Consider the following 72,089-nt stretch of genomic DNA (forward strand, 5'->3'; position numbering starts at 1 on the left):
GCATCAGTTATCTCACAAGCACTTTCAACTGTTTGTATCAGAAAAAGGTAGACAGGATGGACTAAAAAAAAAAAAAAACACCTTCCCCCAGCCAACACTATTCTCACACTTCCTCTAGCGGCAATGCATCATCTTCGTCACCCAAAAGATCTGATATTCTGATATGATCTTGTTGGAAATATAAATAGCCAAAAGGCATGACATTCAAATAAGACTTAAAGCTGTGTTCCTGAACATTCATAGCAGTTAAATAAGAAAAAAAAAAAAAAAAAAACACCACTATGGCACTTTTACAAGAGGAAAGCGTTGTTCCTGGCAAGCTAGATGATTTCAGCTCAAATAATATTCCTGTGAAAGATAGCTCTTGCACTCCCAGTTGGACGTTCAATGCTTCTTGATTGTGACCTAAATTTCTGTGATGTTGCTAACTGTGGTGTTAAGCTGCTAGTCCTCTCAGCCAAAAAGCTTGTGGCACTTTGTAGCTTGATGAAGTATTTTTGACTAGGCCCGCTATCTCTCAGAGCGGCTGTGATGCTGTTTGCATCCCTTGGACGAAAGGCAATTACAAGTGCTAAGTGTTACTTTAAGTGCAGCTGAACAGCAGAAATGCACACGCTAGAGAGCTGACCATGCTCGCACCTGAAAAAAACACCTCATACCTCATGGAATAGCACATCTTTGCTTTTAGTAATTAATAAGGCTCATCCTCGAAAGCCAGTTTCCAAATGGGAACTTGCAACTCACAGGGACTAAGCGTACTTTGCAGCCAGCAGAGGGCATTAATTCACAACAGCACTTACACCTAAATAGTGAGACAAGGATGTGAAGCGATGGGAAATTCTATAGGAATACTGCCTGCTGTTCCTGTCCTACCCACTGCCAAACAGTTGTAATGGACTGTATGGTATCAGTCCAGCGGGTTGGGAGTGTCCACGTTAAGCTGTATTACTATGTAAGCAGCCAACAAATCCACCAGACTTAGGCCCTCCAAAGAGGAACTCTGTCTGCTTCACTACACTGTCATGGAGCACTACCTACTACTTTTTTTAATTTCAAGTGCATGGCTAGGTAACGTCTGATGACTGTAAAACCTAAATTAAACCCCGCAACTGATTAATCCATTAGGTGGATACAAGATGTGCCCTTGGGTCTCTACTCTGAACATCACCATTTCAATACCCGAAGGAGTAAGATTATTTCCAACTAAATGCGTGTGGCTAGCACCACAACAGAAGATGTGCCTGTCTTCTAGTCATCTTTGTAACGTAACGTACATGGGTTTCAAGCGCAGCCTGGGTGAATCCGTACAACCTAGTTAAAAGGACATGGATTTTTATCTGCTCCCATGAGCGCGAAGATTTAAAGCAATAGTGCCTAAAGGTGACAGCAAAGGACTGTCTCGTAGTCCCCAACTCAATGTGTTGTATTATTGATTCACATTGTTTGACTTTGGAGATCTGAGAGACTCCACGTGCCTCCCATTTTCCTCCTGGAGAGGGGAGTAACAACACTTACCTGCCTCCCAGAGCTCATACGGTGCTTGCTGACAACTGCAGCCTTCTCCAGGATGAATTGTGTCTTACATGCGCCAAGAATTCCTGTAGTCCTCCCTCATTAGGTCCCTGCCTCCTCCTTCATCTGCACATACACATCTCAGAGAAAGGCAAGTTTACAGATAGAACAAAGTGCTTTTTCCTTTGGGAACTCGTTACCAGAGCTGCTGAAGCAGTCATGCCACACAGCTGTTGAGTCATCTTCTGGACTAGGCCCTTGCCTGGAATTGCTATCCCATTCTTGGCATAGCACTAGGGTATCTTTCACTACCATGCTCGATGCCATGTTGCGATCGAATTACACACTTCATCCATCGTATCTGGGGAACACTCGTTTTCCAGCACTGGAGTAGGTCAGATCAGTACCATTGCAATACCAAGGGACTGGTACGCAAAGAGTTGGCTTAGCACATGGGTTTTGTGGCACGCTCACTGCTTTGCATCACACTCACCATGCTGCAGAATTCAGCTTTAAACAAAAGGTGCCATAACATCAGGACATGTCTGCTTACGCTTTCATTCTTCACTAGTCCCTTCGGCCTTCCATTTTCCTCTCCGTCAGAATCTCTCTTGTTTCAAGAGTTCAACTGTCTTTGGGGTGACTGAATTGAGAGGATAAAATGGATTTAAAGAAATCCAGTAAGTCCTCTGATAAGCAATCTATTATTCTACAAGCTACAGAGCACTCAAATAGTTAAGAATCTAGCCATTTAATTGATACTTGTTTCTGCAGCTGTGCAATATCTCCATTTCCCAAGAGGGCTGTTTGCAGTTGCTGCTCAAGGTTTCTAACAATCAAATGGATCAATTCTGCAGATACCTTAAGGCTGTGTGTTAAGTAAGAATGATGTTTGTGGTGTGCATTAGGTGGGCAAAGAGGGTAGAAAAAGAAATTCTATTCACCAGAACATGTTAGCATATTTTGCTTTAAACACTGGACATTTATTTAGAGACTTGGAGCCCATACATTATTGAATAATTTTAATTTATCACATCCAAATATAATAGGCAAATATATAATACAATAAATTGCATTTGTACACATAAATACAAAATTTGAGGTAGGGCCTCAAGAATAATGACTTCTTAAATGAATAACATACAGCATTATAATCTGCACTACATGAGATATATATGGTGCATCCTTTATAACATAATGCATCTTCTCCACATATAGGTAATGAAAAAAAATAAATGACCTGGTTAGGGTACAAATCTTTATCCATAGGCAGCAGTACCCTATAGAATGCCTGTAAATATATATATATATATATATTTATATATGACATTACGCAAGTAATTAAGATTTAACCCATCAGCGATGGGTCTGTAATAAAGTGCCATAGGACACAGGGAGCAAATTCTCAGCTGGTGTAAACTGTCACAGCTCCAAACCAAGCTGTGACAATTTAGACCAGCTAAGCATCCACCTTACAAGGTAATACTACATAATATAAATGACAGATAACAACATGTTTTAGTCGATCAATAATTTTCTTAACAATGGAAGATAGCTGTAAGGCAAATGGTTACCTGATGATGTATTTAAATATTATGGGCAAATAATAATATTGCAAGCTATAAGGTCCAGCCTGGTTCTCGCATTAAGTTAAACCCATCAGGAAAACCTTCTCTCTTTGGTGATAGGCTGCCTGAGGGCGATGAAGGCAGAAACCACAAATACCCCTACCCTCCCCCCTTGAATCATCAACCTGAGTCCCTGTGGAACATCGAGATCTGACCATTTGACAATTATCTGATGCGCACACCATTTAACTACAAACTAAGAAACAAGTGTCTCGTAATTACGCCAGATAGAACAGCGTTACTAGCAAAACAGAGGCACGTTCTGGGAGGCCACTTGCCGAAAGCTCTGCAGCCTGCAACCCACACTCCGCTCATGTCTTTCTTTGACTGCAAGAAAAAGTGGAGCTGCAGAATAAGAAACCAATAAGAAACCAATCTTTGTCACAAATAAGCAAGTGCTTTTACCATAGGCAGCAAGAAATCATATTATCCATACAACTGTACATATATTCAAAAAGGCCAGAAGATATCTAAAATAAGTCAGCATTTGGAATTTCATGGTACGGGATAGCCACAGTGTATGGGAAGCGATGATCTTCAGTGCTGAGGCACGTCTAATGCGGTCAGTGGAGCAGAACCTAATCAAAAGAATACTTTGACCCAATTGAAATGTATAAAGACAATCCAAGTCTTCCTCATTTAAAGGTCATTTTGTTAAACCCTTCTTTTGGGAACAAAGTGCTGCCATGTCTAGCTGAAACACAGGTTTTGAACATTGCATATTAAAAACACTAGGAAGACCCCGAAGGATTTGAAGATGGCAAGCATTTGCATTAAGTGTGATCTTTAATGCGTACAACAGTGCATCTCAGCTCATCCAGAAGTTCAATTTCATTTCAAAGAAAAAAATATGCAACATAAGTAATTCTCACCAAATTTGAACATTTTTACTCACAAGTTAGATAGATCTGCAAGTACGTACATCACATTTTTACTAATATGGCTTTTTCCCCTCCTTTTTATTTGTAAAGATCTTTACTGGTACTTAATTAGTTACTAAATTTATTTTTAGAAAATTATCAAAGTACATGCAAACTTCTCTAGAACATCGTAAATGAAGTGCATTCCCAAACTGCAAGGTTACTTCTCATTTAAAGAGGCCACTGCTGGTTCATTTAATCTCAATGCTCGGATTTGGCCAGTAAAATACTTTTTAAGAAGTCTAGCACGAACTAACTTCTCTTTAACATACTATAAAAACTTCATGTCTTCTCTGACTTTTGGATTCATTTCTCCCCCTTTTCCAAATGTTTTTGCAAGCCCAGTATCGAATATCAAAGCTAAAGACAAAAATCAACCAGAAAAAAATCACACACTATTATCTGCTTTCAGAGTTTCTAAGTCAGGACTAATCCTGTGCTAATGACTCAACTAACAATCACAGGAACACCACCTAAATTAAAAGCAAGCATGTTAATTACCTAACTCATGGAAAGCAATTCAATTTTTCATATGCATTCCATTTTGGTAATCCAAGCCAAAGGAAAGATATGATAAGGTAGCAGTACTCCTTCAAATGATATCGCTTTTACACTTAACGGTAGACAGTAACTGACATCCTTATACTGAGGCCATTTTATTGCAAGTAGTTAATTCCAGTTCCCATGCATGTCCTGAGACAAAAAGTTAGAAAGTTAAAAGGATTCAGAGCTATTACGTGATTTGGGTGCTTTCTTTTTTCTTCCCCTTTTTAAGAGGAACAAACCTATACATGCATTACTTTTCATCACAAGAGTAACAAAAGCAAACTAGACTGGACTCCAGATATCAAACGAAGTTTCTAGGTGAAACTGGTAAAGAGAGGCTATTCGTCCTGACAAAAATGCATAATTGCCACTGCTCACTGACTTAGGTTCCTTCCTTCACCCAGAGAAATGCCCTCAGCCCCAGTGAGACCACAGAAACACAAAATCATCTAGGTTGGAAGAGACCTCCAGGATCACCGAGTCCAACCTCTGACCTAACACTAACAAGTCCTCCACTAAACCGTATCACTAAGCTCTACTTAGCAATGTGGGGGCCAAATTTCCATTGCGTCATAGTATGGCTTCTCACACCTGCCTCTGCCAGGAAAATAAGAGGCAGAAGTAAGAAGAGTAACACCCTTATTAAAATAGCCAAAGCCAAAACAAGGGGGCAACAGCTTTAAGGCAGAGAAGCTCACAGAAGGGTCCCATCTTGCTGCCCCGTGAGACAAGGAGCGGCAGAGCCCCTGGGGCAGAGATTCAGGGGCCAGCCCAAACTGTGGCAGAAGCCATCCTTGTCTCGCTCAGTGACAACACCTGATGGCACTCCACTTGTCCTGCATGAGGATTAAAGGTCTCCAGCAGTGCCTGTAATTGGCAACACTAATTGCCCCGTGAAAGAGGAAGTTCAGCAAAATGATTAATATATTTAATATACATATATATATACACACACAGAGAAAATAAGTTCATTTGTGGAAGTATTACATTAAGGTTTAGTTTTTGCTTTGTTTTCTTCAACAGGATGAAACAACACAGCTACTGATCTACAGACACATTAACTGAGGATTTACCTGAGACCCTGTAATATGCAGACAGACAGACAAAAGAACGGGATAGAAACAGTCCCCTGAAAGGAAAGAACATTTACTGGCTACTACAAGTGTGTGTGGGGAGGGAAAACAGGCTAAAACTACTCTAAGCTCACCATCTCTACACTGGTCGATAAGATACTTACAGGGACATAAAACATCACTAATACACACTATGTGAACACTGATCACTGGTAAAAAATATCGTATCTGTATGTATAGGATCTAACAAGATCGTAAAGGTTACAGTTGTGCCAATTATTGAAGATATATTTTTCTCCCTCATTCTAGTGCATTTACAATAAAAATGGGCTAATTGTCTATTCAGATAAATAAATGTGCTCCTAAAAAGCTCTATTTTTACTCTGCCCAGTAAGTAACAACTATTTGAGTCTAACATTCATATTGCCACATATCTGATGTCTAAAATGAAATGATTTAGAATGTCCTATCGCTCTTCAGTGTTACCATGGCCGTATAATATATTGCCCTCTCCTTCCAGCCCTTGCATTTTGTATATCTAATGCTGCATCCATGTTGATAACTGCATTTGTTAATTGTCGTGGGGTTTTTTGTTTTGTTTCTACGTGATGAAGGTGTTCTAAATGGAAAAACGTAGAAAGGAAACTATGTACATTCCAGAGAATACCAGTTTGAAGAATTTACGTGCTATATATATAATATATAGACAACTGGGGTTCTGCTATTTCCCCATTGGTTGAAAGAGAAGAATACATCTAAAGGTTGTGTAAAGAGAGGAGAATGAACGGGGAGCCACAAGGCTGAACAGCACATCTAACTTCTAATAACTGCTGTCAGGTGGTAACCAGACTACACTTACCACTATAAGAATACAAAGTTAGGCACAAATTATAGGATGGCTTCTTGAGGAGATAATGTAAACAAAAGCAGAGAAACAAGGAAAGCTATGTTCCAAAGTACCGGAGTTCAGTGAGTAAAACAGCAGTAGCACTTCAAGTACATACTTTTTGCCAGCGGAGCCAGGTTTCGGACACATGGTGTAACTGAGTCATTTCCAATTGAAATGACAGATATCAAATTATAGAAAGAAACATATGACAGTACTTTCAACTGATGCCCATAATCCTGTCTGGCATGCTTTCCAAACCACTTCTAGATTCAAATACAGTTTACCACAATCTCGAATTTTTTTTTTCCTAAATTTTGCCTTTTTTTTTTTCCTACTCAAAACCACCAAATGGACCATTGTGGTTCTGTTCTGATCCCACAATTGCCTACTGGCATGCTATTTAAAGGGTGTCTGCTAGTTTAGACAGCAAGTTAGTATAATTCATACTTACACAAGAAGTCAAGGCCTGCTGTCAGTGTAGACAAAGCGACTCCACTTATGAGAACAGCCTCATGCCAGACTTACACCACAGCTACAGGAGATCTCCTCCTGCACTCACTTCCATTGTATCTGAGCTGAACTTCCCTTTGATTACAGTGGTAACAAAACCAAAATCCTAGTCCCATCTTTGGCTGTTACAAGGATGCTTGTGTGAAACTGGTCAAATTTTGCACATAATTTCCTTTAAAGTTTTTCTGTTTATTTACATATAACCTGAAAAATACTGGGACGTAACCCACTGTGCAACATGCTTTTGCTATTTCACCCAAAAAAGAATGAGCATCACCTGCACCTGGAAGTGGTCTAGCTAGGTCTCCCTATGGCATGCAACAGTCAGTCCTACTTTCCTAAGCAGCCACTTTCAGGCACTGTGGGGAAAAAAAAAAAAAAAATGGCAGGGAAAGAAATTGGAAAAAATAGCTGAAAAGGCTGACAATGTTATTGTCACCAATGTAATAATTATTAGCATTGGGTCCCCAATTCTATATCCTTCACTGGCAGTTTAAGTCCCAGGGAAGATGTTCCCAGTGGATCGATCATATTCATGTAACGTTCACCACGGTGCTTGGCCAAAAACGGGCCCCAGTCTGGCTGCGGAGAGCACACCAACTTGAGTCGCTGCAATGTTAGAGAGAGAAAGAAGAGTCTCATTTGAAGTTATGGAGCAGAATTACAGTGCGGAAGAAATAAGAGGAGGCTCATTTGAGGTTATTGACAACGACCCTGTAATGCTCCACTGCTCAGTGTTTGTTTTGCGCTAAGTTTGCAAGATTAATAGAGGATAAAGTGCCCAGATTTTAATTATACATTCTCCCTCGCACCATATGAGGGGAGCTCAGACCTACTGCTGCAGATTGCTAGGCTCACTTGCTGAAGGACATGTGCACAATTACTTAGCCCAACCGTCTAAGCAGTGGGTAACTGCATTAAAATAATTGGATTTCTGTTTAGCATATTTCCCAGAAGTATACAAATGACCAAAAAGTAGTATAATGCTATGAATGAACAAAAATTTTAATTTTGAGATGACAAACTATTTCACTTCTATTTGGAGCAGAAAGAAAGAGGAGAACGTTCATCCGGCAAACAACCAAAATCTTCTAATCTTTCCGCTGATTTCTTTATTGAATATATAATATGATTGGCTATTTACAGATAAAAAGGAAAGAAAACATATTTCTGATGACTTAAGCGGGAACAATTATAGGTTTATTACCTAATAAAGTGAATCAGGCCTCTCTATCAGTTATTTTAATCTCCGCTTAATTACCAGTTTGCAACCCTTACCTCCCAGATCAACCATAATAATTTTATGCAGCAGACTCCATGTTCAAAAAATACTGGGCTAGGGATGAAATAACTGCAGCAAAAGCCCCTTCAAAACAGATCAGACTTTTTGGTGTTTCTTTGGGTGTGCTACTGGAGGGACAAGTAAGTAAAGCACCCTATTTTTTGAGGCATCATATACTCCCATTCCACACAGGTAAGTTGGAAGATTTGAAAGAGAGCTATTTATCTCAGTGAGAGAGACTTGTGAACAAGCAAGTCTAATTTCATATTAGCTCATTTCCAGTAGGAGCAGTTATCTCTCCTGCCCTATGCGCTCCAACATGCTCTACACAAGGACTGAGAGGCCCTTTAGACAAGTGGCCTTGTTGCCTAGTGCCAACAGTGTACTTGGATGCTCTCCCCAGGGTGTCCTGCCACTTAATATTAAACTCTTCTGCACTGTATGAAATGGAAAAACATGATCTTCTCCCTTAGGCATTGTAGCGTGACATATTGAGAGACCAAGAGATTGTTCTATTTTAGTACATTTTCTCTCCTTTCCATCTTTTAGGCGTATAACAGCCCTGCTGGATTTTGTAGGAGAGCCGAACTGCAAGAACTGCTATGAAAAGGGGAGATGACTGACCGTTCCTTCTCCCAAGGAGGGAACAGCACAAGCAGCATGCAGTGAGGAGAGGACACAGCTGCGAAAGCCTCTAAGGCCACAAACAAAAGCACTGAACTTCTTCAGATGACAAGGTGAAGGCAACGAAGGACTGAAATGTTGACACGGGAAATGGGACAGACTTTGCTATGCTGCACCCCACAAGGAACTGGGGAGTCAGCAGGATGGGAACACTCGTGGAGAGGCGGTGGTGGCAGCAGCTGCGGTGCTGGGCACAGAGAAACAGAGCAGAAGGGGACCGCCACGCTTTTGGAGTGGTGGGGGGAAGCAGCAGGGACCTGCTGCATATCACAGCATAAAAATAAAATGCCACCTGTTTTTTTTTGTTTTTCAAGCCCAGGTGCCAGAGAGGAACAGTTTATTCAGTCAGCTAAGGTTTATAATAACTCGTTTGAGCTGTAGAGCATGATGTCTTTTCATCTTTCTTATTCTTGGATGTCGTGAAGCAGCACAACCTTCTGTAACGCCCGCCCCCTGCGTGACTTTGCAAAAAGGCTGGCAAAGCTAGGAAAACAACCTTCTTCCACTGGCACCATTTTCAGGGCTTATGAAATTTGTGACTCCTTCTAGTTCTCATAAAAGCAATCACTTAACAATTTAGGAGCATTTTGTTGAGGAATAGGGAGTAGAAGGTCTGCATTTTAAATCAACCGAGCATCTTTTTGCAACACAATAACTAGCTTACCAGAAAGCAATCTTAGCACCATTAGGCATTCAATATTACAAAAATCTATGTAAAATAAAACAGACAGTCTCCTGTGACCGTATTTTTGAGCAGCAAAAAGACACAAGAATTACCTCAATAAATTTGCCCGGGGCTAGATGCATTTTTATCACAAACATAACTGGGATCCAAATAACCGAGCAGGCCAACATCAGCCATCCAAGCACCATGGACCAGCCCGGGTAGTGGTAAGCTCCGTAAGTCATTGGCTCCCATTGGTAAAAACTGAAGCAAAGAATGAACTGGAAACAAGGAAGGAAAATAAATGTTTGAGTAAGGAAAACAAACCTACTTTGCAGCACTCAGTAGGCATTCACGCACATAGCTGCTCTATATGGAATATAGATAAAAGTACACGAACCTAGGCAGGGTGCTCTTGCAAACAGTAACAAACAGGTCTGAGACTGAATCTAATGAGCTTTGTGGAAATCCTGCAAAACCCCACAAAAATTACCGCATTTATGGCAGAAGAATTGAAATTAGAATCTTGCCCCTAGAGTAACAGGCTTTATTACATGGTCTATTGGCAGTTTTACCTAATGTGATTATGCTAAGTTAGTCCATTTCATTTACAGTATGAATAGCAATACATCTGCTTACATTTGTGCATAATTCAGTAACTTTTGGGAAATGCTTGTGCTTACAATAATTGCACGCAGAAGATTTATAGCAGTATAGCTAGGTGAAGGCGCATATAAAACGATCAGTTTTATTTCCAGAGATGTGGAGTAATTGAAAGTCTAATATTAGACTGTACAAATGTATCAAATATTAGGTTTACAGAGGCCATAATAGAAAAAAATGTATTGCTCGGGTTTGCTTTGTCCATTTCCATTCCACAAAAATTGAATTATGACAGATCAGTCTCAAATTATTTCTTACCCTAAGTTCACTAAATATTACACTTGGAGGGAACAGCAACTGAACATGCAAGCTTGACTGGACCTCGTTTGCTTTCCAAATTTGCTTTCCGTAAGAGACAACATAATTTCCTATTCCCTAGTTGTGATTACTGGCAGTAGCTAAGCGTGCAAGTCTGATCAGTAAAGCAACCAAGTAATTTGCAGAAAAGCCTTATAATACCCCTCAGAACTCTAACAATGGTTCTAAGACAGGATCTTAAAAACAGCCATTGGAAGAAATCAGAGAAAAAAACGTGCACACATCTTAATTTTAAGAAGGCCCTCGAGAAAACATATGTTCCCATTTACGCCGTGCTAATACTATTGATTAAACTGAGCTATGCCTTCAAACTTTTCAAAAATGGATTCACAAACTACACCTAAATGTTGTCACAAAGAACAGCCACCAATACATATGTAAGGTTGATCTACCTGTTCTCCACACACAACACCACTGCACTTGCGTGATGACAATGAACTGGTCAAGAAAATCTGCATGGGAAGGTACAATACCTGCATTAGGCCTGCTGGAGAAATTCTTCTCAGCACAGGAAGTTTCTTTCCCTCACAACTCAAGATCTTGTTGAGTTAACCAAAAGAAACCAGTCCCTTCTCACGGGTATTCCTTTTTCAGTTTTCAGAATTATATCATTCTTAAATTAATGACGCTTGAAAGAAGTAACTACCTATCCAAGCAGCCCCTATTTCAGGAGAGATGGCTATCCTGAAGTGAAGACTTCCCAACACAATCTGCTAAAGAACCACGCACACAGAAGCTTTCCAGCATGTAAACTGAGGCCCAAGTTCTCTGAACAAAGTAACTGCAAATGACTAAACAACAAAATCAGTCTGTTTTGCCCTTCTGCCTCACCGAGTTGAAATCATACTCATTGTTTTGAAATGCGAGTCCTTTCAGGAGCTCCACTATTTGTGCTTATCTTGCAAATTTACATCTACGAATAACTGCAAGAAATATAACTCCCTGTAAAAATAATGAGGTTTCTGAGAGGGCCGAAAGAACGATTTCATTCTAGTACCACAACATGACACGCAATCAAGGACTGTATCTGCATGTAAATGGAACGCTGTGTGAGAGCACCACACAGGAGCCACACGCGTTAACTCTAGTGGGCTGATGTGGCAAGGTTTTGGTAGCAGGGGCCATAGGCAGCAATAGACACAACACTGGAGTGATACCAGGGCTGTTCCAGCTACGAGTGCAGAGCACAGCACTGTGCGGGCTGCTGCAGGGAAAGGTGACTCCATCCCAGACAGACCCGGCACAGTTACACTTGGAGGACTACCGGACCTGAAGAAAACGTGCTTGGGTAAAATCGAGAACGTGCCTTCTTTTAGATTCAGTGCAGCTCTAGATTTGAAGTAAAGCATTATTCTAGATTGCGATGTGGAAACAATATACCTAACACCACGCTAATACATACGTTATCGCTGCTTTCCGCCCGCTGTGCCCCACGGGCCGTGCCGGTGCCGTGCCCGCAGGCCGCAGCCGCTTCCCGCAGTGGCGCAGCGCCACCGCCCGGCCCCGCGGCCACGCCGCGTGCAGGTCGCATCGGGCCTAGGCCTCGAGAAAGGAAAGCTCGTTTTTAAAAAGGATGAGGGGAAAGAAGAACAAGGAAACTGCGGGGCTGAATTATAGTCGTTATTAAGAACGTAAATGTTTCGACCTCTGCAGAAATAGCTCCATCTTAGCAAGTAAGACCACGTCACATTGCCACACAAGTCTTTCTAAAGCACGTCTCTTAAATTAGTTAAATGAGGCCATAAAGTGTTCTTCCCTAACTAGGATTGTATGATTAAACTTGAGAAGAGAAAGGAAGATTATGTCATTTTCTCTCACCCTCCACAGATATTTAAGTGTGTGTGTAAATATACCTATATATAATAAATACACACTTAAATATTACATAAAGACATGTACAGAACATTTAAAAACTGCAGGCATTCAATGGCACGCCATCACAGCACTTTGTACAGACAGGAAAAGACTACAAAAGCAGCATTTGGAGACTCACTGTCCTTCTCTACCAAAATACCATGACTTAAACTCTATTTTATCCAATACAGACATGCAAGAACATGTGCAAATGCATGTCTGTCCAGGTATGTGTACCCAAGAAGTCATTACTACCATTCAGAAACATCAAAGACAGCCAATAAACAAGAACAACAAAAACTTAGAAGACAACATGCATAATGTTTTTGCTTACTGTTAAGATAGTAGGGGTCACGAAAGCCCAACAGACTCGCCAGAATTTACTTGGCTGGAATCCAATCATCATTTCTATATCTTCACAAAATCTTTGCAATCCTGTAAGCAGCGAACGTAAATGCAATTAGAGGGGTCAAAGCAAACAGCTGCAATTTGTAACACAGCTTTTGTGATTTTCCTTGTGTCTAATTACAATAACAAATCCTGATATGCTTGTTGGAAACTTCAATGAAAGATCTAACCACAAAGTAACAAATGACATTGTTATATTGAGAACCATTCCGATAAAATATTTACTTCCTATGGAGTAAAAATAAAAATAAACACGAAGACCTTTTACACAGAGATTAAATGTATTAAATGTTGAAAACATCTCAGACTGAGGTACTGATAGCACGTGCTGGTTAGCTGCAATTCCATGCATCATTGTTATATTTCCCTGTAAAGAAAAACTTTATTAATTTTAAAGTAAACTATGACCTACATACACTACACGGCCATTAAAAACTGCCAGCTGCATACCTGTGTCAGCATAGGCAATATCTGAGCTTCTTTATACCAACTGTGTGACTACGGTATGATTATATCACTTAACGTTGGAAATGATCATGTCCTGTTATTTTTCAACTGACGGTTAAGCAATGCTTAGCGCTATTAGTGTGCACCAATAAATATTTAAAATTCTATTTCATGTTATTTGATTAAATGGATTGACTGGCATGTTAAATTTTCCCATTATTGTATTGATTTTATCTATGTAGTTACTTGAGTTAATAAAATGCACAGGATTGCAAAATGCTATTTCAGCCATTTCTACAGTTATCTTCTTGGTTGTGTCATGCGACTGGAAAAGGCATGCTAGCCCTGGTGCTGCCATTGCCCATCTAACAAAAGCCAGCCTGCATTTCAGTCTTCCTCTGCATAGCTGTTTATGTCAGTGTCCCCTAATCACTGACATAAGTCATTAGTGATTTACCCAAAAGTAATAAAAATTAAATTGAAGCCTGCTCCTGCTTTTCTAATGGTGATGAGAAGCTGGAAGTCTGGGATCCAAGGCTGAGCTCGCGAATCACACAAACATTTCAAACCCAGGCCAATTTTATTTGATAAAGCAGGTGATTGCGTCTGCCATTTATATTTTACACAGCATTATACTACAGCATTTCATCTAACTTGTGTGATTTGGAGACAGGGATGGAGCTTAAATATTTGAGAGAAGTCATTCAGTAAGGGAGAAAATACTCAGAAGAGAAGTAATAAACCGCCTTATGTTCTTAATGCCCTTATAGTCAGTCACTGCAGCTGCTGAACTTAAGAAGGGATAATCCCCAGGCTTGATCCACCTAATTTTGAAGCCTTTCTGTTGATATGGAGAAGAAATGAAACTATCCACCTGACTGTTCTAACAATTAAGAATTGATGGACCACCACATAAGTAGTAGCAACAACTCCAGTACGACTTCAGTGTCTTCTGATGCACCTTTAAGAAAACAACAGGGCTTTGTGGTGCTAGGGCAGCCCTAGAGCCAAGCTTGGGGGCTGAGCAGAGAGTAAGCCAGCATAGGCAGATATCATGCAACAGTAAAGTAAGAACTGTGTTAAGAAATGGATGAGAAAAATCCAAAAGTTAAACAATAAGGTAGCATTGGAAGATCTGCATTGGGGGAAAAGAAGTACAACCTGCAGTGGATATGAGATCAGAAAATTAATACAAAGGGACTATGATACATCTTCCCCCTCCCACCCCCCAGCGTCCCTTCTTGCGGCTGCTGCAACAGAGGTATTCCTCACTGGATGGTCACGATGGGCTTCTGCCTTCAAAATCTGAGCAAGTTCCGTGCAGATCTGCATGTATTTCTTTGAAATTCCAATAGAAAAGATAGTTCCTTCTTGGAATTGTTGGCAGATATTGAGCTTCAGGTATTTTAAAATATTAGCAGCTCAGGAGCCAAATGCATGTAAACAGATACAGAGATTAGACAGTAGGCATCTATTTATCAGTGAATGATGAAAATATGTTCAAAAGTTCCACAGAAAAATGCAAAGGATGCTTCAGTTAATAAAACACTGATTCCATCTTAGTGCATCTGGTTTCCCTCTCAGATCAGTCAGGCCTGTTGAATGACTTCAGTAAATAAACAATGTGTGTGATATTCCATATTTGAGTTTCCACTCCCAAAGGTAGGATGATGCATACAAAGTGCTGCAGATATAAAATCCATTAAAAAGTGAAATGCAGGCTAAGACAGACATCTACTTTAACATTCTGCCACAGGTAAAACATTGAGAATTACCAACATACTCTCTACATATACACTGCAGCCATTACCACTCACTCTGATGACGAACCTTCCCAACAACAGACTGTCAAAAAACAGGTCTAAAAGGAGCACGAATAAAGTTAAGGTAATGCATTTTCAATTTCAAGCAGTTTCCTACAGTGTTTCACTCAAGCACAAATATCTCTGTATTTAGCTTTGCGTTGCAAAATGCAGCAGTGGGAATTATGCTGATGATTAAATTAATACCCAGAGCTGTAAGCTATTCTTTACCAATCATACATCAGAATCTAAACAATTGGAGAATAAACATCTATAGCAGCATGTGAAATATAGAACTGCATTTAACTGGATAATGTAGCAGGGACTACTGAAAAAGTGATTGCAAGAAAATAACCAAGTGTGCCTCTTTTTAATTTAAAAATCTCAACCAGCTCAGCAAGCGGAACATGTAACAAGAGCTAAAGACAGATTTATTTCATCATAAAAGCGCCTGCTACTGTTATGCCAACCTGCCTGCTACGAAGAGTACAAGCGTACAGAGAAAGGTGTCAGTGGAGTGTAAAACAAGCAATTGTCTGAGCTTGAGAATATATGATACCAATTTTAAGCACTGCTTGAAAGAATAGAACAAGAGCAGCAGCTTCATTTGTATTTGCAACATGCAAATCACAAATATACAAGCTGTATATAGATTTAATGTGGTAGAAGTAGCTATGATACATTAGTCAAGTGGATAATGACTGTAAAATAAATACTTCATTTTTCGAGCTAAGAGTGAAAGCTCTTTAGTGTAACAAAAGGTTAATTCCAGGTAATAATCTTTGAAATCATTTAGATCAAAGACTTGACTGACATCTGTTGATTAACAATCACAGAGTACACAAAGCATGGAGACAATGATTTGCAATTCATCAGATCTTTGCCACATCTGATAATTTTAAAGTAATATGTAACAAAACAAAGAAAAAAAAAAAAAAAGAAAGAAAATCTCCACTCAAGTCCTTCCTTAGCAGTGCTGTAACTATTCTGTATTATTTTATGGTTTTCATTATAATTAGTATTTTAAGCGATACTGAATGCATTGGGCAAACCAGGCATTACCCAGAGCAATTCTGTTTGCAAATCTGTTAAGTTGTTCCATGAAGGCAGGTTTGTAGTTATGCTGCCACTCAGTGTTCAGAGGAGGAATAGAGCCAATATTTCCTTCCTATTTCACTTCATACTTATTTAAGAACACGCATAACAAAGGAATTCCACAGATCTAAGTAGCTTTTGAGTTATTTAAAAATATTCTGTGCAAGGAATTTTTACCTTACGCCATGATGGCAATGGCTTAGAGGGAGTGATTATTTTGACACAGACTAAACAGTGCTATTGACAACACTGGAAAGAAGAGTGCTATCAAGTGCTTTTAGCACAGCATTGTTCAGGCATGCTCTCAGCAAATGGATGAGGAGGAAGAAGGAAAAAAAACAAATCCCAAACCCTTAACTGTTCTTGAGCATTCCCGCTCACCATCTCTTACAGAACAGCATTCATTTTAAGCACGTTGGGCAACTGCTCAGAACGGTAACCAGCCTAATGCCCCAGATGACACATACCCTGTGATATTTCCACAGAAACAGGTAAATGCTAAGCCTCGTGGAATCTGCGAAGAAGAAATGGGACAACCGTGCCTATCTTCATGGAAACTGAAGAACAGAAAAGCAATGCAACTTGCCAGCAGCGATTTCCATACCAGTCTTTCTGCTCTATAATCCCCAAAAATCTCTCTTCACTTCAGGAGATATCTCAAAGCATTACACTCGAGTCCTGTGAGTAGACTGTTTGAACGTAAAGCTGACAGCAGTTCGCAATATCATCTCACTCACAGAGATTACACTTCTAAACCCACCTCTAATTAAAATACTTATATTTCAGGGACCTAAAAACCAAAAAGCAATTAAATCAACCAAAATGTGAATGGTCTAAACCATTTTTTTTTTGCTTTCTGTTTTGATCTTTTTCATTGTTTTGTAACATTCCCTCCCTAGGTCATACCTGAAGTACCTTTACAACCATTTGAGCCCACTCACTGGATTGGACATCACCAGAGATAAAAATACACTACTGCATTTCCATAGAATTTGAGACAACAGGAAAGAACAGATTGCCTGTCCTTTCCATATATTAATTCCTCAAGCAAGAGCAGCAGATGTTGCATGTTTTGAGTTATGCTTGATTTTTCATACATTTATATTAGAGTAGACTCCACTACATCAGTAGATTTAAGTATCTAGTGCACAGGACTAAGGCGTAAGATCATCCTGTCACGTAAATATCTACAACAAAAAGTCTCAGGATTGTTTACAACTAGCTGATAGAAAAGACAGCGTTCATTCCTGGCCATAGCAACAACAGAGACAACTTTATCTTTGTTTTCTCTAACACCAAGGCTCAGAACTTCTTTCACTTTTGAAGGCGAGCCTTAAATGACACCAACATACTCCAGACATAAAATAATAACCTGTTATGTAAGGAGATGACCGGATTTCCTACTACAATCATCTGAGATCACACATATCTGAGAATCAATTTCCTTAAAGCACTGAGTGAGTTTGGGAACAGTCACCAGCTAATACCAGCTGACACAGCTACAGTGGCATCAAAGTCATTGCACTGCTTTCCAACAGTTGAGTATCCTCCTAAAAATTCCATGTATGTCAATATGGATTGATACAACTACAGTTACCGCTACGCGTAATGAATCACTGAGTAGCAGTGTAGTCTTGACTTTGTGTTGTATAGATGGGCTAAAGGAAAAACCGGCTGTGTACGTGGAAAATAAATCTTTCAGACATTGTTAAATGCCAAGATACCTTCTCTGGCTCAAAAAGTCCGAGCCTCAAACAGTTTGCATGTGAAAGAGCTCCTGGCTAAGTGTCACAAAATGCTTGGTCAATGCTTTCTATTTGCTAAGAACATTCATACGCTCAAAACACAGGCTTTAAGCTACTGATTGAAAAAGGACTTGAGGCTGTATAAAAGGGTATTTTGAACATATGCATTTAAAGGAATCCTATAGCAATGAAGTCCCATTATGCTTCCATTCAAAATCATGTTTCTGGATTCTCAGGCTTTTTAGTAAAAAAAAAAATAAATATTACAAAGAAATGTTAAACTTTTCCAAGATACCATCTACTTGACCGCATGCTAAAATGCTACTTTGACATAGGTGGTCCAGTATCTATTCTTACCATAAATATAGGAAACTCCAACAAGCTCAAAGATGGCTATGATGACAAGAGAATAGGAAGCTGCATAGGTGTCCACGAGCTGTAACATATACATTCCACCCTAAAGAAAAAAGGAAAAAAGAGCCATTACTTGTGGCATATATCTGGTGCCTCTCCCCACCTATGTCCCCATATCCCTAACCTCTAGCTAGCACTAAGGTCGGCAAAGTGGACAGGAGCAGGACACAAGACTCTATCCCCAAGTATACATCAGGCATTGGCAGGACAGAGGCTCAAGCCAGAGTGTTGTTGCTTCATTCTGGCTGAATGATCATCAAATATTCACTGCACCTCAGTGCACCTCAACAAGCAAAATGCAAATGGAATGCCTGAGTCTGCTAGGTCAAAGCTCCTGTGAAGGAGGAGACATTGGTTTCAGTCCTTTCAGATCAAGGAATAACTGCAACCGGATTTTCCACCTGCAGCATCTAACCACTAAGTTTGATGTTCACGGAAGAATCACCACTGAAACCAGGAACGCAGTAAGAGCAGTGAATCCAGTTCGTTCCTTTGGCAGAAAGGATATCATGCCCTACCTTCAGGATAAAGGTTAACAGTTTAAGTCAAGTGAAGGAAGGAGTGAATCCATCCTAGGCTTTGGAACAGCAAAGCTGGGCTGGTAGGTAATGAGGTGAGACAAAGAAAGACAAAGGCAGAAAAAATGGATGACAAAAAGAGTAAAAATAGAGTCTGTGCACCTCCTCTTGAAATTGCTAAGTGATTACAGTGCTGGAGGAACTAGTGGAAAAAAAGACTGTGATGACTATCAATGGTGGATGACAATTTCATTATTAACTCCACAGTTTGCCAGAACTATCAGTAAATATCCCCTCTGTACATATGAGGGAAGGCACCCAAAATTCTTGTGCAGGTTTAGATGACGTATGAACTTTTGTAAAAAATTAATACCTAAATTATACAATTACTTTGGAGATGTTTGACTGAGGATTAATTTTAAGAGACTCAGATCTTCAGAAAGATTTGAGCAACCAAGTCTATTAAATGGATCTCAGCCAGAGTGTCCACACATTTAAAAAAAAAAAAAAAGCTTTCAAACTCGGCTCATGTCTTCACTCATTCAGTGCAATTCAACTTACTATTTTGCAACTGCTTCTTGCAAGGGAAGAGAATGGCCACCAGAGGGGGACTGGGGACAGAAAGTGATGCTCAAAGACAGTGTCATTACCTGAGTGATCATAGGAAATCCCATGATGAAAAAGGAAACGCAGCACCCAAGAGTGAACAGTGCCTTGTGCGTACGTAAGTATTTTGGAAATTCATCTGAAACAGAGGTCACTATAGTCTCGATAGTCGCAAACTGAAAGACGAAACAAAAAGATTAATTTCAGCACACAACGTAAATGAAATGCTCCAGCTGGGTATGCTGCAAAGTGAGACAGAGGATTCAGAATCCTGGAGTGTTAAAACGCTTAGATGCCAATGCCAAAGCTTCCCCCACATCTTTTTGGTACTGATGGCCTTATAATTCAGTCCTCTCTTTGCAAACCAGTTCACTGACCACATGGAAAATTGTGAGCAATCTCATGGTCCACAGAACCAATAAACAGAAGCAACAAGAAAAGAACAGGAAATGAAAGCAGTGTTACCATTGTGTCCAATCCAAGTGTCAGAAGCATCAAAAAGAAAATTATAGCCCAGAACGGAGAAAGTGGAAGCCTAGTTAAGGCTTCCGGGTAAACCACAAAAGCAATTCCAGGACCTGGAAATGATAAAAATAAAAAAGGCTGTTATGTCTTTTATTGCATTAACATCATTGACTGTATGGAAAAAAAGAAAATATGGGTAAAAAAGGGAGATGTGAAAACACATGTTTCCAAGTATAATGCTCTATTACTATGTTTGATACAAGTAAAAATGGTCGCATTAAGTCTCTGCTATTTACAAAAAAGATTAATCCATCTCAACATTTGAGTAATACACTGATCCAAATAACAAACAAAACCATGCACTGTGGCTGTTCTTTCCTGCTCTGAGATCTAATTCCTACCACTGTCCCTGTGAGCTTGGAACCTGGCCTCAGAGCTAGTATCTGGCATATGGTAATAAGTACCAAAAAATATAACAGTATTATAATATAGTAATAATATTAAAAATAATAATAATAGTATTATAGTAGTAGTAACTACTAAAAAAAACTAAGGTAACACACAGCAGAAAGAATAAGGAGTTGTGGTTTATGTTTGTTTTTTAAGATTTTACTGGGAGTTTTCCTTTCTCTGTTGGTTTGATATCTTAGACTACAATCCTTATTGGCTGTCAAGAAAAATTATTTTCACAAGTATGCTTAGATTTGCCTGGGAGAAAACATTGCAGGAATTTGATGGTAATGTTACAGTACATGACACTTCTCTATTTATCCCATCTGAAGGAGTGCCCACTTAAAATGCTCTGAAGGATATTTCCCTTCAGGCAAAATATAAATGAGAAAGAAGTTGTGCTGGTTCCATGACCCATGCCACAAGAAGTGGGGTCCAAGCTCACCCTGTCCTGGCTATTTCTAATCCAGATTATTGGATCTGATTTCCTGGAGCTCCCCACTCTGTTTCTGTTCAAGGGAGACCTGTTGCTTTCTCACATAATGAAAAGAAAAAAATGCAGTTTAGCAGCATACAAAATCATCTCTGCAGGTTAACTTTTGAAGCACCTGGAGTTCGTTCTGAATGAAAGACAAACATGAAATTTAACAACAGTGTAAAAAATAACACTGTGCATGACTCAGTGCTGTTTTGTCTTTAAAACATGCTACAGAAAAATCGCTTTTCAGAAGAGGATGGTGCAATGGAGAACAATTTTGTATTCATGAACATGTTCTTTCATCTGTTGATTAAAGATTTCTTCTTGACTATTAGAGGTAAAGGCTCTGTTTGCAGTAGCTTCCTGCATTTACAAGTTCAAATTAAGCCCTGAAATAATGCTTTGCCATTAATCATGCTTTTAGGAAAAGTTTAGTTACAGAATATGAAATTGCAATCTCTCCATCTTGGCTCCTGATAACTTTCTAAGGTAACACATGCCTGGAAGTATCCATGCACAGGTAAACAGGCACAGGGAAGCTGGCTCCCACCCTGGTAATATTCAGGGACTTCTGCAGGAATTAACTCCCCCCAGACGTCTATTAAAGCCAGGAAAATGCCCAAGGTTTTGCATGTGCTGAAATGGAAAAGCCAAATGACCTTGAACTTTTTGGTGACTTTAAAATCACTAAAGCCTTTCAATTGTGGCATATTCGTAATCTAACCACACGAGTAGAACCAAAACACATTGCCTCTTTGAAACAGGTTTTATTTTTTCGTCAGGATTTTTTTTTTTTTCCTGAAAGCAAAGTTCTAACTGAAAATAATACACCTTATTTCAGTTTAATATTTTAGGGGGAGGTGGGGGGAAAGAAAATTAAATCCCTTCCCCAATCCATTAACCACTTCATTCAAGTTTTTCACTGTCTGAAGGCAGATTATGTATTATCACAGTTTCTGCTGTTTTCTCCGTCTGTGAAAAGAAATACAACGTCAGTATAAAAATTAAAAAAAAAAAAAAAAAAAAAAAAGATAGGGAGGAACAAAGTTCTTTTCCCCTCTTGCTGAGTCAGCTTCTTAACTCTGCTAATTCAGTGCTAACTCAGTCTGCCATTTTTCCTCGTTTACACTCTTCCTACCATGCAATTTTCTATCATGAGACTAAATTTTCTTCCCACCTATCACAGAGCGTAGGGCAACCTCACCATTGTGAAGCAATTTTCAACAGCCTAAATGGGGTTTTACAGATCAATTGACAGCCCCACAATAAGATTGGCTTGTGACAGCTTTTTCCACATTCCCTCGAACATCTGCTGAAACAGCTGGGAACAGAGGGATCTCCAGCCTGTGACTAGTCGCTCACTCAAGGACCACCAGCAAGCACTCAACAGAAAAGGGCTGGCAAACTACTGCACTAAATATTATGCCATCCCCAGGGAGATGAACCAGCTGAACCAAGTATTTCCTCTACCACCCCTACCAGCTACGTTTCTCCATCCGTCCTCTGCAGTCCCTTCAGAGCTCCCACTGCGGCTTCACCCAAACACAACTCTCCTTAAAATAATCTGACTGTGCTGTGGTTTGGGCTTCAGGGTGCTATGCTTGTTATTTTTTTCATGGTGGACATTAAGTCTAAAATAAAAAGTTTCATGGAAACATTACTCCTAAAGCACCTGGCCTTCTAACATGGATTTTCCTAGCCAACTAAAAGGAAAGAATCAAGACTGCATAACCACAGGAGAGTGAAGACAGACACACATCTAAATAATTTTTGAGACCTAGACCAGAATAAAAAGGTGTGAAGAGATGAATACACCAAAAAATGAAACTTACTTTCCTCATAAGTTTTGTATGCTACTGGACCACACTGGTAAGCAGAGTCAGTACTTCAGACAGCTTCTGCTCTTTTTGTGATCCATATCAGTGCATCCCAAATGCCTTCTGCAAGGCATAAAAGATTCTGAGGATACTTCTGACTATCAGTAGAAAAGCACCTGATAAATAAGGTGTTCAGAAATAGCTGACTTGTGAATTTTGTAGGAAACAATTGCTCCTGATGGCTGCCCTTTATTTCTTCTGTCAGTGTACTTCTAAAGGAATAAATAACTCGCCAATAAACACAAATCAGAACCACATTCAAGGAACACAGACAGAAATGCAGATGTCTGTTTTTGAAACCAAATTCATAAGAAATATTTTGAAATACTAACTCTCCCTCTCTTCCTATTCTGCACCCCAAATACTCCTTTAGTTTGTTTTTTGTTGTTGTTGTTGTTTGTTTTTGTTTCTTTCCCATCAATTACATGGAGAAAAAGGATCGCATATTTGCTAGGTAACCCCAGATCTTGCATCTGTGGTTCGCACTTGCTCAGGTCACATTTCCTTGGTGCTCCTATAAAACGCTTACTCTTTCCATTTAAACGCTCATTAGATAAATTCTATTGCAGCTCTTCAATGGAGGCTGGCCTAAGTTGCTCTGCAGTCATAATCATTTTGAAAGTCTTGCCAGAAATACCAAAACTATTCAAGATCACTTGCCTATATAGTCATTCCACTTCCCCGTTTCATTTTTAATGTAGCCCTTGTACTGAATCATAGCATGAACCTCGGGTGTCAAGGTACCTTCTGACCCTTATTTCCTTTGGAGCCTTCCAGATTTCAGGAAAGGATTTGTTCCTAACCAACAGCAATGGATACAGCAGAGACAGATGTATTTGCCCTTGTGTCATGCCCCCCTCACCTCACCATTGAACTGATGGGATTTGCTCCTGTGAGGTGATTCCTCATCTAGTGTCTTTTTGGAGCCCCTTAGAGCGAAGAGCAGTCAAACTGAGAAGGCAAGGAGACCAGGGCAAACCCACATTACCACGCTAAACCAGAAACAAATTCTATAGTCTGTTTTTAGACTGTGTGGGAAAGAACTGTGTTCCTTTCTGTATTGCCTAGAGGAAAAGCAGGTCATTTGTAACCTTCAAAGCTCTCAAGTACAAAAAGGGGTATGTCCTACTGCCTGGTCAACTGGGAGTTGAGTGCTTCCTCTGGTGCATAAGAGAGCTCTCAGAACATCATTTGTAAGAGCAAAACTGCTGGCAAACAGTTATTCTGTGCGTCCTTAACAAAAGACCCCTGGCATTATGTGAGGACGTGCAAAGCAGATATGCTAACCAGAAAGCTGGTGTGCTAACCAGAAAGCCGCATACAGTGATAAAACCTGTCTTACAGCCCCGTCACAAGACTGGATTCAAATGACATGTAGCCGAGATAAGCTGAACGCAACTATCAGATGAAGACTGACCCTTAGCTAACTCACACAGTTTTTCCAGCACAACGGTGCAGCACCTTGGGGCACTGAATTTAAGTACACAACAAACATTTCAGAAAACTGTTGTGTGTCCTTCACATTAACAAAGACTGCGAGACACCTCACGTATAGATGTCACCTCACGTATGTGATGTTCATTTTTTGAACTCTCCATGCTTCCTCCAGTTCAAAGCCTCCTTTTACTCTGGGCTATTGCAGGGAACTGGGGGACATCACAGAAAGCCTTCCATCTATTAATCCCTTTCCTTCAGTGCTTGGAAATGGCTGCATCTGTGCTGAAGGCTACTACAATACAACACTTAACACCCTCATGTGTATACAGAAACGGCTGTGGTAGGGAAGTGAAAAAACATAGGTTATTCCAAAATTATTACAAACTCATCTTTTTAACTGAGTCTGAAATCATCATAAAGATCGGGGTTGGCTTAGAGTCCAAGTACATTTCTCAGGAAACAGAACTGAGCTAGGGTAATATTTACGCTTATCTAATTCCACCAGATTTTTGCAATTCTTCACATTTCTCTCAACAGTTACCCTTCCTATCTTGTGCTGCTTCATAGCATATCATACGTGACAGCACCAATTCTTCCATCAGTCACATTCTTCTTGTCCACATTTAGTTCTTGCCATTAAGGCGTTACGGATCCCCATTTCTAACCATCTCACTTCATTAAGGCCTTCTCATCTGCTCCAGTGCAGTAACAGTTCTGCAGGAATTTTTAATTTCCCTGTGGAGGCATCTCCTTGCTCCCCACAGTTCAGAAGCTCGATCCACATCTCAGGCTGTACTTCTCCTACCGCCACATAGCAAAGCCCAGCACTGTCTCATCCAAGATTTCTCCCATCAGGGACAACTTTTACCTTGAACAGGACCTAACAGGGCAGCAGCAGAGACAAATGAAAAACCCAGTGACTGCTTAGACTGTGAAGGAGACATCACTCCAATCATTTATTTACATAAAGATTTGAAATGAGTCTCATCTTGCCTCTTTCTCTTACCAAATGAGCGATAAGAAAGCCTCAAGTAGTGTCTTGACTTCCCAGCAACAATGAGTACTGTACCTTCTCCTGAGTCAAGATGCACGCAAGTGGTTTACTAAGGCACTGCAGTTGGAAGCCCCTATTCCCACCTCCACTGCCACTATCATTACTAATAGAGCTGAGGGTGCCACCGCGTGCCCGCACTTCAGAATCAGGTCTAAGAAACAGAACAGCAGTGTATCCTACCTTGGTCTGCCACAGCTTCAATATTCACTTTGAGCTCATTTGCCATGAAGCCAATAACTGAGAAGATGACGAAGCCTGCAAATATACTTGTGGCACTGTTGGTACATGTGACTATCAATGTGTCCCTGCAAAGAAAACACAAAAAGACATAATCAAGACGAAGGCAAATTTTACACTTACCAGGTGAATATGATGCCGGTTGGAGATGGCAGATGTCTTCACACCACCACCAGAAATCAGATGTTCAAGTTTCCATCATCCACATGCCATAAAGGAAGCCACGGGTTAAAGAAGACGCTAGGTATTTGTGCTCTTGGCATCTCCAAAGACAGCAGCAATGACAACACGGTTTTTAATGGAGTGCTTTACTCTATACCTAAGGTGGCCATCTGCTCACTACGTTACATATGGACTAACCACCGTTGCTCAGGTAAAATATTTTTTCCTGTATTTTTCTACACACAACATTCAGGGTAAAGCTTTCTGTACCCTGCAGCAGCTGCCCATCCGTGGAGGTACAGCCCTCGGTGGTGGTTGTTGTGATGGGAACCCCAAGAAATCAATATCCAAATGCCATGCTATCGTGGGTAAGTCCACGTGATGCAACAGGAAACCAGCCATCAGTGCCTCGGTCCATAATTATTGCATTCATGTTAGGATTTTATTTTCTTAAAAAAAAAAAAAAAAAAAAACACCCCTTGAACTACCAGGGCTGAGGAACGCAAGTCACTTGTTTTAAACGCTTTTCAAACTTGGCTACAAATGCTTATTCCTACCGCTATTTCTTTGTCAGGAACAGAATGAAATACAATCTGAAAAGCTCTTAAGAAGCTCACTGAACTGGCAAGCTTCTGGAAACTAACAGAGCATCCCTCAACAGGAACGAGTAAGGTAATTCTTCAGGCTTATAGGAAAAAAAAAAAAAAAAAAAAAAGTATTCTGATTAGAATCATTATGGGTTAATCTTCTTCCAAAACCCAGGTAAGTTTTAAGCAAATATTTTAGGTGCATGTTATGCAATGAATGCATATAAATTCACCACAATTACAGATTATCTGGTGATGTTTAAATTGGATATGTAACTGAAAAGTAGAATACTATTTTCAATACTAAAATGTAATGGCTATAAAAATTGAAATGGGACAAAATAGTCAAGCTTCATTTCAGTATTCAAGATGTGTTGCAAAATTAACTGCATCAGAAGTAATTAAGCTTTTGTAATAATTTCTGCTTCAGTCTCCCCATCCCTCTCTAACATAGGCATATTACAAATTCAGTATTAGAAGCATAATATTGTTTTTCTATTTTGTTACCATATATTTCATTCAAATTTGTCATTAGTATTTTCAAATGCCACAAAATATTGTTAAATTCATGCAGCAAGATAGCTTAACACCTGTCCCATTTTTTCCCTGATATTCTGAATGTGTTCACTCATCACCAAAAAAATCCAAGCACAGGACAAGCATTTTCAGAAGTAGGGCCCAAAAGACAATTAGGTGGGAGTAGCTGAATAAACAATACTTTTACTTATATTCATCCATATTTTAAGGTATATTCAAGTACTTTCGAAAACTAGTTTTAAAATCTAGTAGCAAATATTTTTGGAATTCCTTTTTAAAATCTGGAATCACCTTCTTTATTTATTTTTTTAAAGTACCTAGGTATATGTTCCCTATACAATACTTAGAACTTACAGGACATTGATAGGATATTGGAGTTCAAAACCCACGGAGCACGTGCTCTTAAGCCTTGATTAGGGAAAGTTTTTAAGCATGCCGTTGGACTGTCCATGCCTAGCCAGCAGCATATGCTGTCCTGAATCAGTACATGTATCCCTACACAGAAATCAATGAAGGTTTGCTTCAATAGAAACAAGACCTACTCTAAAGACAGCAAAACATCAGTTAAGCATTCTGCTCATGTCACTTGCTTTTGTGTTTGTTTTTCTGTCTGCAGATATTCATCTGGCACACTTCTTACTGAAAAAATGTACTATGCCACTAGTGAAATGACTTTACTTGCAAAAATAAATTTCACTGATTTCAAATAAACCTGATTTTGAATTTTACAAACTGAAATACATTCACACGTGTAAAACAATTAAAAATGTGAAAATCGCATACAGAAATTGCATGTTGAACTCATGCGTGTACAACAACAGCCGACTTCAGCTTATTCAACACATTGGTTGCTCTTCAGCAGACATTGCCAACTGTTGTGGTTTCATGATGTTGCTCACAGCTGCTGACAGCTTCCCAGATTGGCTTTCAAGCTAAAACTGCCAATTCTGAACATGAAGAGTCAACAGGGACTATAAGGCTAAGGCTCATCCTGAGACTAGTAGATTAGGACCGAGAAAAAAATATATATTTAAAAAAAAGAAAAAAAAAGAAAAAGAAAAAGTCATAGAGGTGAGCTTTCCAAACCCAATTGCTGCAAGCTGGAAAACGTTGGCATTTTTGGACAAGACTCTTTAGTAAGACTTGTGGATTTCACTCTTACATACCTGTAGCAATTATTATGGAATTTGTTGTAAGAAGAGAGAGTGATTAGACCTCCCCATGCTGCAGATAAAGAGAAGAAAATCTGAGTAGCAGCATCCTTCCAAACCTAAGTAAGAAAGAGAGGAGAGGAAATAACATTGGCTTCAGGAAGAAGAATTAGAAAGACCGGTAACACTAATTGTTACTGTTGGGGATTAACATGCAAACAGTTGAAATAACTTTTAGAAAAATTGATGTAAATAAAACAGCATTTACAACCAAAATCCTGCCCTGAGATACACAGTGTCCATTTGACTATGAGTACTCTCCTTGTTCACCCAAAATAAAATGATAATATTACTTTTGCCATTCAACACAGTATGTTACTTGTTACATATCAGTATAAATAGGTTCAAAGGAAATACAAATCAAGAGGAAAAACCTGCATTGGGCACTGATGGTTTAACCGACAGTTACATTATCTTCTTAATAAAAGCAATAATCTCAGCACTGCTGAATGTACTACTTACAGTGATATTACATTCCAATTAGGGTAAATTTCTGTCGTGAGGTGTACATCAAATACCTGCTGTTTAAAGAGATAATGACATTAAGAGTTTCAAAACTCCCCACTGCTACTGACAGAGGAAGGAATTTCTTAGGGGGTGGGGAAACAGTAGATTTCCTGAGATGTTGCTAAAAGCTGCTTTAAAATTTCTGCAGAACAGAGTCTGAATTCCAAGTCTCAGCTCAGGCTTCAATTCAGTCAGGACACTTAAGAATAAAACTCAGGAAGACAAATACTCCTACACCATTTCAGGCAAGTATGTGAGCCATGTGTGGATTCATGTCTACGCTAATACAAACCACGTGAATTTTTGTAGCGTGTTTTACTGGTTTAATTGGCAACAAACAGCTTCTTCTAATTCAGTGGAAATCATGAATGAGAAAGCAGAGCTGAAGCATTCAGACAAGTCAATCCTTTCTAAAGAGAAAAGCCAGGTACCAAATTCCTTAATTCTGTACTACACAGAAAATAATATTATTTCTTATAATAGTACAATGATCACAGCTGTTGAGGGAAGAGGTGTTCAAGTAGCTTGTGTAATTTGATTTTGTTTCATGTCTCACATTGAGTCTTCAGAACAGTCTTGTTTGCTCAGTGCATTGTATTCTCAGCATCTCTAAAGAAATTTCTAGACAAACGCAGACAGGCTTATTATGTTACCTATTAAAAACCTCACGTGTTTGTTCAAATCAAAGCAGCGTCCACTCCGACACCAGCACATGAAAATCTATACCTCCTTTTTAATTCCCCATTTTCCAAATGCGCTTAGTCTGAGAGATTCAGGTGAAATATTAAATGCTAAGTAAATACCATATCTATAACAACTTACATTATAAAAGGTATGTGCAGACAAATGACGAACATCTACTGTAACAACACTCCATAGAGGTGAAGAACAAGATTGCACAGATGACAATACTGCCTCTGCACACAGAAAATGCTTGCAATAGACACTAAGTGAGAAATCTGTATGAGTTATTCATGCCATCAGGAATTATAATTGCAATAATAAGCCCACCATAGCATCAATTAGCTTCTCCCATTTTGGTGTGATGAAGTACCAGATCCCAGCTCCAGCTCCAGGTAGAGTTACACCTCTTATAAGAAGGATGATGAGAACTACATAGGGGAACGTAGCTGTGAAGTACACCACCTGCAGAGACCAAAGAGATTATTGAAAAGATTATATGAGAATAAAGGGGGGGAAAAATGGAAGCGTTTCAACTATAGCCTTAAAAGGGCAAATTAGTCAGGATCAGAGATAACGGGATAAGACTAGCAAGGCAACAGGCTTATTTCCCAGAACATCTAACAGTCAACATCTTTTACAGCAGTTCTTGGTGCTAGTAACAGGAATAATATCAATAGCAACAGTGGTAATAATAGTTGGGATTCTAGATAGAGAGTAGAAGAAAAAGAAGAAAGGCTGGAGAACGGTATTAAGTTAAAGCTGAAAGGCAATACAGTGTTTGATCCTTGCCCAGAAAAAACTAACACAGCTCAGTGGAAATGAAATGAGCAATGCCAGTCAATGCCACCTAAAGCCCTGCTCTTTTCCTGATGTATTTCTCTGTATTTAACTCAACCTAAAGATTTTTTTATTAGTTTGTACCTTCTAATGATTACATATCACCATGACAATGTTTATGGGCCCAATGAAAACAAAAGTCGGTGTAACAATCAAGATACACCAAACAATTGCTAAATGCACAACAGAGGTTGCATGCTTAATGTCTTCATAATTATCTAGTACAGAGCAGAGCTGTCTCTGTGGTCAAATAAAATGGCTAAGTTGCAACGAGCTGGGCTGCACACTCTGTTCAAAAGCATTTAAAAACCTTTTGCACTTCAGCCTTGCAGCCTTACAGGGGCCAGAATCCTCTGAGCTGAGGTGACTTCTGCAACTGTTTTCCCAACTTCCTCCTTGTTGTTTCAAGAAGCTGCATTTTGTACAGTGAATGACGTTCCATCCAGTTTTTAGAATAGATAAATCATTTTCCATCTAAGCAGTATTCGTGTGAAATACCTTCAGAGTTTAAAGCAAAGTGCAAATACATTGATGAAGCAATGTGTCTGTATAGATGTAACACATTCTTGTCTTCATTTGTATTTCAGAAGCCACTTCTTTCTTCATAGATAGGATTTTATTATTATTTATTGTACTTAAATGTGTAATTTCTGCTATGACCGGTATTTAAACGATGTAATATTCAAACAGCATTATACAATTAATATGTAATCATTGTTCATTAAGAAAGGAACTAAGTTTAAATCAATAGTGGTAAGTGGAAATCAGCTGTCAGCTGTTAAGGTTCAATAAAATTACTCTAATTACTGAAGTCTACATTCAGAAAAAAAATGAAGACGCTCATTTCAAGAGAAGAGCTTTTCCCATATTACCTAATCAAACTTAGTGGCATTAGCACGTCTCTCCAACTTCAGTAAAAAAAACAAATGGCTCAAACAAAAGAGAAACTCCACTCTAGAAGGCTTGACTGTATGGAGCATTCACACTACTTCAGCCCCAAGAAAGATTTTGCATAGACTTAATCTAGCTATTCCAGCAGAGCATCGTTTCCACTGTTCATTTTAAAACAAGTTTACTTTAGGATTCTTAAATAAATTGGTACATAATTAAGCTATCCCAACATACGTTGTTCAGGGATTTGTGCCTGCTGAGCTAGTTTTTACGTTGAACCTAGATGCTATTTAATCATTTAGATAGGACCTACACAACTTCTTCAGCAGGCTAGTTTTCCTCGCCACCAGAATATTGAGTCCTCCAAGACCAGTTGACTTTATTCGTCTGGTCCCCAGCACATTAAAGAGACAGACCCACATGGCTGCAGTTGACTGCTGTGGGCACCTTCCTGAGAGCTGCCTGAGGAGCCAGAGACAACGGTTTGCAGACTGACAGCTCTCACTTTTGTTAGAGGCAGCAAGAACCACAGGGCCACATATTGGCAGTTACCTGAAAGATTTCCACTTGCCCCCTTGCCACAATCATCTAAGCATCAATAGCAGTTTCCTATCCCTGGCACCAAGGAAACAGTATTTCTTTTGGTCACTACGGCTGTCTTACCTAACTATCTCCTGCCACATCCAAACCCAAGTTATTCTCCTCTATTCTGTTTCTTGGCTCTGGCCTTTCATGAAAATGTTTTTCCTGTCACACTATATGTAAGAAAAAACAACTAACAGATTTCCTCTTATACCTAAGTCTCTGGATTTTCTGCTCATGTCCAAGCTAGCTCACAACAGAGGTTGTCAGCTTCTATATGCAAAGGGGTGACTTGAAATTAGATGCCCAGTGACAAATTGTAGAAAATTCATAGCTGCTTCTGCACATGCATTACCTTTAACACAGAAAGCATACAGTTATTCCATTCCAGTCTTGGCATTTTGCTTTGTTTCATTTGTGGGCTGTTTTTCGTTTGTGTGTGTGTTCTTGTTGTTTTTTTGGGGGGAGGGAGCATTTTTTCAGCCTACAATTATTAAATAAACTGCATTTATGCTATAGCATCATCTAACATTTTAACCTACAAGCTAATTACAATGGCATTGAAGGAGAAGTCTTGGATATTGCATTGCTGCAAGTGCCATGAAAAACACCCAAAGCAGTGCTGCTGCTGGTAAAAGGGCTGCATTTCCCTGCGCAGACAGCTGCCTAGACAGTTAGGATGCCTGCACTTGCGTGTCCATGAGAGCACATGTTCCCTCTCTGTATGGTTGCTGGTTAGGATACAGGGCAGAAAGCTAAACATCAGAGAGACAGAGAAGAAAATGATACAGGAAATAATACTCGAGGGAGATAGCAGATGTCAGAAACAGAAGAAGGAAGCTGTGTTACTGCAAGGAGAAGTTTTAGGAAGAGGGATGAAGTAGGTGGGAGAACAAGATACATGCTGTCACCACTCATAATTATCACAGAATGATTTAAGTTCAGTTCTGATTTTAACACACGTTGCTTAACGTCTTAGCGTACATCATAATTCCACAGATTACAGTGACACCTGAGGTGACTGCAGGATTTCTGATGAACGCCACACACGCTAGGGAAGGCACCATTTCTACCATACAAGTGCTAAGCACAGCTCAAGGGCTCATCTTCAAGTTTTGGAGTTATTAGGGATCAAATGCTAAACCCAATTTCTAAAATTATATTTTTAACATTTTAGCTAGATAGGAAAACACAAACAAGAAAAAAGGCATTTCATTAATATGCAGCCATTTGTTGAAACCAAATTTCAGCAGTTCAGTGCCTTAAACAAGAGCGTGGTTCCCACAAAGCAGGATACTGCTTTCCTCTCCGTGTATGATCGCAAATATTTTTCTTACTTTTCCTGATGACTTGATTCCTTTTGCAAGGGAGGCATATACAATCACCCAGGCTAGGAAAAGAGACAGCGCCAAGGGCCATCTAATCTCACCAGGATATTCTATCCCAGCTGAAATCTTCAATACAAAGTACCTAAAAATTAAAAATAAAATAAAAAACTAAAAATGCAAAAAAAATGACAGCAACTGCAGGCAGTAATTCAGTGCAAATTCCTACAGTATGTCGTTCTGCTTTAGCGTTCTCAGTGGCTTCTCCAGAAGGTTCCAGTGAATGTCACCATGTATTATTTTATTTATCTGCATTGCAGTAGGAGATAAAAATGCCATGCACGGGCCAACACCACAGCTGTGCTAAGCACCAGAGGAAAAGAACAAAAATAATGCAGTGCTTAAAATTTAGCTTTCATTGTTAATATGCATAGAAGCGTGTATCATTTATCATTCTTTAATATTTTATTTCTAGACTTCTAAATAGTTACTTGTATTAGTGGTCGATTATCTGTATTACTATAGATTTTAGAGAAAGTAACATAATATTTCAGAGAAAAGATCTTACTTAAAGTATTCTTCACTTCCACTGACAAATGTTTTGTTTCCTTCACTGGTGAAGTTAACCATAGTCAAGTTTGGATAGGCACTCATACAGAAAGTGGAGTTCTTGATTTGTATTTTTGGTTGGTCACCAATAATGCATGAATCTGGAAGAAGAAAAAAAAAAAAAAAAAGAGGAAGAAAATAACTTGCCTGGATTTACAGACTGGGTGCAAAACAACAATAAAAAGCATTATATCGTACACATCACTTGATTTTCAGTTCTGCGTCCCGTTTCTGTAGCACCTTGCTTGCCAAAGCTGTAAGGCTCTGAGAGTACTAGGTCTTAAAATGTCTCCCTTTACACCCAAACACTCTAGGTGTTAAAGGGTCTGGACCAAGAGCAGGTACAGATGAGGGCTTGCAGAAGGGGTTATCTAGTCCTCCTTTCTCCACCGATGTTGACACGGCTATAGGGATGTGCATAAGCTCAGCTCCAAAACAGGGAAACTGTCACTGGAACCAGGAGATGAAACGGGACAGGATTTCACCCCACGCCAAATGCCTGTGCAGCACTGGCGCAGGCACCCTTCAGCTGTAAAGATTTTTTATTTTATTTTATTTTATTGACATTACAGTTCAAAACTTACATCTACCCTTGATGGCAAAAAAAGTTTTGTTTTTTGTTTGTTTGTTTAAAAAAAAAAAAAAAAGTAGCAAACTGATTGCTCCCAGCCATGCAGACAGCACTCTGTGCTGGGCTGGGCACCAGAGCCCCTACTGGCAGCAGGGAAAGAGCTGGGAAGACCCAAAAGCGCATCCCTACTCACCTAGTAAAAGTTTGTTCTTATCTTTACAATCCGGCGTGTTCCAGGGGTTGTTACAGGAAGCCCAAGGCAGCACAGGCACAAAGGAGGCAAACAGGTAGAAGAGCGTGTAGCACAGGATGATGTTGTAGTAGATGGCTATCAGGACAGAGATGATGAGCATCGCAATGCCGCAGCCTACAAGAGAGCAGATGGGGCCCAGAAGGGGCCACTGTCACCACCGCCCGTGCAGGGAGCCACGGGGGGGGGGGGGGGTGAGGGTGGCAGGGGGGCTCACCTTGCAAGGCAGGGATGGCTTTCCACACCGACACAGGGCCCTGGCTGGCGAACTGCCCCAGGGAGACCTCTAGGAAGAAAATGGGGATCCCAGCGAGCGCCAGCATCATCAAATAGGGGATGAGGAATGCACCTTTTGGGGGGAGAAATGACAGCCCGCTCAGCCCCAGCCTGGGCAGCCATGCCTGCTGTCCCCAGCCCCAGCAGGAAGGGAGGAGCAGGATTTTGCATTTCCAGCATCTGCTCGAGGCAGCAGTGTTGTATTTGAACAGCCCCCACACATGCTTTAAATTTTGTATGTTTAAAAGCAAGCTTACCTTTTATTATTGTTATTATTATTTTCAACATTGAGGTGTTCCGAATGGCAAGTTCTCACCTCCAGCAGCTCAGGAGGAACCCACACGACCTCTCTAAAGTCCGGAGCCCCCCCGCGGTGGCCGCCCCCGGCTGCTTGTGCCCTGGCCAGCACCCATTGCAGGCATTTTTTTTAGGGCAAGCGCCACCTTGTAACAAAATCTTGTAGGAACTCGCCTACTTTCACGGCTGACCGCCACCATTCCCCCAAACCAAAGCCAAGCCAAGCAATAAAAAGCCCCCAGCGAGGATTTTCGCCAGGTGTGACGGCACTGTGTGGGTCCCGGGGGTGCCCGGCTCGGCGTCCCCGACCTCCGCTCCCCTCGTGCTTGTCCCCATCGCAAAGGGGGGGGGGGGGGGGGGGGGGGGGGAGCTCAGCCACGCACGGAACTGCAGGTAGAGAGACAGGAAAAAGCCATCATACCTCCCCCATTCTTAAAGGCCAGGTACGGGAACCTCCAGACATTGCCCAGCCCCACTGCATAACCCACCATGGAGAGGATGAAATCCAGCTTGCTAGACCAGTTCCCTCGGGCTTTATTTTCATCCCCTACATCGTCTTCCTAAAGGGGGGAAGGGGGGGGGGGGGGGGGGGGGGGAGAAAAAAAAGACAGATTGGACAAGAGCCACGTTTGCAAACGAGCATCGCGGAGCCGCACCGGGGGCACCCTCCCCTGCGGCCGCTTCTGCCCGAGAAATTACGCTTTTCCGTCCTGACCCCCTCCCCCGACTGCTCCCGAGGGAGGGGAAGCGACTGTTGCAGCCCTGGCATGGAGGGCTGTGACAGTCCCCGCTGCCCGTCCCCCAGCTGGCTCCTCCAGGGGCGAAACGCGCAGGGCCCGTCTCGCCGCCGCCTTCCCGGGGGGCAGCCCCTGCAATGCGCCGCGCCCGGCCGGGGGCGATGCTCTGGGGACAGGCTCTGCTCCTGCAGCGGAGGGCTTTCTACCCCCGATTTCTGTCGGGACAGATCTAGCCGGCACCGTACGCCCTCCCCCTCTCCGCAGGACCGGAGCCTCGGCTGGCTCTGGGCGCGGTAGCTCAGCACCTGGGGGTTTCCCTCTCTTCCCGGCTTCTACCCCACGGCTCAGCCGCATCCCCGACCTGCTCCCGCACCGCTCCCACTGGATCCTCGGCCCCGAGCGAGCGCTGAGGGCCGAGCATCCCTTAATCCCTTACTCCCGGATACCAAGAACCCCGGGGAGGAGGCTCTTACCCCCTCCACTCTGCCGGGAAGGACAGAAGTGTTGCCATCCGTGCCCAGTACCACGGTGCTCTGGCTCAAGGTCACCCAGGCGCCTTTGGCGTTGTTTCGCTCCAGCGTGCCTTTCCCAAGGTTCAGGGTAGCGTCCCCGTCCGTGCTTTGCAATGCGGGAATTTTACAGGGGGGGATCGCAGCCTGCCCGGCGGCCCCGGCCCCAGCGGCGTGCTTGTAGGGGAAGGTCTCCCCGGATTCCCTCCGCACGGTGGAGTTGGCTTGCACCGGGGTGCTGCTGAGCTTGCAGACGCCGACCTTGGTCCTCTCGAAATCATTTGGCTTGGCTTCTTCGGAGGGAAGAGTTTTGGGGTCGTTGGAGAGCGAGCGGGGCAGCCTGGCCATCGCGGCGGGGGCATGCGGCGGGGCATTCTGCGACTCCTCCTCGGGGCTGCCTCTTCCAGCTCCCGCACCTTCGTTTGGTCCAGGAGCAACCGTGTCGGGGCTGTTCGCGAGCTGCTTGTTCATCTCCCTTTGACTGGCGTAATCCTAAAACAGTATCACATATTTTACCGAAAGGATAAAAAACGCTTGGACCGCAGGGATTTTTTTCTTTTACCGATTGCTTCCCTCGTGCGCAAAAGGCGTCTGCTAGAAAATCTGGATTAAAACGTAGGTGAATTTCGAGGGGCCCGGTTCCCCTGCTTGCCCACTCGTTCAGCGTTAATATTCTGGCAGAGAAATCAGCAAGGAACGAAAAACCAAGCAAACAAACAAACAGCGGCTGCAAACCCGCAATTGGAGTTTTAGATAAATGTTCCTACAGCACTGCGCCGCCAAACCTCGTTAGATTGCACATCACGAGCGTAGGATGCTCCCTTCCCTATCACCAGTGTAGAAAGATTCTTTAATTTTACGCCCCATTTCCTTTCTGTCATTCAACAATGCACATCGGCTTTTCTCCCCCCCACCTTTTTTTCATACAAGCAGTAGACAAGCTGCCCTGTAGGCAGCCGGGGATGTTAAAAAAAAACAGCGAAATAGTGCTGGGGAGCGCTTCTGAGCTGGTTGCCACCTCTCAAAAACCCGACAGCAAGTCGGGGAAACAGCCGCACCACCACCGCGGAACCAGGGCCATCAGCAGCTGGCTTTCCTTCTCATTTTCCTTACGTTTTCGACTCACACACCTCTAAAAATGGGTTTGAAACCTTCTCCTGTACGCTAAATAGATTACTGACGGCACCCCCGTTTCCCACCAGTTTAAAATTATATTTCACAGTGTATCATCTTTTTCTTTCCTTTTTTTTTTTTTTTTTTTTTTTTTTTTTCTCCCCAACCTTAAGGACCCCGCGGGCAATGCCTCCCTTTCCCATCCCGCACCCTGTCTCCGGACCCCCACGCACCAAAGCTTCCCAGCACTGCCTCCGCCGTGCCTGCCGCACGTCCTGGCTGCGCCTGCAGCACCTCCGGCTCCTCTCCCAGCCCGCGGGGGCACGGAGCGGTGTCCCTGTCCCCCGCTGCAGCCCTACCCCGGCTCGGGGGACAGCCCCGGGGACAGCCGCCCCTCTGCCTTGCCGTGCGAGGAAGACAGCGGCGGGGAAGCCAGGCGGGCACAGGGCAGCCTGCACAGAACTCGCCGGCGAAGCTTCCCCTCGAGCCCTTCTAAGTGTCGAAGGAAAGAAATGAAGCGCTTACCATGTCTTAAAATCGAGTCGGTCGAGGTAAAAACAGCAGTAGAGGCAATTGACGGACTGGATTTTGCTCAGTCCAGAGCAAAGCTTCTATACTTCCTTGGGAAAGCCTGGGTTTGCGTCAGTGCATAGCAAGGTGCCCTTCGTTTGACATTTTCGTGATAATAAGAGTTTGATAAATCATTACCCTTGGATTCAGATTTTAAAGGGACAACCAGAAGCCTGAGCGCCGGCTAGCTGTCACTCATGCGGCAGTGGGATTGCGTGTCCCGTGTGACTCATGGGGGGCTGATTACTAAAGCAGATCCTGCAGGAGCACACAACTTTCTTGCCGGTTATTAGGGGCAGCACGAGAAACACGTACTACTGCGCCCAAAAGAAGAGCCAAAGGGGGGAGAAACCGGCCATTTCTGCCCCTCTCCCCCCTCCCGTGTGGTTCATCCCATTATCTGTCTTCTGCATTCCTGCAGTCCACATGGGATCGAAACTAAAAACAGCTTATATATATATGAAAAAAATTTATATATGTAAAACGTGTATAAATATATATATCCCTCCGTATAGCTATTTCCAGAGAGAGAAGTTCCCTGTGTACACAGTGCACAAACACATGTTAATTGAGTGTTCCCTGCCCTCCCTACACCATCATACAACACCATACCGTCTCTTTTCACCCTGCCTCATGGGGGGAAGCCCTGAGCCCCAAGGCGACAGCCACAATAAAGCCATCTCCTCTTTCACCAAAGCTATCTGAAGAGTTAAGAGGGAGCCAAGATGAGGGCAACTGCAGACAGGTCGTCGGTGTTGTGCCCTCACCCATCAAAGCATTTTTTGTTTGAAAACTGGAGGGGGAAATTCTCAGCACGACCAGCCCGAAGCTGCACTAGAATCGTTTTTCCAACGGAGTCATCCACCCATCACCACCTCCCGCTACCTGAGGGTCTTTCTCGGGGATTTGTTGCTCACTAGTCAGGTTTTTTTTTTACCCTGAAGAAATAAAATAAAATAATAATATTTTTTTAAAAAGTGCGTTGGTAAATCGGGATGCTCCCTAAGCAACCTTCCCAGTTGTTTTAGCGTCAGAGGAAGAGCTGCTGCTGTTCCCCCGCACACACTCTGCTAGCGTCAGCTTCTCCTGGGGCTATTTTACACATCTTAGCGTAAGCAGTGTGCACCTACTAAGGGGAGGAAGGAGGGGGTTACGCTCCCTGGCACCCAACGCCAATTTGCACGTCCTTGGCTACTGCGGGGCTCGGCGAAGCCCCCGGGAATACCAAATCCCCCCCCCGGCAGTGCCACCCCGAGCACCACGACAGCAGAGGGGAGGGGGGCGAGCAAAGGCGAACGTTTTAAAAAATCATTTTTTTTATTATTTTTTTTTCCCCTGCAGTAAAGATCAGCACGTTTCCCAGGTGGGAAAAATAAATGCTTTCACCTGGCAGCAGAGCTCCAGAGCGTTTTTACGCCACAGCTCGCCTTAACCTGTGCTGCTGCAGCTGCTGAAAATACACTTAAGCATCAGCACCTGTTTTTCCACGCACGTAATTGTTCCGAAATACAGGTGTTTTGTGCACAGACCCTTCCATACAGCCTGCGCTCTGTTCCTCTCTTCTAGCAGACTTCCCCCCCGTTTCCTCCCCTCCCTGCATGCAGCACAGAGCCCCCCAGGAGAAGGGCTGGGGGGGGGTGGGGGGAGGCGAGTGGCGCTTGGCAGCGTTTCTGCGCTGTTGCAGAGAACCGCAGAGCCGGCTGCCCACAGCCGGGGCAGGGCGGGAGCCCCGTTGTGCTGCCCTTCGGGTTGCGTTTAAGCCTCTGAAGAAGGCACGGGGCGAATCAAAGCACCACGGCAGCGCCCCAAGAAGCAGGCGGGTCGGGAAGCCCCCGCAGCTCCCCCAGGAGCGCGGGGCTCTCGTGGTGCTGCAGCATACCGCCCCCGCTCGTTCCCCACGGTCGATCCCAAACCACGTTGTGCCCCAAGCCCTGCTCCTGCCTCTCCGGCAGCACCCAAAGGCCCTGACACCGTTTCGCCCCCCAAGGAGGGGACGCAGTCTCCATCACCCAGTCCCCAGCCACGGCTGGGGGGGGGGGGAATCCATCGCCAAATCCCAGAAGCAGGGGTCCGACGCCCCCGGCGCCTGCCATAAAGTTCACTGAAGCAGCTTTGCGGAGCTCCGCCTGGGTTTCCCGAAGCCCCTTCTCAGCCCCGAGCCCACGGGGACTAAGGGGACACCACCCCAGCCTGCCCAAAACGGGGACCCCCTCCCACTTCCCTGCTGCGAGCTGCGGAGCGGAGGAACGAGTGCCTCCGTTTTAATTACTTTGTCAAAGATGAAAAATAGCAATTGATTTTTTTTTTTTTTCCATGCCCGCCACCCCTCCTCCTTCCCCCCCTTTGCAGATAAGCAAACGAAGGGGAGGGGGGAGGCGGGACCCCCTTCGGCAGCCCTACAGCGCACCCCCCTCTCCCCTCTGCAACGAAAAGAGAAGCCCAGAGGGCAGGGGGAGGAAAGGGTGCCTGAATTTAAGCTGAATTTCAGCCTCCCAACGAAGATGGGCACTGCCCGGCTCTGTTATTCGGAGTGATGGGGGTGGAAGGACGCGCACAAACGGCGGCTGCCAAAAGGGGCCGGCCCCAGCCGCCCCCCGCAATTTGGGGAGCGACCGCAGCCCCGAGGATTTTTCCTTGCCCCTCGCACGGACCCCGGCCCCATCCCGCTGCCCGCCGTGCAGAGGTATTGCCCCCATGGCAGCGCTGTGCCTTGAGATTTAGGGTTTGGGTTTGTTTTTTTTTTTTTTTTTTTCGTTGGCGCATAGCCGTGGCTGTACCCGCTGTCATCATTTAACTCCAGCAGTGCGCAAGGCGCAGCCCCGCACACCATCGCAGTCACCCTGCTCAACGAGGAGACCAACCCAGAGCAAAACCCGTCTCCAGAAGCCAGCTCCTGCACAGCACTACGCACCTTCACCTGCTTGTCTTTCCCTTCTCATTCTGACCACACATGCATGATTTTACAGCCTTAATTCACCTAGACACCGTTTTTCCACAGACCCTTTCTTAAGCCAACTATTGCCCGTAGCAGGCTGCAGTATTTTGCCTCTCTCAGTTAATTATGTCCAAATAATGAAGAGACGGTCAAAATCTATAAAGTGATAATTACCTGTTATTTTTCTCCCGTGAATGCCTCGGGCTCATCCTGTTTATTAGCTATACTGTACAGTTTCTGATGTGCTCGTCTCCATCTGCTCCAACCCGGATAACTCGCTGGACGGCCCGTGGATTTTCAATAAATTGTCGAAGTCGGGCATCCTCACCGAAAAGGAGTCCATATACTGCCAGGTTTAACTCTTCCAGCGGAGACCACTGAAAATAATGGAAAGGAAAAGAAAAGGGGACCGGGGGGGGGGGGGGGGAACAGAAGCATCTGGAGGAAATTTCTGCACCACTGGCCAAGCATTTATGCTCCTAACAGCTATTTAACCCATACATACATGTTTCTTCATTTGTCCATTTTCCCTAACTGTGGGGCATAATCTCAGTCTAGGGCATAACATACAGAGCTTTGAACCTCTGCTCGCCGACAGAAAGGGGGTAAAAGTAATAAAATTAATTTTAAAAAAAAGTATTAAAAAGCCAACAGCACATGTATTTAATGAACAAAATGATAAGCAGAAGCTATTTACAGCTTGAAATATATTCCCACGACGTACTCCAGTGCAACCAGGACAAGGACACAGCTTTTCTAGTGCCACAGTGAGCTGCAGGCTTTGCCTCGCCTGGTCCCTGCCCTCAGCACTCCCGACTCAGGTGAGAATGACCTGTCCTGGCACTGCAAACGATAAAAATCTGTCTGTTGGAACTCATGGTGGTCCAACCTGGATTAAGATCAGTAGCTTCTTTTAAACTGTACAGATACCTAAGTAGGGTTAGTGCAGAGAACAGAAAAAAAAAAAAAAAAAAAAAAAAAAAAAAAGCTTCCTTAAGTCAGCTCTTCCTTAAGCCACAGCTCTGTGCAGAGACAGCTGCAGAAACATCACATAAAGGAGTGCTTTGTAGAGCAATCCGAGTGCTTTGGGATGTCATCAACCAGGTCATTTTATTTCAGTTCTGGCAGAAATCTCTCAGTTGTGATGGACTAAACTATGTGAATTTGTAGTTCTCCTAACTATCGTACCTTGGTCGCTTGTTATTATGTGAAGACACCATATGCAGGGCTGAATTCACGATCAGCAGTTTGCAAAAAATATCATAAGGGTTTTTCCCTATAAATTAAATTGTTCATTTTCTAGTCAGATGCCCCTGGAAGGGGTGGCCCCATAACCACCACAGGGAAAATAAACCAGATTCTAGCAGACAGCATCCCTTCTAGCACCTTTCACTCAGTGTCTTAATCACTTTTGACTGTTGAGTCCAACACAGTAGGAATGAAAAATAGCATGCACCTCCATGAGGCTATCTCACAACACTGACTACGAGGTCCCATCTTCAGAAAAAGCCATCAAACATACAAATGTAAATGCTTCAGTTTTCCATATGGCACATTGTGATAATCATTTGGATCCTTTGAATTTCTGACTGGGGAAAAAAAAAGCCTTAAACTTTTTCTGTGCTCTCTCATAGGAGCTGCTTGGTTGAGTGCTTCTCACTGACTTTTTCCTCTTTCCCTGTGAAAGGGGAAATCCCCCAATTCATAGCAAATTGGATCCTGGTGATTGTTATACAGAGATAATGACTGAACTGCGATCCCTCTGTCAGCATGAAATACAAAATCCTACACTTCTTCCTATAGTGTGCCAAATGAAGAAACCCATCTGTTCGCAGCGTTGATCAGTCAACTCAATGTTGGGATGTAAATCTTCATCAGCGAGTAGTTCGGAGGAGCAGTTCACAGGAGCAGTAAACTGTCAGGGTCATAGGTTGAATCCAGCTTTCCTTCATTTTGAAGAGTACAGGTTAGGGACTGGTACTAATGGCTCCCTGTCCTGAAACCTTCCACTCCCACCACTGTACTCGGAGCAGCTCTGCAGGAATATATTGGTGGAAACGCTTCACCTAATCACATCCTGCTTAGTAGGCTCTCAGTCTAAGTCCAGACAGAGCCCCTTTAAGTAGGGTATAAGCCTTGGGTGAGAAAGAGTCAGGTATGCCAACACTGTGTCAGCTGGGAACTACCCCGTGGTTGAGGAATGGGAGATAGGGATATATTACATAGCCACTTTTCAGCTTCATTACACTGTCAGATGGCTCAAAGGGGCTGGCATCACAGCAGAGAATCTGGCTTACAGCTTGTACACATGTGGCTGTTTTTCAACGGCTTCCTGGCTGTTAGTCAAAGCTACGTAATCCCATCATGTCTGCACTTCACTAAAAGCAGACCTATGTTCTATAACCACACTGTTTTTCTCGTCATGCTGAACCAGCCTCGGACTGCAGCATTCCTTCAACTTTAATTCTCAACAGAAAACAACAACCATATTAGCAACAAAAAAATAAGTTTCAATTTACTCCCTAAGACAACCTGTACATTCAGTGTAGAGTGTCAGATTTAAAACAAAAGACATTTAATTGCTTTAAAATAGGTAGAAAAAAAAAAAAAAGTAAGCTTCTGCCAGTCTTGTAGAAATCAGGTTTAAGCATTCTCTTGGGCATGAATCTCAGAGTAGTTAGGATGACAGTGCTTTCCTAAGGTATGAGATTCGTTGTTTAAATGGTCACTTTGCTAATTCCTATGGTTATCTTCTGGAATTGCGGACAGCTTCTACACTGAGCTCCAAGTATACCAAATGCCTCAGTCATATAAAAATTTCAAGGTGATCCGCTATCTAGAAGGATGGAAATTCAAGTCAGACTTCGGTGTCAAGACTATTTTCTTATTACACTTCCAAGCTCACTCCTACGCTTGTCAGTAAGACATGAAAAAAGATCACCAGAGGTATTTCAGTAGCCAGTTTCATACCCTTTTCATTTACTTCCACTTTACTCTCTCCAAATAAAGGCACATCTATCTAGGACACTCAGAGCATGTTCTTATGTCATATCACAAATAACTTAACAAAATAGAACTAAATACCATAATTTCTCTTCACCTCAAGAAGCAGACAAAACAGACATCCGCCAATGGATGAGCCTGGAGAAGGGAAGAACCTACTAAGGGCAACGTGAGTGCAGCCCTGCCACGAGCCTCAAACTGACTGAACGCAGTATCACCTAGGTACCAAGTAAGTTTCAAATGCCCTCTTGTGTGAACTCTCAGTACAGAGGCAAACAATCTTGGGGAAAAAAGGAAAAAAAAAGAAAAAAAAAAACATTTACATAATTTTTTAAAGGTATTACTCACCTTACAGTTAGTAGGCAAATGCATGAGTATAAAGTATTGTTATGCTGGCAGCCAGGATAGTGTTTCACAAGTTTAACAAATAAAGTTTACTCATTCCCATACATCCCCAAACCCCCCTTCTGTCCATCCTTAACTGAAAGAAAATTTGGTATAAGAACTCTGTTTATTAATCAGTCCTTCTTACATAATCTCCAGATATCTAACACTGCAACATGACCATGTCTTGCGGCCACTGTGCTAAGTGTGCGGCCAGTGTGTGTTAACCCACACTGTGCTTTCTGAACTGTATCACACTGCAAGAAAACCTTCCTCAGAACTTCAGCATTTTTATCACATTGGCCTTAAATGTTTCCCCTCCCAACTGTCCCTTCATTTATTTCTTGTCCTTTGCACACAACATCAGCTGACCTGGCTTTATTGGCATTCTCCCTCCACTGTAGCATTTTACACTGACATCAGAGATTAACACGAGGTCCAAAAATAACTGGACATTATTAGAAAACAATCAGAATCAACACAATCTGATTAGTCAGAGCGGGGAAAAAAAAAAAAAAAAAAAAAAAAAAACAGGTATTCCACCAGCCAATTCTGTACAGATCCCAAGATCCCAAGATCTTGGAGTCATCTTGAGGGTAAAATGCAAGACAAAAAAAACTTCAAATTCCTCCAAGTAACAGTAGCCCAGATCAACCTGTCATGAAGTCAGCAATATTCTAGAGCTTTAATGCAGAGTTAAACATAGAAATGTACTAGAAATTAATGGAGAAATTGTCATATTGGAAGTTAGACCTTAGCCGTCAACAAGTAGCTTTCCATCTGCCCCTGCTTGTGGTCTTTAATTGCCAAGCTCATTAAGCAGCATTAGGGCAAAATAAATGGATTCAACCAAGTAAGAACTAGCACCACATCAACCAGTGCTTCCACGTGCTGAGGTCTCAGATTTTTGTCTGGCTGAAACTGCAAGCTTTGTCCTAGATAGGATGGATGGGAGATCCTGACATCAAGACTAGCTCCACAAGCTTTGGCAAAGCAACTTTGTTGTTGTTGTTGTTGTTGTTGTATTTTGCAGTCCTTTTTTGCAATGCCTGGCCTACCAGCTCAGGCATAGCTGGATGGTCCATAGATGGACTTCTGACCACCGTGAAAGAGGCACTCGACATTTTCCATGTTAGAACACGGACAGCATTGTGTACTGGGCCTACAGCATCCACAGTAAGGTTGTTGACGCGAATCAGTATGAGACACCGAAGTATGCTTTTGTCTCCTCCTGCCTTGTAAGGACACTTGCTAAAGCATAGCATCTCCAGATATCCTAACTGCAGAATTGTATTTTTTTTGGATGACAGGTTTCAATTACAGTGGTTCATTGAGCGATGCTATGAATAAATTTCGTTTTTTTCCTCCTCTCCTCGCTCTCCATTTTGTGCTTAAGATCATTTGCTCTACTTCTTTTATTCTAACCCCTCTATCCTCTTCAAGTTGATCAAAAAAATCAGAGGATAACCTCTAATTCACATACCTGCATCTCCTGCACTGTGGCAATAAACCCTCCTATACTCATAAACACATTGCACCCCACACTCCCCTTAACTGCAACAGGGCATACTGATAGAAACTATGTATTTAGTCATACCATCGTACTTGGAAGAGACTTGTTGACAGTGGAAATGCTTGCGTTTTCTGTCAGGGAGCGCTGGTTCTGCCACCTCAGCCTAGGTGGGGGGTTTGGCCAGGTGAGGAGATAGCCGTGGGCTGTGTTTTGTGCTGTCACCATTCCCATCACTGAATAGGAAACGGCTATCGGGGTGCTCAGACTAGGGTATGGTGAGCTGTCTGGTCAACGACCTGCACAAATGTATGCAATACACCCACCCAGACAAACCAATTACTTCACCATCAGTATTCTCATCTCTCCCATGTCAGAGGAAGTTTTTCAGGGCAGCAGCAGTTACTTTATAGGAGTTGTAACAAAACAGAGACCTCTGATCTAGAGGAAGGCTCCTGCCTCTTTCTACCCAATTTGCTCATCCTCAAGTAACACATCATTACTCAATTTCAAGCAGTAACATTTAGACAGACAAATGAAATTGATTTTGATGTCTGGAGACTAACCTGGAGAATTTCACAGAACTTGACCAGACGTTCCCTCCTCCACCTTCTAGCTGGGATTGACAATTATGAGTGGACTCATTTCAGACAAAGAAAACAAGTTTGCTTGGTCTGTAGCAGACAGAGGCAAATTACAGATATCACACTGATGCTGAGGAAAAACAAAACCTCAGAGCAAGTGAAGGAGCATAGAAGCACACACTTTAATGCGATTTTGACTGAGACAAACACAGTTTGGGAGCATGTGTCAGACACAGAGAAAACAAAAAAAAACACAAAGCAGCCTACAGGCTAGAAATGAACGTGCAATCCAAGGAAAAGTAGAAAAAGATGTGCAAGACGGCACTGTTCCTTCTTCAGAAATGTTCTGCAAACTATCAACAGCTCAAATCAGCTAACAGAGTCAGTGTTCAAACAGGGCACCCTGAATCTCCTCATCTCATTTTTAACCTAGCAAGGTCATCGAGAACTCCTGCAAACCCCAGACCTTGCACAAGAGGCAAGCAGCCCTGACATACGGCAACAGAGAGATATATGCACAGTCTGTGTTTACTTTTGTTGTGATTACCACCAAACCTTGAGCTTAGAGAGCTTGCATGTGAAGCCAATACTATTAACACCTATGGCAAGTTTTTACAGCCCTTTCAAATCTCACACAACTAGAGGAAAGCAAGCAAGTGCAAACTCCTGTCCAGACAGTGCGCTACAATGATTATGTGTCATCTGTACAATCTACACCTGGCCTTTCATCATATTCATCCTTAACTCCCTGTAGAAATCCTCCAGCTGATGGCTCATACTCTCTCTTCTGTTTCCATGCTACTGATCATGAAAAATAGCTTCTCCCTGTACACCACAAGAGGTTGGTAGGGAGTGAAAAGAAAATCTACTTGTACAGGCATCTGTGAAGTACAGGAAAATGTAATAGGATCTGGTGACATTTTGTTAAACCACATTGAGTTCTAAGTTGAGATAATTACTGTACAAGTTCCAGGAAGATGTTTTATTGCCTCCTACCATCTATGCTCTTGTTACAAGCTAGGCTTATGCATCCCTTTCCTTAATCCAGCTTCAGTTCTAGAGAGAACGTAAATGGCATTTGACTAACGCCTCTGGATTTTCATCCAGGGAAAGGAAGAAAAAGCAGGTAGAGGTGAGACACTCTGGAAGAAGACTGTATATTGAAGATATTTTATGTGCAAATGCATGCAATATATCTACCTAGTCCCCCACCCTCATTCTTTCTCCACACCCAGCCATCTTTTCATCACCCTACACAACTCCAACACTCAAGAACTGGCTTTACCATTCCTGTTGGGCAATTAATATGTTTTTGTGGCCTTTTCCATTTCCCATTTTAGGATATTCTCATGACCTAATATATTTTTACCATCTTGGAGTTCAAATATATGGATGAGGAGCGATATGCAAACCTACGAATAAATTCTGACCGTTGCTTTATTACATAACTCTGTCCATCAGCAATCCTGATTTTATACCTCTGGACTAGGCTTTTGCACAAGCCACATAGGACAGCTTGCCCCCATCTCACACAGAAACCCAAGTGCTGGACTGTGCAATTGCCTGTTCCAGTCAATCTTGCCATACTTGCACTCTATAGATGTTTTCAAATATTTCTGCCGTGCACTAGACATTTAAAATTCACACCAGGTACTGTCGCTTGGTCTGAGCTCAATTCTCAAATCACAACTAAACTTCAAGTACTGAAATTGGCATGTCCTTAAAAATTCAGCTAAATTATTACAACATTCTCACACATTTCTTCATCATAGTCACAGAGCAGAGGGATCTACCACAGAACATTTCCAAAGTGAATTTTACGTGCTGAGAAGCTCCTGAACAGCTTGAAGTTCTGCTGTAATACTATGTAATTAATCCTAAAAGGGAAGATGCTTAGATCCAGACGTAGGATTTCAATCGGCTCCCCTTTTTCTTTTAAGAGAATGATTACCCTAAAGTCCAATCTCAATTCCTTCATTTTCTTGGAACGAAGCATTTCTTTGGAGACTAGCCTTGGCAGTAACAAATCAAACAGCCCCCTGTACAGACTGGAAGGTTCTTTGCTTCCCACCATCGCTGAGGCTCAGTTTCAGATCCCAGCCGTATTGCAGCAGCAGGGCGCCTGCCCGCCACCTCATCGTTCTCCCCTGCTGTCCTGAAAATCCAGTAAACTGAGCTGGAGTCCTAATTCAAAATTCAGCAACCAAGAAAGGGGAACAAGATAACATTTGTTCCAGCATGTTTCCGAACAGATTGGTTAAGCATTGTCTAATGCAGAAGAAATGCCCAACTGTCCTGGTTTCAGTTAGGACAGAGTTGATTTTCCTCCCAGTAGCTGGTAGGGTGCTGTGTTTTGGATTAGGATGACAATAATGTTGATAACACGTTGATGTTTTAATTGTCGCAGAGCAATGCTTACACCAAGCCAAGGACTTCTCAGCTCCTCACTCTGTCCTGCCAGCGGGCAGGCTGGGGGTGCAGCAGGAGCTGGGAGGGGACAGACCCAGGACAGCTGACCCCAACTGGCCAAAGGGGTATTCCGTACCATCTGACGGCATGCTGAACAATAGACAGGGGTGGCTAGCCGGGGTGGGGGGGGCAGCTGCGTGGGGATGGGATGGGCTGGGCATCGGTCAGCGGGTGGTGAGCAACTGCATTGTGCATCACTTGTTTTGTACACACTATTATTAGTAGTACTATTATTATTATTATTTCTCTGTCTTAATAAATTGTCTTTATCTCAACTTACAGGCTTCACTTTCCCATTTCTCTCCCCCATCCCAGATAGGGAGGGGAGAGGGTGAGTGAGTGGCTGTGTGGTGTTTAGCTGCCGGCCAGGTTAAACCACAACACCAACCAACAAATCCATGTGACTGCAGACCACCCCTTCTTATCCTCCAGATAATGAAAGCTACACACACCTAATACAGAGAATACAGATGGGGAAGATAATTTGAAAATACGTAGCTGTCCTCTTCCAGAAGGTCCATAAACTCCAATGCTCTCAAAATACATCTGGCAATAACTGAATCTGCTGAAAAACAGATTAAACCTTGTTTTTAGTAAGCCATTGCTGGTCACAGTACAGTAATACATTAGCTGGGCATATTGACTAATGAGTATGACTTCCATTTTGTTTGCAGTGCTATATAAGCAGATGTACAAACACGACAAGTTATTGAAAACATTCTAGCACAGAGAGGTCCCAGAGGAGCCGTGGTAGAACTCAGAAAAAACAGCTATGTTCCAGCAGGCATATGAAAGAGTACTATTTTACCAAAATCCCTTTGAACTCCCCTGTAAGTTTATTGCCCTTAACCTATCACCTTTAAGCAGCCTTTTCCCAACTCTGTAGACTATCGAGACAATTTCTTGCTAGGAATAAATTTAGGTTCTCAGAGAAACGCTAGGACAGTCACAACAGCTCAGCCATTGCTTACTTAATCCACTGACTGAAGTAAGGGTTTCAAACAGCACATACAAAAGCTGACTGCAAGATGGTCTTAGTGTTGATTTTACTAAGGCTTTTCTGTTGACAGCTCTCTTTCTTCAGCAATGTCTCAATTGCTTGAGGTGTAATTAACTGTCATACGGCTGACTAAATCAGGCATGAAACATCTGATTTAAAAAATACTTGTGTGAGAGAAACAAGTTTCCATCAAGGGATGGCCTGAACCACCTTAACTTCATAATATATTCCCTAGCCAGGCATTGCATCCGGTTTTTAACTTAAGAAGTTGACTGAAATCAGGGACTAAAATGCACTCTAAAACACATGAAAAATTCAGACTTCAATACACAATACAGCCATTAAATCACCTGTCACCCTGCCTGCTTTTTGTTGTGTGTTTTGTTTGTTTGTATTTGGCTTGGTTTTGTTTTTTAAATATAGGAAGATGAGAAAAAGTATGACATCTTTTAAGTAGTAAAACACAGACCAGATTGCTATCAAGAAATATTCAGGAAGTCTCTTTTAGAGAAAATAATATCTTAAACTACTGGTCTACACAAAAAAGGCTTCCCTTCCTAACATACGTACAGGAATTAAAATCTCTGTTTTACTCCAGAAATTTCATTTGTTTTCTCACCATTTTCTCTCTGTCTCTCTCAAGTTGTTGGCAGCTTCGTAACAATAGCAACCTATTGTCACCCCTGCAGGAATATCAGAGAAGTGTCCAAAAATGCTGAAAATTTATGACCTTGATTCTCAAAAGAGACTAATGGCTGTCTTTCACTTAAGACACTACCAAGCAGCTCTTATTTAGGCTTTTCATCAGAAAGACAAACTCCTGGGGGGGAAAAAAAGAAGCAGAGCAATAAGAAAGCAAAATGAAATCACTAGGCATTTCAGAAATTTTAGATCACAGTTGAAGGGTTTGCTAGTTAAAGAGCTTGACATTTTTTCCTCAACATTCTTTCCTTTTGACACACCATTAACTTTCCCTGGCACATGCATATTTGCATGAAACCGTTCGCCTTCCATTTTCTTCAGATGGGAGTGTTCCCTGCTGCTCTTCGCTGCCACTCCCAAGAGGCGTTGTTCTGTTCTAGGTGACAGAAGAAAAAAAAAAAGAGGGGGGCAACTGATCCCCAACTAGGCTGCACAGCGTAATGCTATTGTCAGCTGGTGCCATGAAGCTGGTCAAAATTACATTCAAATCAATTACCAGAGCACTGTTTCTCTCTCTGGGGACACTGCATGTTATCTACTGTTAAGTTACAAATATGTTAGGGTCCAAGTAGATAAAATAGCTGTGAATGCAATAAACACACAGAGCTTCCAAAATTAACAGCAAGGCACACATTAACATGCGTGTTTCTTACTGCCTTCTGTTCTCAATGTAAGACTTCATATTAATTTACAACCAGACAAGCGTAGTGCCACTCACTGTAACATGTGAGTTACAGAGAAGTCCTTCTCCTCACATCCAATTTTCCAGTTGAGTAGACGTGGTTTCACCAATGTCCAGTGCTGTGACAGAAGTCAATATTATTAGGAAATTCCCTCTCTGCAGTGCTCTTCTCTTTGCATAACCCATCAGAAGGTTTAATCAAAGTTCAATTCTACTTACTGAATCCTACTTGTATTGCAGGGCTTAATTACCTGAGCCATCATTATCCAAACGGGAGCAACACTGCTTCAAGGGAACTCTTTATGGTACCTGACACCCAGGTCCTATAGATTCAGTGTGCCCTCCTACCAGCTGACCTTTCTTTCTCTCCTGCCAACCTAGAGCTCCTTCTTTCATCCAGACAGGCCGCAACACTCAGGAAAATAAAGGCCATAAAAGTTAGTTCACAGTAAAGCTGACTTTGTAATGAAAACTACTGCAAACAGCAGTAGTGAAGAGTGATAGTGCTAAAGAGAGGGTGCAGATTTGTATTAATTCATTTGGACAGTATTAAATGAAGTTTCCCTATTTTACAGATTTATTTTGTTGGTTTCACATATTAGTAGGTCACGGAATATTTTATATGGTGTGAAAACCACCTGCTCAAGTGCATGCAGTTTTAAGCCGAGAGTGATATAAAACGAGGAGCCTACATATCACAAATTGCATTCTCCTAACAGTGTGTTATACATGAAATGTGTTTTCACCACTGGAAATTTCCAAAATGCAGACAACCTTCAGAGTATTTTAACTGCCCATTTCACTGTTCCTTTTTATTTGTTGCGTTACCATAGTGTAAAGGTGGGATCTCTCCCATATAATGTGAGTCCCTTTTGAGACATCTGTCCCTCATTTCCTGCATGTTGTAACCTGTAATAAGATGCAAGAATGGTAAGAAAAATGAAAATGGGCATACCCAGATCTGCCTAGCTTCCTTTGGAAGAGAAAAAATAAAAATAAAAAGGAAATCATAAATCAGAGAAGCCTCTCAACCACCACGTAAAACAGGATTTTTTAGCATCTACCAACTGAATTCAAGGAGAATTATTTTATTTGGGTTGTTGCTATAGCTTGTGAAAAGATAACTTTAGTTTGTTTGTTTTCCATGAGACGCATTTGCTATCACTCTTTTTCCACTGCTGTTTTGAGTAGTACCCAAGTGGAAAATAGAATTAACGTGTTGAGTAAGCTTTATTCCTCTTTAATTTGTTATTGCTCTCATTAAGAGTCTTTTATTTTTGTTTGGCTAATTGTTACATAAACAGCGATAGAAACATTATAAAACTCTAACTTGATTGTTATGTGGGACAATTTCTTCATTGGGTGAGTCTTCTTCATTTATTGTGGTGGAGCCCAGAGAGTACTGGAAGCTAGAGGCATTAGTAAGTCAAGGAAAGATAGTAACGCTTGCCATTCAGAAAGGGATATAAGCCAAGTTTGTTTCTGTCTCGATATATGAGCAGTAGCAAAGCAAATAAAAACTCTGAACCAGTCGGTACACATCAAGGAACAGACTACTACTTACAGATTTGCATATGGAGAAAGCACAATCTCCTGAAATATTCCATTAACGAAACGTAATCTCCATAGAAACAGTACGTGCATGCTCCTCGCCTCTTCTGTCTTCGCTGGTAAAAAAAAATGCCATTAAAAAAACAGTGTTTTTAACAGTCAAGTTAATAACCTCTGATTTTTACACAACATCAAATAATACATCAAATAGTAAATATTTGGACTCTTTTATTGAACCTGGAAACCAAACCACGTTCAGATAGCTTTCCAGTCCAACTACATAAACCTAACTCAAACTGACTAAGCTCTTTTGCAAATTTTTCAGCCATAGTCATAACATTAAGGGTTAGCTATTCCCTACATTTTCCCTTGTCATCTCATACAACACAGTATTTGTCTTAGAACCAAATGTCAGGTTTTCACTAGTGTTAGCACCTGTTAATGCCTGTATAAACAGAATAGAACAAAATCTTTTTGACGTCTCTTTCAAAGTGGGTATATCAGGAGATGTGCACAGGATGTGAACGTGCTTTTGGTTGCTTTTGCAAACCCTTAAGACCCGTTACTACGCAATCAATCAACGTTGCAGAAGCAGGAACAAAAATCATACAGAACCTGGTATCTAACAATCAAATTGTCATCACTTCAGTCTTCAAACAAGCCTTTAATTTCAACTCGTCGTCTTCTACTTCTCTTCCAGTATAGCTGTGGGTTCTTTCTACTTCTTACCGAAAGTAAGTCATAGCTAAGTTGTGACATCCCACTATGCTTGAAACATACACCATTCCAGATTTTTTCTTCAAATCATTTCAACCAGGGAGAGAAAATGTTCAGTCATTACTAAAGGGAACTTTGGGCACTACTGAATTGATGGCAGAGAAAATTCCTTGGAAGAAAAGTTAAAAACTAGCAGCCTACCTTCTTTAGTTAGCAGATATATCTCCCTAATCAGCTTTCTGAATCCTCTGTAGAGCTGTATCTATTTGAAGTTGAGGGTTTGCTTTTATCTGGATGACAGAAGCCGGATCCATCTCATTACGGCACACCTCATAGAACAGAATTTTGAAGATCAAACTAAGGTGCACATGGAAAAATCCTATTAGCAAGCCCAGCATGACGTGCACACAAGAGACGTTCAGTAATGAAAGACCAGGAGCTTCCAAGTTGGTCTTTCTTGCTCACCTGCTCTCTGATGGGTAGAAACACGTAGGGAGTTTTATAGCTTAGCTAAATAAACATTTAAAAGCACTGCAGAAAGCAGGGAAGATTAAATCAACAACAGATCACAAAAAGGGGGAAAAACGTAGCTGGACATCTACATAAGAAATGGAAGTGTGAGCATCTATACTCTTTTCAGATGGAGTTCTTTATATGCAAGTAAATAAACAAAGACTTCAGGACACAAATGTGCAAGAAGGACAATGGAACCCAACCTTCATTTTCATCTGAATATTAGAAGAACTTTGAAAATTCACCAGGCAATTTAACAGCTGTGACCTTGGGCTAAGTATAATGTAAACTACATAAGCATGAAAAAGATGGATACTTGAGTATTTTTATTGGGAAAAAGGTTAGCTTAGGTTAGGATTACTTTAAAAAAAAACGTAGGCACTTTCAAGGTTCTTCAGGACTCCTGGACTTCATTATACAAGTATGACAAAACCATACTTTCCTAACAAAATAAAAAAAATTATCTGTTTTTTATAGCCAAACAAGCATTTTTTTCAAGTGATTTCCCATTCATTAGAGCAAGCATAGAAATAATTATGGGTTAAAGACATTTCAATAGGGTAACTTTTTCTTCAATGTCTCTGTCTATCAATTTGCTAGCTGAAACAGCCTACAGCATTTAATGAGTTATTAACTTGCAAACTAATCATTAAATATCAGTAATGACTAATTTTTCAGACATATTGCTTAAAATACCAAGATACTCTCCTGGGATGTTAAAACTAATGTATTACTTATAACAATGGACAAAACCACTCACCAGTTGCAGACACTGCATATTGAGCAGTTAAAGATTTTGTCTGGGAAATTACCCTGACCTTCTTTACCACTGGCAATGTTTTGCCCGTTTTTTGTTTTTAAACACAAATACATGAAGTAAACCTACAGCCAAATCAGAATATCTTTTTAACTTTGAGGAAAAAAAAAATCATAGACACATGAGTTTTCTACAACATAGAAATATGGTTTAGTTTGAAGTATAAAATATGTACTACTTCACGTATTTTTAATATCTCTAAAAAGAGCAGATGGACAAACGTACAAGAGCTTTCCACCTCTTCTAAGAGCATTCGAGATACAGTTTTAAATATGTTTAAAATGCCCAGCGTGCCAGGCCTGCCTTTTCATTTACAACCAAGTAGCTGTCAGTCACTTTGTGATTCTGCAGAGAAATGTAAAGTTAGGACTGAAGTTAGAAATGCTTAACTTTTTTTTTTTTTAAACCAAATGTTGCCAAAATTTTTATTTTAAAGAAAACACTTGAACACTAAAGCACTACTATAACTGTTCAGTAGTAACTGCAAGAAAACATGAAGTGACTGAGATTGACCCATATTAATCAGAAAATACTTACTTGCTGACCCAACAAAAAGATCTACAGCAATCACATAGCTGACGGGTTATGATCTGAAACACCTACATTTATATCCTACTTGTTTACAACAGCAAGAGAACTCCACTGCAGCTCTCCAGATTTACGTGTTTTTCCCTTACCTTCTGTCTCTTCCCAGTCCTAGAGGATCTAAAGATAAATGCAAGTTGTCATCTAGTCAACATGTACCAAGCATTCGTAACACACAAATTCCACTCTCCTGATTTGAGCTCCACATTTGACATCACGTTGCACACAGCTTAAGCAAATACAATAATACTGTTTCATATACTTCATGCATCTGACAACTGACTTGGAATTGTGGATATCTATTATTTTCTTGGTATCACCCTACAGGTGCATCACAGGCTGAATCAGTTGTGTGTTTTACCATGCTTTAACAGTTCTCCATTAGCAACCAGAACTAATTCATAAAATCTGAAGGCCCAAAGGTGTACCGACCCTTTGTCCATACCTGACTTTCATCTGCATCCTGTTCCTGCTAGGTGTGCAAATCAAGCAGTCTGCGTAGTGCCCGCTGCTGAATCAAAGCATACATTGGTATGCATTTTTTTTTTTTGCATCTCTTAGGAATAAACTGCACATTCAACCATTCACAATGAAAGAAGGAGCAAGGATAAGGGAAGCCGTCCAGCAACAGCCTTATGCCAGAGCCTTCAGCCATAAGGAAACTTGTCAGAATAAGTAACACAGCAGAAGGAATTCAAACACCACCCCCACCCCGAACCCCACCCCCCAAAAAAAATCCAGAATCAGAAAAGGAAAAAAAGAAAAAATCAAAAGGCCAGGGACAGAACAGACTTGCTCTGAAATGAAGCCAACAGCCAAAAATCTCTACTTAACACGTCAGACAACAAACACAAGAAGGAATGATGTAAACACGACAGCAGCCAACTACTGCTGGGGCTTGTTACTTGCATGGAAAACTTCATCTGTATTTATCAGTACACTAAAAGGAAGGGGAAAAGAAGTTGCCACAGTGTTTTTATCGTGTTCAGTTACAAACTGCACCTTTGACCACATGCCTGGGGATAAAGAATCACATTTTGCATGAAGTGTTACTACCTCTGAGAGGACACATTCAGGGGTGTTTTCCTCCAGGCAAATTTTCTGCGTCTGAATCATTCATTGAAGTCCTTTTGAAAGAGTGTTTACCGATAACCTTTCTTAAAATATTTTCTTCTCAGAATTACCATTAGGAAAGATAAATAACGGATTGTGCTGTCAGATGAATCTTGTATTATTCGATTTCTACGTTGAGAAAAGCCTTCCATTATGGATGGGCTATTGCCACAGGTTGCTGCGTGACATTACCTACTGGAAAAATTTCCACTTTGAAGTTCTTTGAAACAACACTGAATTTTTCCTAGTGGTATCAATCCATCTTTGAGTTGTGTTACTGAAGTGTTATCTTCATTAGCACCTTTGACTTCTCCCTCACACCTTGTCCCAGCTTTGACAAGAGGCAAGGTACATGACATATATCTTTCAGGTCTGGATTTATCAAATACAAATACCCAACAGCACCAAAATTCTTAACTAATATTACCACTCAGTCTTCCATCTCTGCATTCCAAGCGATTCTCAGCCAGCCTTATTTGCTTGTTTGCTATCTGCTACGTGCATTGATCATGCTGGTCCATCCATCTAACTTCTCTTTGGTGCATCTCCTATTCTCCTTGTTCCTGCAGACATAAGGATGTACCGTATCACCTCATCTTAACTAACTAACATTTTCTCTTCTTATAAACATTCTTCAACCATTTTTTCATTTTTGCTTACCTGTTAACAAATGCTACGCGAACTCTGTGTAGGTCTTCTATCTCACCACTTACACAAACACAGCATACACGTTTCTACAAAATCTGCAGAATCATTGAGAAGTTGAGGTTGGCAGGAACCTCACAACATCATGTAGCTCAATGCCAGTATCTCAATCAGTCACAGTCAAAGCACCCAGAACTCCCACAGTAAACTACATACCAGGCGAGCAAATTCAGATGCAGATACCTACAACTTCTGGTTGGCATAGTGCCGAGAACACCGTATGAGCATTTTGCTTAGTCTGTCAATATCCTGCATTTCTGCAGTGCCTCTCAGAAGAGGACAACAGTAGCAGTCCATCCCCAGCCTGCGTATTTGCTGTCTAATACTGACAACTATCTCACAAGTTACATTAATTAGTCCAATGCTAACTGCTGGCATTTCATCTGTACAGTAAATTTTTATGCACAGCTGAACAGTGTGAGTTGCAGTTAACCAGGCTCAAGCATTTTAACAAAGATAAACAATGAGTCTTCAAAAGGCATATACATCACTGAGCTAGAAAAATGCTGGCGGGTCACACAGACCCGCTGTATTCATATTTGTCAGATACTCTTGTGAAATAAATCATCCATCTTGGATTTACTTTTATTCAATTTTCTCATTTAATTTTTACAATTAATCCTATCCTGAAAACAAACTTCTGAAAATATCTAGTTTGTCACCTGCGTGCAGTTGCACTTCAAAAAATTGAGGGATCTAAAGATCAGCGCAAGTGATGCACTCATTACCAGGTGAACACAACGGCCCAGGTGTCAATATGGCTCTAAGTCCTTTTGGTGGTCAAGCTCTCATTTACAGCATTTCAATGAGTTAACCAGCGTAAGCGTTCAGCTCCCGAACATCCCTCTTAACCTGCATGTGTGTGCTGAGCTTTCCAACATCTAGATGTTAATTGGGACGTGGTAATTCAATACTTTTCACGCAGGAGAGAATCCCCACCCTCCCAAGCCTAGAAAATTATTTGGATTCCAATTATTAAGTTACACGTTTGCACAGAAAAGGATAAACCAGTGTAAGATTAAATTAAATCCACCAGTCTGTTTTCAATTGCAAATGTTGAAGCTCTGTAGCGATTGTGACTTCCTATTCATTGACCATTTTACTGGGGGGGGGGGGGGCCAAGGTGTTGCACTGCAGGAGAATTTCAGCTTTTGGAATGCACATTTCCACTTTTCTGCCAAACTGGCATAATCGCTGATAACATTCTACTTATCTTTAGTTACAGGCACAAGAGTTACACAATATATAATTACCCAAACTTTATAGAGCAGATTCCAAGGAAAAAAAATGAATTGTTCTTAGTCCTGTAAAAATGTGTATTTTTTTTTAACAGAATTTTGGAGATGAATAGCAGAACTGTAATTTGTGCTTCTTTAAATGATTTTTGAAACAACAATTTCAAAATTCCATAAAAATCAATTTGTATTCAATACAAACACGTGTACAATACAAGCACATTAACAGCTTACAGTTACACTTGGTCCAAACTCTATTGCAGTTTGGTGTTTGTACATTGTGACACAAACATCAATCCTTGACTGTTCACAGCCACTTTCTGTAAGCAGCCAAACAAAATCCACTGTTGCAGCACCTGCCGCTATCATAGTTTTTTCCATGATGCTGATAAAATACGCGCTTCCATTCACCTGTGCTCCAACAGGCTACTATGGAAAAAAAAAACCAACCACAAATAAATGAGCCATCGCTGGAGAGATACAAGAATTTCCAATTAAGTGGAAAAAAAAGGAAACAGGCAACTGTGTTATACAACATACTCGGATCATTTATTTAGATAAATGTAACTGAAACGTGATACAACTTTTTAATTATAGACATGTAATAAAAATAGTCTTTGTTGCTGCAATCCTGCAATTGGAATCCACATTTATTCCCATCGGGATTTTCCAGCTACTGCTGAGCTGCTCTGGCACATCATTTAGCTTTTTCCCTAAAACAAATTGCACAAGGATTTTGCTTATTTGTTAATGGTAACATTTGCCAGCTGGAGAATAAAACAATATTCAGAGATAATACTCACTGTTCTTCACAGCAAGACTTTAAAGGCATTTCTCTCACCCAGCAGTCTTATCTAACTCAAATCCAGCTTTTCCTTCCTTCCCCCACATTACGTGAGACACAGCAGAATCTCACTGTGTCACCAGTCGCCATATGCCACTGCAAGAGCATCCAAACAGTACTCTCTCAGTTCCAGATACGCTTTCCATATTCTCATGCATGTATACATACAGAAATCCATGAGTTTACCATTTCCGGATATTTAGAAACAGTTATCAACAGTTCCATCTAACAGTTATATCTGACATTTCTCAAAGCTATACGTAGAACTTTCACTGAAGGCTGTAGGTCTGCTTTGTGTCCTTCACCCAAAGGGTTATAAAGAGGGATCGTGGATCTTTTCTGTTTTTGCGAACAGTTATCTTTCCTCTCAGGGCCTCCCCTGCAAGAAAAAAAAATGAATTACTATGCATAATTAGTGTGTATTACTTGTATCCTGCTTAACCGGACAGATGCATTACATATGCTTAAGTTGTAGAAGAAACTGCTCCCAATTAGTCAGAATTAAACCAGTCTAAGAAGGTTTAAGTTTTCAAAGCTCTAACCAATGGCCTTGAAAATGAACCTACGTCGAAGTGACTGCAGTTAGACCTGGTGAGGTGCCAAGTTATGTAGACACTTTCTCAGTTGACTCACCCAGAGAACCAATATGACAATTTTACCTGTGACTGGGGGTAACCTGGCGCCCCCCCCCCCCCCAAAGTTGCACTTGTTTGCTTACAGACAAGTGAAATTCAAAGGCTTGGACTGCAAAGAGGCAGAATGGATCTTAAATTTTTACATCTGACAGCATGTCAGGTTTTTAAATAACGTCATGTTTATGTCAGGAAAAAAATAAACCATTTAGCCAACAGCATTAACATTTTCAAGGAAGGTATCTGCAATGAAGTGCTCAAGCAAGATACTACTTTTGAAGTCAGAGGACTTGCACCTTGTGGTACTCCGAGAATCGAGCTATCTTACTCTATTTGGTGGCTTTCAATCAGATACTCTAAGGTTTGGTTAAGGCCCAAACTTATCTGCAAGTTCCACGTCACTGTGAAAGCTCTGGAATTACACATTCTGTTCTGGCACTCTAGCTCTGGCCTTATGAGCACTGTACAAGTTGCTTTTTTTTCTGTATTGAGCCAACTATACATTAGTGAATATTCTAACATGTGAAGAAAGAAAACCACAAATACAGATATTGCCTCACACTGCAAGGAAATAGAATCTATATGGGCTTTTTAGTTCTTTTTTCAAATGAGCTTAGCAAGCAGCTCTCTTTATTTCACGATGCTTTTGCAAAGACTGTTGCTTGCAGATATTTAAAAAAATAATTAATAAAATCCCAATGTATTTTCAGTCCTTAACAAGACCTGTAATTTCATTTACATTTGTAAATATGTAGAAAACCCACCGCCCAGCCATCTCATACCATCACTTGAGAAATACAACAGCGGCATTTAAGCAGATGATTCTACGGAACACCCAACAGCAAGGATGACCCAGGCCTACAGCATCAAGATCTCTGCTACTCCATCCATCTCCAACCCTCCCACCAGCCACTGCTACTGCTTCTCTATCCCACTGGATACCAAGTACTTCCCAGCTGTTTCTTAACGTGATTTTAAAATCAACTATCTATGCCCTGTTAAGAGGCTGAAATTTTCAATATTCTTACTGAAAAAAAAACAAAAACAAACAAACAAAAAAAATAGCAATTCCAAAACCGAGCCAGTTTTCAATATGTGAGATTTTTAGCAGTCCCTATTTGACACATTACACAGTTGCATACAAGCAAAGAACTGACACAAGATCCACTGTATTAAGCATCACATCAGAAAAACCTTTTCAGGAAGATTAACTGTGATAGTAATACTGTACAGGAGATCCAAAAGCCCTTCTGTTTGAGAATTTTAACATTACAGATTTAGCTTCATTCTTGTGCAGATTTATTGTTAGGACATAAATGACTGATAGAATACAACGTGTTTTGCAAAGACTGGAAAAAACATTTTCTTAGTTTACTTAGACAGATCTGACCAGTATACGAATAAATTAAAGGGAAAAAAGCATCATAGCCCCTCTCCAGCTGGGAATCTTAGCGTAGGTTCAACACAAAGACTTTCAGAACTGCATTGCAAAATGAATTACTTGGATTATGTTAACATTCTGTAATACAGAATGTGTTTGAAATCATAAGAAGACTAAAACATGTCTAGGAACAGAATTAAAATTAAATGACTTAAATCAGCCTGTAACAGTCTTATAATTTAAAGCATTTAAATACAAAACAATGCAATAAACAAGGTAAAAATAAATATAATTTCAAAAATTACATTTGACTTCACAGAACAGAATCCTCAGATTCTGTTTGTAAATACAGTTAGTGAAACGAAGCGGTCCCTTTTTCTCAGCTATTTCCTATGCAGTAACCACATTAAATCTGCCTTTCTAAACAGTCTTTTCTGAGTGCTGAACCAAGCAACAGCAGTGCAACCAAGTAACAGAAAGGCAATTCTGAACAATTAATCAATGTCACGTAGATATAGAATGACTGATGTTTTTTCACCATTCTGCTGTCCTATGAACTGCCTGGAGGAAGCTGTCTGGGGGACTCAGCTGCATCACCTTGCTCTTATCACGCTCAGCTGAATGCGAGTAAACTACACAGTGCCACTGCAGTTTGATTAGGGCAAAACTGAATCCATTACGACCCCCTTACAGCATTTTTATTAGCCTTTGGGGAGTTCTGAAATTCGTCCCACAAAGAAACTGAATTCAGCAGAACTGCTGCAGGAGCTTGCTAGCACAGGGAAAAAAAATGCATCCCTAAATCCATACTGACCCACTGCCAAGTACCACGCATCCTATTACATGCTCTATAGTACACCCTGTATACATTAACTCTGAACACCCGAAATAGTTTATTTTGACTTTTATCATCGGTGAAACTCTAAGTAACATCGTTTAGTTCTGTGCAACACCATCTTCCATAGGGCAAGTTTTTCAGATCAGATACTTCTCAATGCAAGAGCCTCTGCCACTTATTTCCAGTATTTTTCAGTCTGTAACCTGACTCATCTGAAATGACTTGACTGAACCCAAAGACTGTATGCAGTCTCCTGCACACATACCCGTAGCATCTATGCTAAGCTTGACATGATCCATGGCAATGAACCTGCCCTTTAATACAGCTTGGTGCCCTCTCAGTTTTTGATTATGAAAAAGATAAAATGAGGTAATGAAAACAGCTAGCAATCAAGATCTCTCAAAGTTCGTTTCATTTCTTCTTGTGGAAGAGCTTTATGAAACTAACAGCAAGCCAAGTATGAACATACTCAAAACATTCTTTTTTCTGACCCCCCTCTTAAAGCTTAGTGTCTTTGACTTCAAAGATCTTAAGATCTTTGAAAGAAAGATCTCACTGAAACTGTTTCAAAGAGAGCTCCTATAAGACTGTAGTAGACTTGGGCTAAAGACAACTTCCCAATTGCCATTGGGAAATACCTTTTACAAATCCCTGCTCTGAGGTTGTGACAATCCCCCACGTTGTAACAACCACAGGCTTTACGGGGTAGTCAAATTTGCCTTAACAGTTATATACCAGTGCATTTTGACACCTCTCTTCAAGATAAGGCTGTGCTCACTCGAGACTGACAATTTAAACATTATCTTGTTTTCCACCCCAGTTTAGACAAACTCAAGTCACCATCTTAAATAACATTGAGGGCTGGCAAGCAGCTGTAAAAAACAAGTCTTGAAATCATTACTTTGGAAGAGTTGCTAGGAAGCAGTTTCCACATACCATCTATCTTTAGAGAACAACAAAAAAAAGAACGGAAGACATAGGATTTGTTGCAGAACCAACAGCATTTCCTTGAAACTCAGTAACTTATCCTTAATCCCCCCCATCTAATTAAACTGCAAGCACCTGCAGCTGTACACAAACCCTCACCTTCCCATTTGACCATGTCTCTTTTTACTGCATCACCAACCCAGTAATTTCCAACAAGCACTTTCTGTACTGAGCAGAGCAATACCAAAGTCAGTGATGATGTCTGATCCTTCTTACACTGGCCAGTTAGTTTGATCAATTAAGCAGCTGTTTACGGATTCCTTTCTGTTATAGCCCTGCTCTGAAACTATACTGAGGTTCTGTCTGTACCCATCATATCCTAAGCATTTTCCTTGACAAGTTTTCCTATCAGTTGTTGTTTCAACTCTGCAAGTCAAACCACAAACTAGGCACCTCCGAAGAAGGCTATACAGCCTGCTGAGTAAGTTAGACAACCTTGTATGGCTGCCTAAGATCACATGTACACCCCACACCTGGCTGAGCAGCAAGATTCCCAAGACAGACCAGGTACCAGAAATACTCGCCCAATGAACCACCGAGGGCCCTCTCCACGGTCCTACAACATGTAGAGTTGTACGAGCCAAACTAACTCACCTAGAAATAGTCTCAATTCACTACATTTTGAAATAGAGATCCTGCGTCGTGTATCCGGTCTCAATTTTCCTCTCAGCACTTGCAACACAATTCTGAGAAAGCTAGGTTCTTCCTGCCATCCTCAACACATCCCCTTGCTGTCTCAAGAGCATGCCAAGGGGACCACACAGAACAGCACAAAAAGCCCCTGTAACTTTTCCTATATAAATACCGAACTTTTACTAACTTACAGTGAGATAAATAGGCCATGAGAAGAGACTCTCTCCAATTAGTGCCTGATGTACACACAGATGTTTCTGCAAAGTAAGCAGGATGATTTCAGGATGATTTTAAGCAGATTTCAAAAGCTACATCAGAAGACATGCAAGATCTAGTCAGACCTCAAAAAACAAGTTTTAACAGTTAACCCGTTTTTAAAAGCAAGCAACATCATTCTAACTGCAGACAGGCAAAACAAACAGTAAAACCTCAATTAGGAACCAAACGATCCAACTGCGATACATAATATTGAAGTGTTCCAGTAAAATATCAAAACAAACAGATTATTTGTGCCACTGTTTTTTTTTGTTTGTTTTTAATAAAAAACTGTCCAGGTAGTCAAAGCAACGTTTTCAAGCTTGTAAATTTACAAACAGCTACCCAATCGTGGAGACTGAGGAGTTCAAGATAATCATGGATTTTACAGGGCCTTCGTCACGTGCATTCTTCAGTTTTGCTGTGCAAGCCCCTTTTAACTCCACAGACAAACAAATCAAGGTTTTATTCCCACTGCAAGGCACTATCAAGAACACAAAACGTTGACAATATGCTGTTTTACTGCTAATAGAATTTGCTCGCATACAGATCTGGGTTTTAACTTAACGCACTGTTACCGAACAGATTCTGTCACCCCCTTGAAATCATTCTTCTATGTGTTTTTATCTGTTCAGTAAAGCCTTCGGTCAACCAAAACAGAACGACATTCCGTATGTAATTTTCTGTTTATGAAACTTAGCAGCAAGATCACAACATACAATGGAAGAACAGTATCTGTGTTTGGACCATTAATAAGAGAAAGACACGGCTTTGGCATCTGAATTTCCATTTTTAAAATACAGAGTTTTTCAAGCTATTAAAAGGGCTGCTGAGTGAAGTCTTGTACTCCGTAGGGAGTCTGCAGTACAATACTCTTGTCTGAGAAAGAAAAAAAAAAAAAAACATTTTTCTGGCAATAAAATATCACCTGGCTTCTTTTTCTAGCTTCTTTATTTTTACTGCATGGTAAGCAGTTAAAGCCTATCCAACGTGCTGACACTCTTTTTACTTCTTCACACGAGCTTTAAGTCTCTCGTCATAGTCAGTGAGGACGAAAACTAGCTTTTCAGAATATGTTAGTAGCAGAAGATTGCCCCGTCCCCTAAATAAATCAAAATAAGGAAAAAATATCTATTAAAGCCATACACAAACCTATCTATCATAGTTATATATGAAGCTGAAATTCAGTAGCAAATCCTATGTACTAATCAGGTGCAATTCTTACTGCTCCAGTCTCCAGATCTTTGGAACTAGGTTAAGTTTCTCCCGTTTCCTCTCAGAGGATCTGCAAACCCTGCACACCTAGCACAGGCTGCAGCAGGAACGGCAACGCAGGGAGGATTAGTTCCACGCTGCATCCTTTGGCATGTAATGGCTTCATTCTGTTATTAGTAGAAACAAGATCAAAATCACTTTTTTTTCCCCCCATGGATGAGAAAATAGAGCTACTTTTACAACAAATAACCTGGAGCCAAACAGCTAAAAAAATACACAGTTACCACAGTAGAACAAAGGAATTTCACCATGGCACAAAGTAGCATTTTTCTGTTAAATATCCAACAAGTTCAGATACCTCTAAGCTCAACCTCTTTTGCAGAGCAAATCCAAATCCCATCATTGTTTTATGACCAGATCAGGCCTATCCCCAAAAGCTATAAAGCATCCCAATAGACTTGAAATCAGCTTTATTACTCAGACTTAAAAAATTGAAGGAACCATTTTTCTTTACTAGGAAAAAATAAAATAAGAAATAACCTGCCTAAAAGACACGTTTTCTAAACAGGAAAATGTTTTCAAAGTATTTTATACCAATAAATCCCTCTTCCACAGCTTATTAAAATACTGGAAGCAAATGCCACCGCAGTAAGCTGGCCAAATATTGAAATAAGCAGCTCTGTCTTGATATTAGCTTTAAAAAAGAAACAAAGCTTCTGGTTAGAGCATGTAGCATATTCTGTGTGTCTGCTTACCTCCTTGGCTTTCCTTAACTGCATTATGGCCGCGCTTTGCTGTTTTTTAGTAAGATTATTATAAGGTTCAAATGATATTAGTTCTATTTATTTTCCATTATCCACTAAGAGAAGAGATTGCCCTGGCTCAAACAATTCATTTGGTCTCAACTGAGTCTTTCTCATTGTGCCCCAGTGCCATATAGACATTCCTTACTCCAAGAATTTATACAGAAGACAGTTGAATATTGGTAAATACAGGGAAAGGCAAAAAGGCCACGTCTTTCAATAATTCCAATGTGTTTAATCTGATCTGTTGACCATTTTCTTCAGCTAACTCACATGGAGAAAAGTCAATTTGAAGACAAAAAATCTCCGCAAAAAGCTAAGTACTTGGAGTAGAGGTCAGTTCACCATGCCAGACAGAAACAATAAACGGCCAAATGGTGACAAGTTGTGCTAATTTATCAATTAACCTAAGTGACAGATGAGAAACAGCTGGAAGTGAACTGTAGACTTACTGCAAGACAGGCTTGAGCAGTTAGTTTAGCTGGTAAAACAGCAAGGGAAAGACTGAAGAAATCACGGAATATGGTTAACCACAAATTACCAGAGATTAATAGTAAGAAGTCACTATTTTGGAAAGTATAAACAGTGTGAAAAGTTGAAAGATATGGAAATCTCTTGTTCTTCAAGTCATGTTACTGTAAGAGATTTTTGGAATGATAACGAATCCAAGTCAGAAACAAGATGTTTTCAGAAATCACCCAAATCAAGAAACATTCTGATACAATTATCAGGAAATACCTTCTGCCCTGGTGCAGTTTTATCCTGCATGAAAAACCAAAATCCCACAAAAATTAACACTGTATTTACAAAGGAAAAGGAGATTGTCAGTGTTTCTCTCACAACCTTCTCTTACGCTTAAAATCAGAGAAAACTAGACTTCTACAGAAGATAAAACAGAAAAAGATGGGAAACAGGAACTGAAACACTAAAAGAAAGCAGAAAGAAAAGAGAAGCACAGCAGCAACAAAATTTGGTACAGGAATAATATTTAAAAATATGAGCTAATGAAGAGGAAGAAAGAAGTTATGGCAAAAGTCATCTTGAAGGTCAACCGGTGTTCACCACTTCAAAGCACACTGTTTCTGCAGTTATCTTCAGAAAGTCACAGCACCTAGACTAGAATTCTAGATCCAGACACACCTCCCAGTAATTTTGGACATTCTGTAAATGTCAAATGATCTATGTAATATTAAATAACGAGCATATTCTAACAAATGTCATTGCACTTTAAAAAAATAAATCACCTCACACTCTATGACATTGAAATATAATGAATTTCAGCAAGGAGACCTTAGCCAGCCTCATCTAGAAAGAGAAACTGAACAGAACACAAGCCAAGCACAAATGCACCAAAGCACATCTGCATCCCAAGGATCTAAAAATACGCGAAGTAAAAAATCATTTAAGAACTTAAACTCAAAGGATGAAAAGAAAGATTTGTCACATAATAGAGTCCTTAATGCCTTCAGGAAAGACACTCCTGCTAAAAAGCTGTGATGCCTGGTAGATGGATGAGGCAATCACAAAAGCTGTTTTAATTGAGGCCTGATGCTGCTATCACCACTGTACATTCATAATTATCATCTATCAAGAGAGCAGACAATATCCTCTTCTACCTCAATACTCCTCCATCTCATCTCTAAACCTCTTGACCTCCATTTCTTTTGCAAGATCCACATACGTTTTTGTGCTCTTTCTCCCCTGTATGTCTGGCCTACTTGTAAACTTTTCAGTTCAAGGCCATGTAATACCTTGAGTTGCTTAACTGACCAGCAGAACTGAGCTCCATGACTAGATCCTCTCTAGGTCCTTCCTGATCGTCTGTAAAGAAAAGCAGCCCTCAATATGAGCTGAGTAGGAGTTCAACATAGTAAGCACCTATTTAGTGGTTAAGTAGACAAATTATGTGCCCTTTTCCCAGCATAGCAACAGAGCTATTTGATTTCCTTTGTTTATAAATGATGACCCACGATGGACATTGGACACATTTCTGTTTATAAAGCAAGGAATGCTTTACTACTTGCAAAACTTCCCAAATACACATCATTAAAAATCACTAACATAGCATTTTAATGTTCAAAACTTTACTCCAACAATGTCTCACCTGAATTTTGGGTTATCCCTGACAACAACAAAAGCTTTGTTTACTTGTGTCAGACTCAAGATAGAACACATTACAGTAGTTATTCACATCATAAAAACGTTCAGTGTATCAAAATCACATCTCCCATACTTCAGTGGATCATGTCCACGGCTGTGAGCCCTTTAAAACCCTTTTCTATTTACAGAGTAATCCCACAGGTGCCAGGTACAACACCCATGCATGTACCTATGCAAGAAATAGAGCATAGCTTATGAGTGGTACAAAAAAATCCTATGCAATCATTTGATTGATGTGATGCTTAAGAACATAACTAATGTTAAAATTAAGAGAACCTTAGTAACAGTGTTGCAGTATTAAATTTCCCCTGTGCCGGACAGAAATCCTTTGAGACACCAATTTCTTATGAAAAACAGTATGGAGCTACATATTAGACATATGCCCACTTAAATATACATGTGCAAACATATATATACACTTTTTACATTGATTTTATAGGATACAGATATATATTTCCTACTGTTTTGCTTAAGCAAAGAAAGTTTTTAAACAGCAGCTGAAAGACGTATTTGCTAGTTCTTTTTAACACGTAATTCTTGAACTGTTTTACATTTACATGATAATAGCAGTGTAACACAATCACTGTTGCACCACAACTGAATTTAAACGTACCTGGTTCCACAGGAATTGGTTTCTCCAGGAGAAAAACCGTTTGTTTCCAGTGTGTTTTGGTACACAAGGGACCCGTTGAAAACAAGACCTGCATTGGAAGAGTTCAAGAGTTGCATTAAAGAACACTATTTTTAATACCACAATACATCAATCAATTACCAAAAACACATGCATGTTTTCTACAGCAAAACTCTCTGCCAAACACCCTGAGGTAGAAAAAATATACAAAAAATCCTCATCTTTCAAGGCTGTTTTTAAAATCCATAACCCCACGTACCTTGTTGTGACAATCCTTCTCAAAAAATATATCAAAATAACCAGCAACCGCCTGTAAAAAATAGGAAAAGACAGATATGATAAAGGAGCAATAGTGACATTTGAGAAAAAGACTATCATGAATACATATGTAAGTATTTATTGTGATTTCTGCTCAAGAATATTCAGCCTACAATTGCATTTTATTACAAATCTAATCTTCGGCTAAGTTTCCAATATAACCACCACACCCTAACTACAACTGAAATTACATGTGAAAAGGTACTTTTTATATGTGCAAGCCCACAAGCACACAAACTTCAGTCTTTCAGTCCTTGTCATCTATAGCTTCCATGCCACTCCCACTAAATACACATACAATATGAGGGACGTATTCACACTTTGCATAGCTTAACACCATTGTCCATAAAAACTGCCTGAGAACAGAAGCAGAGCATAACCAGACAACAGATATTTTTCTTCTACTAATACATACACAGATGAGGAAAAAGAATCACAAACGCCTCATGCTGGCCCTCTCAGCAGTTTTTAATAGTAACTCCCCGTAAGATTCCTTGGACCATTTCCTCTGTCCCTCCTGTCATCCCACTCCTAGCCTCAAAGAGCTTCTCTCTTCAGTGCATAATTCACTAGTGGGACATGTCTTCCAGCTTCAGCAGGAAAAGAAATAGAAAATATCTGCACACAAAAAATATACCTACACTATTAGTTACACAGCCTTTTAATGATGGCCTGATTTTTTGATGAAGAAAGCCTTAGACTCCCAGAAGTTCAAAGAGTTCAAATAAACTCCAAGAAAGAAGTGGAAGATGTTAATAAGACAGTCAGCTACACCATTTCATCTCTGAAATGCTATCCACGCTCACCTTTGCTTCCCACTGTCTCCTATGAAAAGGCTAAAGCAAATCGGAAAATGGACCCAAAGCTGTTAAGCTTTTCTACTCTTTGTCAGTGTGAGAAAATGACTCGGAACAGATCTTTCGAAAAACTGCTACTATAGCTGCTGGGGAACTTCTATCCCTCTGATAGCAGGATGACATGCTCCTCCTGATAGCTACTGTATATCCAAACAAGTTATCCGTCCAATTCAGTGATGGAAAGCCTGCCTCATGAACACTTACTGCAAACGGTTGTATCCTTTTTCCCACAGCAATAGTGTTTTTCTCTTAAGTCTATTAAAGTGGTTATTTTGAATAGTTACAAAGGCCAAGTTCTGCAGCATTATATTGAGCCAGAGAGATTGTGAAGAATAAGATTAAGACATCAAACATGCTTACAAAATCAAGGTAACAAAACAACTGAACGGCATATGGCTTTATCATTATGTGCTAGGTAATCCGAGTGACAGCCAAACCATTCTGGTATTTTCCCTGTCCAGTCTAAATCCGGAACAGCCAACGCGGATGTGAATACAACTTAAAGCAAAAAAAAAAAAAAAAAAAGTTAAATTACTTATGTTAGCTTTTCAACTAATGGTACTCTAGAGAAGCTTGGAAAGCTCCAAAATGAACTATGCAGATAGTATGGGACCTTCATGACAAATGAGCACCAGATGTTGGAAATGGTGATTCTTCCATCCCCTAAGTAAGGCCCTATCACTCAATGTTGAGAAACTCGTTCCCAATTGAATTACAGCCCTGTCTCTAACGTGCCTTTTTCAGTGAAGATTGAGGTTTTGACAACCTTTTTTTTATTGACCCATCAGACTACTTTTACTGATGCACCATCTTTTTGGACGCTAGTCAGACATCTCCGAAGCCATAAGAACACCTCTTAATCATCAAGTCAATACTGTTGATATGCTTGCAGATAAAATTTAGGATAAGATTACTGGGAAGGAAAGATAAAGGTTGAGACAACAAAAGTACATTAAGAATTGTGAGGGTGGTAAAAAGGGCTTCCAGAGAAAATGAGACTATCAAGATACGCTTCTGAGCAGAAAGCAAAGACAAAGCCCAAAACTCCAAGCAGACATACCACAGCTGGGGGGGGGTGCAAATAGCCATACGCTGGGCAGGAAGAACTAACAGGAACATCCAACATGCCACCGTGAGAAAATGTCCCCGCCAGATGAATATTTTTTGGGGGATCAAGTTCAGGCTGAAAGGAGATGGCAGCTATAAGCTAAGAAACCATCACCCTGCTACCTGTTTCTTTCCTATGCTCAAGGAAATAGGATTTTGTACAGCTTTTGTAAATGACCAGGATAAATAACAACTTTATTCCTTACACTGCCAATGGAAAGAAAATATTGCAACTGAAAAACCTGAAACCTTGACATGGACCATTTAAATCAAGAGGCAGTAACAGTATTACACATCACAAAGACTATCTTATGCAGAGTTCCAGGAATTACAGCCTTTTCTACACTGATCCATTCAATTCCTTTGGTAAGTTCTAAAATAGATCGACTCGCTTCACTGAAGCAACTGTTGAGCCAGAAATGAAAAACAAACAAACAAACAAACAAAAAACAACAAAAAAGAACAATATTCTAACAAAAATAATGGCCCAAGATCCTAAGGCTAAGTTCTAGCTTCAGGCATTCCTCAGAACTCCTCAGTTTTAAGGTCTGACATCTCTTGACTGAAAGCACAGATCCCTTCCGAATACACGGCCTCCAGGACGTTAAAACCTGACAGAAAACAAACAAAAACAAACCAACCAAAAACCAAGTCCCACCTTTTTGGTGAGCTATGAAAACCAGCAAAGATTAAGACCCTAGTCATGTATAGCTAAATAGTAATTCTATGCTTTAAGTTAAACACATAGAGGAGAGAGTCTATACTGTATTTAAAAACTAACTTTAAGACCAGTTACTGAAATTCAGAAATCTGAGGTTTTTTTTCTTTTTTTCTTTTTCCAAGTGTTTTCGTAACTCTTTGGATGCCAACAAGAAGCATATCTTGGGGTTTCAAACTGCAGATAAGATTAAGAAAGTTAATTGAAACACTGTTTGCACAAACCTTAAGTGTCTGAATAGCTTAAGTTAAACAGATTTTCTTGAGTGTATGTAATCAAAGCTTCAATACGTTTTTTGTATATTAAAACCTAGCTAAGAAAGGCTGTAAATTGTTGAGGTTTTTACTAAGATTTTTGTTGAGACTACTAAGCCA

General features: G+C 41.0%; 2 protein-coding genes and 1 long non-coding RNA gene across 4 annotated transcripts in view; all 3 read right to left on the reverse strand.

The window, feature by feature from the left end:
* Positions 1-5,157: 5,157 nt before the first annotated feature.
* SLC6A5 (solute carrier family 6 member 5) lies at positions 5,158-37,814 on the reverse strand. 2 transcript variants are annotated; one of them, XM_035329104.1, is made up of 16 exons: positions 37,787-37,814; positions 36,113-36,640; positions 35,324-35,462; positions 34,547-34,678; positions 34,273-34,446; positions 33,468-33,609; positions 32,912-33,044; positions 29,592-29,726; positions 28,029-28,132; positions 25,520-25,644; positions 20,044-20,156; positions 19,623-19,754; positions 18,398-18,497; positions 12,878-12,978; positions 9,822-9,989; positions 5,158-7,687 (listed from the first exon to the last, which is right to left on the reverse strand). In XM_035329104.1, exons 1-16 carry the CDS (start codon positions 37,787-37,789, stop codon positions 7,532-7,534), a joined length of 2,385 nt encoding a protein of 794 aa, XP_035184995.1. In that variant the 5' UTR covers positions 37,790-37,814; the 3' UTR covers positions 5,158-7,531. The 2 variants fall into 2 exon arrangements, with proteins under 2 accessions (XP_035184995.1, XP_035184996.1); XM_035329105.1 differs by lacking the exon at positions 37,787-37,814 and having other exon boundaries at positions 35,391-35,462; positions 36,113-36,155.
* A 21,049-nt stretch (positions 37,815-58,863) lies between these two features.
* The window catches only part of PRMT3 (protein arginine methyltransferase 3), a 58,564-nt gene continuing 45,338 nt past the window's right edge, over positions 58,864-72,089 (reverse strand). Inside the window, exons 13-15 of the mRNA XM_035327534.1 lie at positions 68,975-69,025; positions 68,698-68,785; positions 58,864-59,559 (exon numbers count right to left, since the gene is read on the reverse strand). Coding sequence (XP_035183425.1) covers positions 59,450-59,559; positions 68,698-68,785; positions 68,975-69,025 — 249 coding nt within the window. The 3' untranslated portion in view covers positions 58,864-59,449. The remainder of the gene's footprint in view (positions 59,560-68,697; positions 68,786-68,974; positions 69,026-72,089) is intronic.
* Positions 70,195-71,428, reverse strand: LOC118168030. The gene is made up of 2 exons (XR_004751333.1): positions 71,290-71,428; positions 70,195-71,246 (listed from the first exon to the last, which is right to left on the reverse strand). It is a non-coding gene; the product is annotated as an uncharacterized LOC118168030 (long non-coding RNA).

This window comes from Oxyura jamaicensis, chromosome 5, assembly GCF_011077185.1.
Source record: "Oxyura jamaicensis isolate SHBP4307 breed ruddy duck chromosome 5, BPBGC_Ojam_1.0, whole genome shotgun sequence".
Classification (NCBI taxonomy): domain Eukaryota; kingdom Metazoa; phylum Chordata; class Aves; order Anseriformes; family Anatidae; genus Oxyura; species Oxyura jamaicensis.

Coding starts and splice junctions, on each gene's coding strand:
- SLC6A5 (XM_035329104.1), bottom strand. Junction 19,755..20,043: donor CACTTGGATTGGACACAATG/GTAACACTGCTT, acceptor TTCGTCTTTCAG/TTTGCGACTATCGAGACTAT. Junction 7,688..9,821: donor CCCCGGGCAAATTTATTGAG/GTAATTCTTGTG, acceptor CTAACATTGCAG/CGACTCAAGTTGGTGTGCTC.